This window comes from Pinus tabuliformis, chromosome 7 (genome assembly GCF_031772625.1).
Source record: "Pinus tabuliformis cultivar Carrire ecotype Pingquan chromosome 7, CPIR1, whole genome shotgun sequence".
Taxonomy (NCBI): domain Eukaryota; kingdom Viridiplantae; phylum Streptophyta; class Pinopsida; order Pinales; family Pinaceae; genus Pinus; species Pinus tabuliformis.
The window spans coordinates 318085864-318157952 of record NC_142293.1 but is presented as its reverse complement, the minus strand read 5'-3'; positions in this window follow the sequence as shown (position 1 = coordinate 318157952).

Sequence of the window (72089 nt, the reverse complement as noted above, 5' to 3'; positions counted from 1 at the left end):
CCTACCAGCCAAGTCTTCCACTGACTCGCCTACAATGTTTCTTATTAAACATAGCAAAAGGGTTACATTTAAAGTTTCATTAATTTACATATGGGGGAGGGGGCCATGCTAAGCCCTCGCCGCTAGCGACCCCACCACCACGAGACCACAGGTAGGGGGCGAAGGGGATAGGCCCTACCCCGACCCACGACCACAGCCTCAGAGCATATAACATAGTTGGAGTAGCACGTAAGGAGACCAGAGGTAGAAGGTAAGGGGCCAACCTTAAGGCACATGGTGCCATATAACCACTCGTGTGGCAGAGGAAATGACAACAGGGGACCAACCCCAAGTTGTATGACCCATGATATGACCAATGACGGAAGGAAAGGGGCACAAAGATCCATTAGCCCTCGAACCGAAATCTTCGGCACCCAACATGGTCACATGGCGCTACATGACCACAAAATTTGAAACTAGGGGCTTAAGGGCAAAGTTAACCGTCCTACAATTTCACCCACTAAGTGGGAATGTAGGCTAGGGTTGTGCGTAGTTCTTTTGTTTGGGGCTCTCACGCTTTCTTTGGGACGAATTGTAGGATCACTACTAAAAAAATTGGAGAAATGAAGAAACATTCATAACTTACTCAATTTTTGGCCAAAGGAGGTGCAGAAAGAACCAAAATGGGGGGTTTTGACAATGTTGGATCCATTTGATCTGAACTTAAACAAGAATGTAACAACTTATAGATATAATAATAAACACAGAGATGCGATAGAAAAACACTTCATTTCATTAATAGAAAAATATTGAACTATGCTTACAAACAGAGTGGAAATAAGATAGCATGGGCGATGGTAGTTTATCTATGAAAAGAGGAGTGTTGGATACATGCCTCTGAGTTGAGTTACAATGAGGCTCAAGGGCCTATTTATTATTGAACAATAAGATAAAACCCTAAACAACCAAAACCTAACCCAAGGAGATGTAACACCAAGAGTTTATGGGCCTCGTTGGGGTTAGTTGGGCAGCCAAGATCCTAGGGTCGTAACTTGGTCATATTATCTCTGTTTGATGCGTATGATATTTCATTGGAAATATATCTCTAAGGAATACAATTCTGACACAATTTCTTTTAGACACACTGAAGTATTTTTTCCAAAAAATGTTGTTTAGGGCCTCAAAACGACTACGGAAGTTCAGGACCCGAAAAACTGCCAAAAATAGTAAATTGTGCTACAATAGATGAAAATGACTGGAAGTTCTAGGTGGAATAGGCGGGTGGCCACCAATATCCACCTAGATCATTCCTCCCCCCTTAGGAAGAAATTGCCCCCATTCTGTGTAGAGCCTCCATGAGGTGAGGAAATTTCTGTCGACCCTGATCCCTGGTGAACCACTTTTTGGTGAAGAAGTTGGCTTACTTTGAAAAATTGATATATTTGTATACTCTGTTGCCAAGTGTTCTTGATCCATGTGTCCATTATCTAATTGATTGTGGCATGTTTGATGCAGTCTGAGTTGATCTTTGTTGGTGTGAGTTATTTTGCAATGTCAGATGTGTCCAACAATGGTGGAAAGTATGGTCGAAGGCGATGTACATTGAACACTAGGTCCAGACTAAGGAATGGTGGGATGCTGATCTCGAAGGCATTATCACCAACGACCTTGGTGATGGTGTATGGCTGATATCGGAGTGGGCGAAGCTTGTAGTGGGGTCTAGCAAGGTGCTCCTTCTGCAAATGAAGCCAAACTTTGTCGCCCACCTGGAACTTGTGCGACACTTGATGTTGATCATGGCACTGCTTGTACTTAGCATTGGCTCTGTCCAATATATCATGATCTTGTTGGTAGATGTGTTCAATCAGGGAAAATTTTAAGAACCCCCCCTAAATTTATAAATATAATAAATGGGCGAAATCTCCATGGTATATAGGAAAAATGGAAGGTGATTTTATCAATAATATAATATGTATATATAATTTTTTGGCGAATCTCTCACGAGGCATGGCGAATAATTTACTCAATTATAAAATCTTGTAAGATCTTGGCGAGCCTTTCACTAAATAATAAAACTTTGTAAAGTCCTAGTGAATCTTAGCATATGCTACATGCTGGTTTAATTCCCCCATTTAAATAGACTACATTCCAGGTGAATACCATGGGTCAATACCATGTGCCATTTTGGTGAATACCATGGGTCAATACCATGTGCCATTTTTATTTTTATTAATTCTAATATTAGGGTTAATAATGATTTTTTGCATGGTATTAATAACAATCTAGTCCATGGTATTTGTCCCATAGTATTTTGGCCATAAGTTTCACCTAAATATAACCCATTTTTTGAGTGTTCGTAAATATAAGGTGGCTTATGGAGTAAATATAAAAAAAATGTTTTATTTGTTTACCATACCTCTCGTTTATTTATATTTTTATTAATTTACCATACCTCTTTTACAAATATGATATTTGGCCCATAGGATTCACTTAAACAAAACCTCTTTCTTGAGCCTTCATAAATAGAACGAGGGTTATGAACTAAATATAAAAAGAGGTTTTATTTATTTACAATACGTCTAGTTTATTTATATTTTTATTTATTTACCATACCTTTTGAGTAAGTATAAAAAGACGTTTTATTTATTTACCATACCTTCACTTTACTTATATTTTTATTTGTTTACACTCTTACATGTATATAAGGTGACTTATGGAGTAAATATAAAAAAAAAATTATTTGTTTACCATAACACTCACTTATTTATATTTTTATTAATTTACCATACCTCTTTTATAAATATGGTATTTGGCCCATAGGATTCACTTAAATAAAACCTATTCATGAAAATGGGCGAATGGATTCACTTAAATAAAACCTATTCTTGAAAATGGGCCAATGGAAGGTTGTAAGTCCTAATTTCAAGGGCTAAATTTACCTTTTTTACCCTCTCCCTTAAAATAAGGTGGGCTATTTGAGGTGATTTTTAAAAATGTACTATGATACAAAATATTCACCAACTAAAAATTTAAAACCCCTTAATTTCTCCAAAGGGTGAACATTAGCCCCTAAAACTATCCTTGTGTTCAATGCACTCAACGATATTGTTAGTCATTTTAGCTTCAGAATGCACGTGCACTGGATCTGCCTGAGTGGCTACAAATGGTATGGCCACATCAATGGGGCACAATGGCTAAACCCTAGCCCTACCTAAAAATGGTTGTGGTCTATTGAGCTGTGGGGAGATATGTTGTAGCTGTGTTGGATATATGGGAGACTTTCATCCCATGTATGTGGATGCTTTGATTTGTACATGTGCAGAATGTGTACGATCATCCTATTGACAACCTCTGTTTGGCCATCAGTTTTGGGATGTGTTGACAATGTTGGACCCACCAATATGTTAGGAGATCTCCCCAGTAAGATGTCCCAACTAGAACTTAGACCGTTTAGTGTAGGAGTCCCAAGAGTGGGTTGTGCAGTGTCGTCTTGAACGCGGTTGCACGCAAAGGCAAGTAATATGTCCTTGTTGGTAACAAAGGTGTGACATATGAAACAAGTCAAGGAAGGTGCATGAATGGTTCTAACACATGGAGGGAGAGGTAAGTGTGCCTTTGGAAACATGTTAAAGCACGGATTTAAGAAGGAAACACACGAGAAAAGATACATCACAACATGGAAGGAAAGTAATCTATCAATTCAAAGAGATGGTTAAACCAAATACACATTTTAGTGAGATTCATACATACATATATAGAAAATAGCTACACATGCATGCATAAGAAAACATATACATATATCATTTAGAGTAAGCAAGATAGATGAAACACAATATGACATATGCATGAAACGTGCTGGCACTATTATATTAAGAGTTGTAAGTTCGAGTCATATTATACAACCATGATCAACCACTACTTCCGACATTGGAAAGTTATAGTCAGCTTCGCCTACTCCTCCAAAGAGATATACTAGTTGTGCACATTGGAGAACCCTAGGCTCATTACAATACTCTCCAAGCTTTCACTAAGATACTCCTATTGGAAGCTTGGCTGACCAAAAGCCTATACAATGAGTTATGAGGGACTATTTATAACAAAGGTTGGGGTGACCCTTGAAATTCCCCTTTGTGACTGTTTGCCTACCCTCATGACTCTTCAACTACTCGATGACTATTACATTCAAATATCGACACTTGAACTTCCAATTGACAAGATGTTACATACAATCTGCACATGTACCCATGTGAGAAAAAATGGCTTGAGAAAGCCATGCAAGACATCACTAACTCTTGGACCATTGTGGTGAGACCAACTCTTTGACATCATTGTGATGGTCGATGGTGGCGAACTGATGCAAAGCTTGGTCATCCGTGATGGTGTTTGTGTGCTCTGTTGTCCCTTAAGAAACCAATTTCCTCGCTGTGTAGAAATTGTGCTTAAGACATTAATGTTTATTGATTATGTCACTTAGTGGTCACTTAATTGTATGTTATACTCTGAAATGAAAGAATTGAAATACCTATTTTTAACTTTCAATACTTAGGTGACATGAAAGTCTCAGAATGCCATTTGATTGATGAATATAAACACTGAGTGAAGAATGCTTTGAGAAGTTAGAGACAATATGTTGCTTTTCACAGAAACTATTCTCTGTAAATTAGAGGAAATGTAGAAGTAGGAACTTGAAATATAGGAGCACTCTTTTAAGGGATTTTAACTTCATTCACATAAGTAAACAAAGACCTGCAACTTCATTGCCATATTTAAAGAAAAGAAGACACATGATGACACATAGCAGAGAAATTAAAAAATCATACCCAACAATGTGCGGAAAACTCCTGATTCTTCCACTAATCATCAATTTATATCAGAAATACAATAGTATCTTGTCCAAGTCCTTCAAAATTCAACCCATTTTCTATAATTTTGCCTCTTTTTATACATCATGGAACAATTGGTAACCACCAAAACTGTGAAACTATTTAACTATCTTCCTAACTATCTAAGGTAAAGGGTCATTACAAAATATTACATGGAGGGTAAAAGACACCTCACTCTTTTTAAGAAAACAAGAAAATAAGAAGTGATAGAAATCGGAGTATGATTGGTGACTGCTGCTCATTGTTCGGATCTATGGCCTGAGTATGTGGTCCTGCTAATGCGTTTTTGTTCTGCTTTATCATCCATTCCTTGCACTTTTTCCATAGTGGTACATTTGACTTTGGTGCTTCCTCTACCTTGTTGAGTGCTATTCTGCAAGCTGTAATCCTACCATAAGTAGGTTTGTCAGAAAATAGAGTCTTCACCATCCAGAGAAGTTTGAAATCTTTATTCAAGAAATTCACAATGGTGGCTCCTTTTAATATTGTTGTCCTTTCATGAGCATTATCAACTTTGCTTTTTTCCTCAACCAGCAAAGTCTCATATGTTTTCAATGGCAGCAAGTTTCCCCAAAGATCCCAGCAAGAAGGAAGTCTGGTCCTAACCCTTTTGTCAAACAAGATGTTAAAATTTGAAATTGCTTCCTTTATCTCCTTTATCTTTTCCTCAGCAGTAATCCTCTAGATGTTTCTGACAATCATTTTATTGAAATCAATTGCACATGTTATTATGTCTAGCATGTCATGCTCCTTCAACTCTGTAGTAGACTTAGAGTTAATGAAGTCTATCATCCTCTTTGCAAACTTTGATCTATCTAGATATTTTTTCTTATTTTTAATGACCACCTCTTCCATATCCCGAATTATTGTTTTTTCTTCAGATATAATCACCAGAAACTCCAAAATACCCTTGATAACCTCAATAATTTCATCCCATAGGATTTCTCTGGCTTGAATTTCAAGAGATCTTCCCTATATTTCTTGGCATTATCTTTCTCCCTTATCACTTCTTCTTCACTTAAATTCAGTGGTTTGAAAGTTGTTTCCAACTCTCTTTGAGCTTTCTTCACATCATGCTTAGCCATTTTAAGCTCTGTTCCCAATTGTAGAACCTGTGCTGCTGGATCATTTGTGTTGGCTGGCATTACTATAGTACAAATATGAGTGTCTACCTATCTTTGTAGCTTGTCCAAAGTTTCTTTAAGTAAAGACACTTCTTCACTCTTCTGCAACACATCTTATAGGAGCTTTTCTTTTTCATTTTCCACATCAGCGATCCCTACAGCTAAGGGATGCTCACCTGTAGGTAGATTCAACTTCTTTTTCAGAGCTCCAATCTATGATTTAGTAGATTGCAACAACTTTTGAACAACAAGTTGGTCATTAGGATTGACCCCTATTTTAATGATAAGCTTCTTTAGCTCGTCAACTTGAGCATTCAAAGCTCTAGAGTTAGCTTTCTCCAACTTCAGTTGCTGAATCACTTTATTTAGCATTTTCTCTACCTTGGAAGCTACTGCATTTGTCTTATATAGATCATTTACAATCAACTGCCAAGTTTGCATATGCAAATTGACCTTGTCAAGCATTGGAAGCTTGTGATGTCAATAGTTAAATTCATAGTCTTGAAATTGCTAGAAGATCCCACTGATATTTCTGTAGGATGAAAAAAAACAATTTTGAGTTGACTCTTCTCCAAATCCATGGTAGATAGCAATCTTGTTTGTTTAGGAGTTACCTAAGACTCAACCTGAGCTTCCATATTTAACTTCATCTTCTGATTTCTCTCAACTATTTGATAAAACATACTTTGAATTAAAGGAACCTGATCATGAACAGGTTCTCTAGAGGATGGGGAAGCAGGGGCATGTTCTATCTCTCCTAACTGAATAATCAAACCTGGTTGAGCCAAAGACATTGCATCCTGAAGCTTTATATTTTTTTCTACTTCAGAGTCTTCCTCATCCAGATCAATAACTTCCTCTATAACCCTCTTGACCCCCTTTTTTGTAATGCTAGGGGTTTCAATCTTTGTCCCCTGAGTGTTTTGCAAGCCTCCATTTGCCAATTTTTCTGACTCAGGTATACTTTCATGTATAAAGGCTAAATAGCCATTCTCTAATCATTTCTTTGAAATAATTTGGTGAGGGTCATAAGCTCACTTATCCTCCTGTAAAAGACACATATCATTCAACAATATTTCAACTTCCTGGGTAGCTTGTCTGGTGTTTACAATGAAGGGTCCTACTGCTTTAGGCAGCTTGAAGAAGAAACCTTTCTTCATAGGAAGAAAATGAACTTGATCAACATTCAAGCTCTGCCTTATAAATTCAAGGGAAGATAGCCGCATTAGCACAAAATTAGGTAACCTATAAGGCTTGACAGAGGCTCCATAAAGCCAAATCTCTGCATGCTCTTCAAAGATGAACCAATCCCCACATCTCACATCCTTACTCAATTGAAGACACTCTTGAGCTTTAGGAAAGAAAGTTGGGGGTAGGCTTCCATTCAGAGTTTTATAAGCCACTGGGAGAAATAAGGAAATAAACTCAAATAAACCACCATCTCTTGGATCACCCCTTATTAGGTCTGTCCAGAATACCATTGATTGCTTCTTTTTATTAATATCAACAACATTTAACCCCAAACCAAATAAATGTTCAACATTCTGGTACAAAAATTAATAAGTAATGACGAAAGGAAATTTGAAAGAACGAGTGAGAGGCAAAGTCATAAATTGAGTATTCATAACATCTACCTAGAATGTTGGGATGTCTAGTACTATCTCAGGCTTCATCATTAAGGAGAAAAATCCCAGCACAACTTTATCTATTTGCTTGGAGTCTTCTTTCCTTAGAATCTTTGCAATTACTTGCAACACAGGTCATATGTCAATTGCAAAAATTTCTAAAGAGAAAAGATTTCCATTTAAGAAGAATTGACTAGATTTAGGAGCTAAGAAAGAAGTGACATGAGAAATCTCGTGAGGAGACATACTATCATAATAAGAAATCAGGGATTCTTCAGTAAATGTGGTGTAAGATCCTGACACAAGGTAATTCAAAGCTTGGTGTATTAACTGTGAAGTTACTTGGAAAAAAAATTACCCAGACTAATTCATTACAAAAACTTTCTTGGGGTACATTGTTGAGGCTAGCCATTGAATAAATTCAGGAAATAAACGAGTTTTAGGAACAAAAGTGGCTAGAACACTTGACCTAACCATTGCCATTATTATAAGAGACTTCTTATGGTTCAGAATGACCTCTTGATATAACGAAAGATGTTTAATTGCACGAAGGGTATCAGAAATATCTTGTTCAACATCCATTAAGGGGGTATGAATAACTGATGAGGAACTTACTTTTTGGGCCATGGTGACTGTAGGTGACAGATACTAATGATAGTTACTGGTACGGTTGTTGACTTGGATTCGCTGAACTGGCTGCAACACTGATTAATATTAAAACAAGACTAAAACAACGGAGTTTCGCTGATCTCTTATATATAAAATAATCAAACGGGGGGGAACAAAACTGTAATTAATGAACTTAATTAATGGAATGATAGGTGACGTGATGAGGAACAATGGATGAAGTGGTTGATAATGAATGAGGGTGGCAGATGACATGGAGTAGATGAGATGGAGTGAAGCGATGAGGGTGGCTTGTTGCGGGGGTAGGGAGTGTAAGGGATATTCATTAGGCTTGAACCCCTGTAGTAATCTAAGGCTGTATATCTTGGTCAACCAGCTTGATGTCATGGTCAACTGTGGGGGTTGAGCCTGAGTTAAAACTCATGCTCGTTGCTCTCCGATAGAGCACTTTATCTGCCTCTCGATCCCATGCTCACTTAGATTTTATGATATTGCTCGTACTTTAATATGGGTCAGGGCCCACCTTACATCGACTTTGAAAGTCGTAATCAATAAATAACTTCTTTGAACTTTTCATTCTCTTTTGATGTTTAGAATATAATATCTTATTTTTATTTTTGTTCATTTTTTTATTTTATAAAATTATAGAATGAATTTTAAATAACAATAGATGCTACAACACACTCAATGGTGACATCCCGCTGAAAGTGAACTCATGAGATGGAGTGAAGCGATGAGGGTGCCCTGTTGCGGGGGTAGGGAGTGTAAGGGATATTCATTAGGCTTGAACCACTGTAGTAATCTAAGGCTGTATATCTTGGTCAACCAGCTTGATGTCATGGTCAACTGTGGGGGTTGAGCCTGAGTTAAAACTCATGCTCGTTGCTCCCCCATAGAGCACTTTATCTGCCTCTCGATCTCATGCTCACTTAGATTTTATGATATTGCTCGTACTTTAATATGGGTCAGGGCCCACCTTACATCGGCTTTGAAAGTCGTAATCAATAAATAACTTTTTTGAACTTTTCATTCTCTTTTGATGTTTAGAATATAATATCTTATTTTTATTTTTGTTCATTTTTTTATTTTATAAAATTATAGAATGAATTTTAAATAACAATAGATGCTACAACACACTCAATGGTGACATCCCGCTGAAAGCGAACTCTTGCCTCCTTTGCATCTGAGTAGACTGATATGGCCCCTCTATCCAACTCCTTTGATAGCATGCACATGAATGTCTTGAGTGTGGCTAGACCAGCAACATACTGATGCATAGTGTCTGTGCTGATCTCCAAGTGTGTGTTGGTGACCATCCGCATCAACTTGTCAAAGTACATGTTCAGCTCCAGTCAGACTTGCTTCTTGTCTTCGCCTAGGTGAGTGTGCCAAATGGGTGGGATCGCATGTGTGCGCACAATGACATGCATGCTGCTGAATTTCCTTGCATGCAATCAACAACACTGCTCACCTTGTCTACTCTGTGCTAGCTGCTAGGATGGATGTATAACTTGTGTGGGCGCAATTTCATCTATCTGTGCATGTTGCACCCCCTGTTGTACCTGTTCCTATTGCAACTTATTCTCTCATTTGTGCAGCTCCTGTTTTTCCTTGAGTTTCTGCTTCAACACATGCAACTCCTTCTATTTCTCTCTCTACCTTCGCATGATCTTCGTGTCGCGCCGTCACCTCATAGCTTCAATATCCAAAGCTTCTTTTGTCACGAGTGGATTTTATTTGAACTCACAGCTTTTCTCTGCCTCTGTGTTGTCAATAACCTTCATCTTTCATTCATCGCGTGTGGATGTGCTACCTCCTGCTACTGCAGATGGTGCTTCTTGCTATGACGTTGTTGCCATTTCATCTGATATACTTGTCCATGAGCAACTTGATGTCTTCATAGATATGCAAGTTCATAGACACTTGATCAACTACATCCTTAAGTGTGCTTTGAATGGTGTCTTCAACTTTACTATCCTGGAATCCCTTGTACTTGTGCTGCTGAGAGGCAGAAGAACACCTGTGATACCTAGAGACATAGCAACACTCATGACAAGAAATATGTCGGTTGAAAACCAAAACCAATTAGAGGGTTTACATGCAACATACCCTTGATCATGATCTCATGGGTCCATTTCCAATAAACTTAATGAGAAAAAAAAATTGTGTTGTCACTTATAGATGATTACATGAGATTCACTTGGGTTTATTTCCTAAAACTCAAGTTTGAATTTTTTCAACATCCAAATATTTTCAAAGCACATGTGGAAAATCAGTGTGGAAAATAAATCAAGATCCTCTGCATAGATAATAGGAAGGAATATGCAAACAAATATATCCAAAATCTTTGTAATGAAGCAAGTATAAAATTTTAGCATATGGTTCCTTACACTTTGTAGAAAAATAGGGTGGTAGAGAGGAAGAACAAATCTTTGAAAGAGTTGGCCAATTGCATGTTGCATGCAAGATCTCTTCCATAAACTGTGGGTTAAATATATCAATTGTGCCTCATATATCCAGAATATATCTCCTCATAAATATGTTACTTGAAAAACAAATTTTGAGGCTTGGACTAACATGTACCCTGAAGTCAATCATTTCCGCATTTACAAAACTCGATCATTGGCCCACATTCCTATAGAGAAGAGAAAGGCTTTGGATCCTTAGAGAAAGGCACACATGTTTTTTGGATATTCAGATGAAGTCAAAGGGTATATATTGCTTAATATCACACTGAAGAGATATTTATCGAAAGGAGTGTAAAGTTTGTAGAAGATGCTTTGCATGCACCACCAGATGAACTTGTTACAAAGTTTCCCTCACCACTAGTTGACGAGTATGCAGATGATACTTTAGATTATAATTTTGATCTAGATGAGTCTTTTCCTGTGATTCCTGCTAGACCACTAGTTTTTTAACATCAAGATAATATTTCCTCATGCAGTTAAGAAGATTCTTGACCAACTCCAACACAAAAATGGCAGAACATGAGTGATCTCTTGGATGATGTTGCCACTATACCGCAGTTTGAGGATGCTCCAAAAGGACTCTTAGTTATGGAGCCATGCATGTCTATGCACACCTATATGATGCCTACATCTAATCCACATACTTATGTAGAAGTAGTTGGGCATCCTGAATGGGAAGAGGTTATGGATGAGGAATACAACTCTCTCATTGAGAACTAGACTTGGGACTTGGTTCGATTGCTACCTTCCAATCGTAAACTTATTAGGTGCAAGTGGGTTTACTAGACTAAGAAAACATCCTATGGCCAAGTTAGTCAATATAAGGCACAATTGGTGGCCAAAGGTTTTTAGCAAGTACATGGTGTTGACTATGATGAGACTTTTGCTCCAGTGGAAAAAATGGATTCCATTAGGCTTTATCTCTCCATTTCAACATAAAGACGATGGGAGGTGCATCATATGGATGTGAAGAATGCCTTTCTTCATGATGATCTTGAGGATGAAATCTACATAGAGAAGCCACAGGGATACATGAAAAATTCATCTTTGGTATGCAAACTAAAGAAGTCTCTCTATGGCCTCAAGTAGGCACCTAGAGCATGGTATGCAAAGCTGGATTCCTATTTGTTATCTTAAAATTTTGTACGCTGTAAATTCGATTCCAATGTTTATTTGTTGAATAAAATTGACTCCTTGTTGATCATATTACTTTACGTAGATGATATTTTGATAACTGGTGGTTCAGTTTCTTCCATTAATGAGATTAAACTGCATTGCATAAGTGGTTTTCTATGATAGACATGGGCTTGCTAAATTTTTCCCTTGGACTTGAGATTAATCATAATAGTTCTAGGATTACGATTTCTCAACCAAAGTATGTTAGATATCTTTTGGCACAATCTCACATGACTGACTGCAAGCCAACAACCACACCTTTCTTATAAGGGATAAAGCTTGAGAATAGAAAGGACACACCATTGGTTGATTGCACATTATATTGTCAATTTGTGAGCGAGTATTCTTTATTTCACTCACTCCCATCCTGATCTCTCATATGTTGTAGGATCAATTTCCAAATACATGCATGAGCCACATGAGTTACTCTAGAAAGCTACAAAGTGCATCTTTCGATATATCGAGGGGAGAATCACCTATGGGATTCATTGTGCTGCAAATTGTTCCTTGGATCTGAGTGGGTTCACAAATTTAGATTGGGATGGTGACAACCTTGATCATAGGTCCACCTCTAATTATGTACTTAATTCCCCATTTGTTGGTCAAGTAAGAAGAAAGTTGGCATTTAATTATCATCGACATAGCCTGAGTGCAGAGGATTAGTGAATGACCCTATTTAGGCCATTTGGCTACAACAATTATTTTATGAGTTTTGTATCAATGCCCATAATCTGACTATCATATGGTGTGACAATCAAAGTGCACTAGTGTTTTGCAGAGATCTAGTGAAATAACAACAAAGAAAACATATAGAGATCCACATGCACTTCATTAGAGAACTAATTCATGATGGGATCATCGATCTCTAGTACTGTTCCAGCTCTGAGTAGATTGTTGACATCTTCACTAAGACATTCACTGAGCAAAATTTTCAATTTTTGTGAGATCATCTCGGGGTGAAGGACATAACTGCCTAACAAATGTCTTTTCTCTACTTTTTGCATTTTATTTTGAGGGAGGGTTTTCTTCCCACTGGGTTTTCCCTCTTTCCTCTTTTCATGTATTGTACACGGGTACCTGATCTAGGGGATCAAAATAGTTCTAAAAATTCAAAGTGTCTGATAAAGCTTGAAACCTAAATGACTGGATAGATATCAGCGATTTGAACCCAACGTAATTCATTTAACTGAAAACTAATATTGTATGATCCCGATATCATGTTCTGATCAAATTGGAAAACAACTAAAATTTTTGGAATTTGGGTTGCAGGTACACCCAGTCAGTAGTCCGTACATTAACTAGGCATTTGATTTTATTTTTATGGGCTAGTCATTGCATGACACTTATCACATTTTGATTCATTGGTGTATGGTGTATTTCATTCGTTTAAGGGTTGACGAATGAGGGAAAGCCATGTGGGCCAATCAGTGGCAGCCATGCACCCTCTTCTTACTTGGAAAAATTATGGTTGAGGCTGAACTACCTCTGCATGGGATTTGAACTTGTGACCTACCACCTGCCAGCCAAGTCCTCAACCGACTCGCCTACAATGTTGCTTATTAAACATAGAAAAAGGGTTATATTTAAAGTTTCATTAATTTACATATGGGGGAGGGGGCCGGGCTAAGCCCTAGCCCCTAGCGACCCCACCACCACGAGACCACAGGTAGGGGGCGAAGGGGATAAGCCTTACCCGGACCCACGACCACAGCCTCAAAGCATATAACATAGTTGGAGTAGCACGTAAGGAGACCAGAGGTAGAAGGTAAGGGGCCAGCCCTAAGGTACATGGTGCCATATAACCACGCGTGTGCCAGAGTAAATGGGGGGCCAGCGCTGAGTTGTATGACCCATGATATGACCAATGACGGAAGGAAAGGGGCACAGAGATCCATTAGCCCTCGACTCGAAATCTTCGGCACCCAACATGGTCGCATGGCGCCACATGACCACAAAATTTGAAACTAGGGGCTTAAGGGCAAAGTTAACCGTCCTACAATTTCGCCCGCTAAGTGGGAATGTAGGTTAGGGTTGTGCGTTGTTTCTGCATTTGGGACTCTCAAGCTAGCTTTGGGGCGAACTGTAGGATCACTACTAAAAAAATTGGAGAAATGAAGAAACATTCATAACTTACTCAATTTTTTGCCAAAAGAGGTGCAGAAAGAACCAAAATGGGGGGTTTTGACAATGTTGGATCCATTTGATCCGAACTTAAACAAGAATGAAACAACTTATAGATATAATAATAAACACAGAGATGCGGCAGAAAAACACTTCATTTCATTAATATAAAAATATTGAACTATGCTTACAAACAGAGTGGAAGTAAGATAGCGTAGGCGATGGTAGCTTATCTATGAGAAAAGGAGTGGTGGATACATGCCTCTAAGTTGAGTTAAAATGAGGCTGAAGGGCCTTTTTATTATTGAACAATAAGACAAAATCTTAAACAACCAGAACCTAACCCAAGGAGATGTAACACCAAGAGTTTATGGGCCTCGTTGGGGTTAGTTAGGCAGCGAAGATCCCGGGGTCATAACTTGGTCATATTATCTCTGTTTGATGCGTATGATACGTCATTGGAAATATATCTCTAAAGAATACAAATTCTAATGCAATTTCTTTCAGATTGATTGAAGTATTTTTTCCAATAATGTCGTTTAGGGCCTCAAAACAACTCCGGAAGTTCAGGACCCGAAAAACTGCCAAAAATAGTAAATTGTGCTACAATACATGAAAATGACTGGTGGTTCTTGGTGGAATAGGCAGGTGGCCACCAATATCCACCTGGATCATTCCTCCCCCCTTAGGAAGAAACTGCCCCCATTCTGTGTAGAGCCTCCATGAGGTGAGGAAATTTCTATTGAACCTGATCCCTGGTGAACCACTTTTTGGTGAAGAAGTTGGCTTGCTTTGAAAAATCGATATAGTTGTATCCTCTCTTTCCAAGTGTTCTTGGTCCATGTGTCCATGATCTAATTGGTTGTGGCCTGTTTGATGCAGTCTGAGTTGATCTCTGTTGGTGTGAGTTATTTTGCAATGTCAGATATGTCCAACAATGGTGGAAAGTATGGTCGAAGGAAATGTACATTGAACACTAGGTCCAGACCAAGGAATGGTGGGATGTTGATCATAAAGGCATTATCACCGATGACCTTGGTGATGGTGTATGGCTGATATCGGAGTGGGTGAAGCTTGTAGTGGGGTCTAGCAAGGTGCTCCTTCTGCAAATGAAGCCAAACTTTGTCGCCCACTTGGAACTTATGCGACACTCGATGTTGATCATGGCGCTGCTTGTACTTAGCATTAGCTCTATCCAATATATCATGACCTTGTTGGCAGATGTGTTCAATGCACTCAACTATGTTATTAGCCATTTTAGCTTCAGAATGCACGTGAGTTGGATCTACCTGAGTGGCTACAAATGGTATGGCCACATCAATGGGGCACAATGGTTGAAATCCTAGCCCTACCTAAAAGGGGTTGTGGTCTATTGCGTTGTGGAGAGATATGTTGTCACTGTGTTGGACATATGGGAGACTTTCATCCCATGTGCGTGGATGCTTTGAGTTGTACATGTGAAGAATGTGTATGATCATCCTATTGACAACCTTTGTTTGGCCATCAGTTTTGGGATGTGTTGACAATGTTCGATCCACCAACATGTCAGGAGATCTCCCAGATAAGAAGTCCCAACTAGACCTTAGACGTTTTAGTGTAGGAGTCCCAACACTGGGTTGTGTAGTATCGCCTTGAACGTGGTTGCATGCAGAGGCAAGTAAGATGTCCTTGTTGGTAACAAGGGTGTGACATAGAAACAAGTCAAGGAAGGTGCATGAATGGTTCTAACACATGGAGGATGAGGTAAGTGTGCCCCTTGGAAACATGTGAAAGCACGGATTTTAGAAGGGAACACATGAGAAAAGATGCATCACAACATGGAAGGCAAGTAATCTAGCAATCCAAACTGATGGTTAAACCAAATACACATTTCCGTAAGATTCATACATACATATACAGAAAATAGCTACACATGCATGTGTAAGAAAATATATACATATATCATTGAGAGTAAACAAGATAGATGAAACACAATATGACATATGCATGAAATGAGCTGGCACTATTATATTAAGAACTATAAGTTCTAGTCATACAATACAACCATGATCAACCACTACTTCAGACATCAGAAAGTTATAGTCACTGCCGCCTACTCCTCCAAAGAGATATACTAGCTCTGCACAATGGAGAACCCTAGGCTCATTACAATACTCTTCAAGCTTTCACTAAGATACTCCTATTGGAAGCTTGGCTGACCAAAAGCCTATATAATGAGTTATGAGGGACTATTTATAACAAAGGTTGGGGTGACTCTTGACATTCCCCTTTGTCACCTTTTGCCTACCCTCATGATTCTTCAACTACTCGATGACTATTACCTTCAAATATCGACACTTGAACTTCTAATTGACAAGATGTTACATACAATCTGCACATGTACCCATGTGAGACAAAATGGCTTGATAAAGCCATGCAAGACATCACTAACTCTCGGACCATTGTGGTGAGACCAACTTTTTGACATCATTATGATGGTCGATGGTGGCGAACGGATGCAAAGCTTGGTTGTACGTGATGGTGTTTGTGTGCTCTGTTGTCCCTTAAGAAACCAATTTCCTCGCTGTGTAGAAATTGTGCTTAAGACATTAATGTTTATTGATTATGTCACCTAGTGGTCAATTTATTGTATTTTATACTCTGAAATGAAAGACTTGAAATACCTAATTTTTAACTTTCAACACTTAGGTGACATGAAAGTCTCAGAATGCCATTTGATTGATGAATATAAATGCTGAGTGAAGAATGCTTTGAGAAGTTAGAGACAATATGTTGCTTTTCACAAAAACTATTGTTTGTAACTTAGAGGAACTATAGAAGTAGTAACATTAAATATAGGAGCATTATTTTAAGGGATTTTAACTTCATTCACATAAGTAAACAAAGACCTGCAACTTCATTACCATATTTAAAGAAAAGAAGGCACATGATGACACATATCAGAGAAATTAAAAAATCATACCCAGCAATGTGTGGAAAAATCCCGATTCTTTCACTAATCATCAATTTATATAAAAAATACACTAGTATCTTGTTCAAGTATCTTGGAACAATTGGTAACCACCAAAATTGTCAAACTGTTTAACTATCTTCCTAACTGTTTAAGTTAAAGGGTCATTACAAAATATTACATGGAGGGTAAAAGACACCTCATTCTTTTTAAGAAAACAAGAAAATAAGAAGTGATAGAAATCAGAGTATGATTGGTGACTGTTGCTTGCTATTTGGATCTATGGCCCGAGTATGTGGTCCTGCTAATGCGTTTTTGTTCTGCTTTATCATCCATTCCTTGCACTTTATCCATAATGGTACATTTGACTTTGGTGCTTCTTCTAACTTGTTGAGTGCTATTCTGCATGCTGTAATCCTACCATACGTAGCTTTGTCACAAAATAGATTCTCACCATCGAGAGAAGTTTGAAATCTTTGTTCAGGAAATTCACAATGGTGGCTCCTTTTAATACTGTTTTCCTTTCATGAGAGTTATCAACTTTGCTTTTTGCCTCAACCAGCAAAGTCTCATATGTTTTCAATGGCAGCAAGTTTCCCTGAAGGTCCCAGCAAGAAGGAAGTCTGGCCCTAACCCTTTTGTCAAACAAGATGTTAAAATTTGAAATTGCTTCCTTTATATCGTTTATCTTTTCCTCAACAATAATCATGTAGATGTTTTTGACAATCATTTTATTGAAATCAATTGCACATGTTATTATGTTTGGCATGTCATGCTCCTTCAACTCTGTAGTAGACTTAGAGTTAATGAAGTCTATCATCCTCTTTGAAAACTTTGATCTATCTAGATATTTTTGCTTATTTTTAATGACTACCTCCTCCATATCCCGAATTATTGTTTTTTCTTCAGATATAATCACCAGAAACTCCCAAATACCCTTGATAACCTCAATAATTTCATCCCATAGGATTTCTCTGGCTTGAATTTCAAGAGATCTTCCCTGTATTTCTTGGCATTATCTTTCTCCATTATCACTTCTTCTTCACTTAAATTCAGTAGTTTTCAAGTTGTTTCCAACTCTCTTTGAGCTTTCTTCACATCATGCTCAACCATTTTAAGCTCTGTTCCCAATTGTTGAACTTGTGCTGCTGGATCATTTATGTTGGCTGGAATTACTATAGTACAAATATGAGTGTCTACCTTTCTTTGTAGCTTGTCCAAATTTTCTTTAAGTAAATACACTTCTTCACTCTTCCTCAACACATCTTGTAGGAGCTTTTCCTTTTCATTTTCCACATCAACTATCCATATAGCTAAGGGATGCTCACCTGTAGGTAGATTTAGCTTCTTTTTCAAAGCTCCAATCTATGATTTAGCAGATTGCAACAAATTTTGATCAACAGGTTGGTCATTAGGATTGACCCCTATTTTAATGATAATCTTCTTTAGCTCGTCAACTTGAGCATTCAAAACTCTAGAGTTGGCTTTCTCTAACTTCAGCTGCTGAATCACTTTATTTAGCATTTTTTTTGCCTTGGAAGCTACTGCATTTGTCTTATATAGATCATTTACAATCAACTGCTGAGTTTGCATATGCAAATTGACCTTGTCAAGCATTGGAAGCTTGTGATGTCAATAGTTAAATTCATAGTCTTGAAATTGCTAGAAGATCCCACTGATATTTCTGTAGGATGAGAAAAAGCAATTTTGAGTTGACTCTTTTCCAAATCCATGGTAGATAGCAATCTTTTTTGTTTAGGAGTTACCTAAGACTCAACTCGAGCTTCCATATTTAACTTCATCCTTTGATATCTCTCAACTATTTGAGAAAACATACTTTGAATTAAAGGAACTTGATCATGAACAGGTTCTCTAGAGGATGGGGAAGCAGGGGCACGTTCTATCTCTCCTAACTAAATAATCAAACCTAGTTGAACCAAAGACATTACATCCTGAAGCTTTATCTTTTTTGCTACTTTAGATTCTTCCTCATCCAGATCAAAAACTTCCTCTATAACCCTATTGACCCCCTTTTCTGTAATGCTAGGGGTTTCAATCTTTGTCCCCTGAGTGTTTTGCAAGCCTCCATTTGCCAATTTTTCTGTCTCAGGTCTACTTTCATGTATAAACGTTGAATATCCATTCTCCAATCTTCTCTTTGAAATAATTTGGAGAGGGTTATAAGCCCACTCAACCTCCTGTAAAAGACACATATCATTCAACAATATTTCAACTTCCTGGGTAGCCTGTCTGGTGTTTACAATGAAGGGTCCTACTGCTTTAGGCAGCTTGAAGAAGAAGCCTTTATTCATAGGAAAAAAATGAACTTGATCAACATTCAAGCTCTGCCTTATAAATTCAAGGGTAGATAGCCTCATTGGCACAAAATTAGGTAACCTATAAGGCTTGATAGAGGCTCCATAAATCCAAATCTCTGCATGCTCTTCAAAGATGAACCAATCCCCACATCTCACATCCTTACTCAATTGAAGACACTCTTGAGCTTTAGGAAAGAAAGTTGGGGGTAGGCTTCCTTTTAGAATTTTATAAGCCACTGGGAGAAATAAGGAAATAAACTCAAATAAACCACCGTCTCCTGGATCACCCCTTATTAGGTCTATCCAGAATACCACTGATTGCTTCTTTTTATTGATATCAACAACATTTAACCCCAAACCAAATAAATGTTCAGCATTCTAGTACAAAAATTAATAAGTAATGACTAAAGGAAATTTGAAAGAACGAGTGAGAGGCAAAGTCATAAATTGAGTATTGATAGCATCTACCTAGAATGTTGGGATGCCTAGTATTATCTCAGGCTTCATCATTAAGGAGAAAAATCCCAGCACAACTTTATCTATCTGCTTGGAGTCTTCTTTCCCTATAATATTTGCAATTACTTGCAACACAGGTCTTATGTCAACTGCAAAAATTTCTAAAGAGAAAAGATTTCCATCTAAGAAGAATTGACTAGATTTAGGAGCTAAGAAAGATGTGACATGAGAAAGCTCCTAAGGAGACATACTATCATAATAAGAAATCAGGGATTCTTCAGTAAATGTGGTGTAAGTTCCTGACATAGGGTAATTCAAAGCTTGGTGTATTAACTGTGAAGTTATTTGGAAAACATTTTCCCGAGACTAATTCATTACAAAAAATTTCTTGGGGTACGTTGTTGAGGCTAGCCATTGAATAAATTCAGGAAATAAATGAGTTCTGGGAACAAAAGCGGCTAGAACACTTGACCTAACCATTTCCATGAATATAGGAGACTTCCTATGGTTCAAAATGACCTCTTGATATAATGAAAGATGTCTAATTGTATGAAGGGTATCAGAAATATCTCGTTGAACATCCATTAAGGGGGTATAAATAACTGATGAGGAACTTACGTTTTGGGCCATGGTGACAGTGGGTGACAAATGGCAGTTACTGGCATGGTTGCTGACTTGGATTCCCTGAAATGGCTGCAAGACTGATTAATATTAAAAAAGACTAAAACAACGAGATTTTTCTAATCTCTTATATATAGAATAATCAAATGGGGGGAACAAAATTGTAATTAATGAACTTAATTAATGGAATGACAGGTGAGGTGATGGGGAAGAATGGATGAAGCGGTTGATAATGAATGAGGGTGACAGATGACATGGAGGAGATGAGATGGAGTGAAGCGATGAGGGTGGCCTATTGCAGGGGTAGGGAGTGTAAGGGATATTCATTAGGCTTGAACCCCTGTAGTAATCTAAGACCGTATATCTCGGTCAACCAGCTTGATGTCATGGTCAACTGCGGGGGTTGAGCCTGAGTTAAAACTCATGATTGTTGCTCCCCCACAGAGCACTTTATCTCCCTCTCGATCCCATGCTCACTTAGATTTTATGATACTGCTCATACTTTAATATGGGTCGAGGCCCACCTTACATCTGCTTTGAATGTCGTCATCAATAAATAACTTCTTTGAACTTTTCATTCTCTTTTGATGTTTAGAATATAATATCTTATTTTTGTTTTTGTTCATTTTTTTATTTTATAAAATTACAGAATGAATTTTAAATAACAATAGATGCTACAACGCACTCAGTGGTGACATCCCGCTGAAAGCAAACTCTTTCCTTCTTTGCATCTGGGTACACTGATATGGCCCCTCTATCCAACTCCTTTGATAGCATGCACATCAATGTCTTGAGTGTGGCTAGACCAGCAACATACTGATGCATAGTGTCTGTGCTGATCTCCAAGTGTGTGTTGGTAACCATCCACATCAACTTGTCAAAGTACATGTTCTGCTCCAGTCGGACTTGCTTCTTGTCTTTGCCTAGGTGAGTGTGCCAAATGGGTGGGATCGCATGTGTGCACAATGACATGCATGCTGCTGAATTCCCTTGCATGCGATCAACAACACTGCTCACCTTGTCTGCTCTGTGAAACCTACTGGGATGGATGTATAACTTATGTTGGTGCAATTTCATCTATCTGTGCATGTTGCAACACCTGTTGTCCCTGTTCCTATTGCAACTTATTCTCTCGTTTCTGCAGCTCCTGTTCTTCCTTGAGTTTCTTCTTCAACAAAATCAACTCCTTCTATTTCTCTCTCTACCTTCGCGTGATCTTTTTGTTGCACCATCACCTCATAGCTTCAATCTCCAAAGCTTCTTTTGTCACGAGTGGATTTTCTTTGAACTCACAACTTTGCTCCGCCTCTGTGTTGTCAATAACCTTCCTCTTGCATTCGTCGCGAGTGGATTTTCTACCTTCTGCTATTGCAGATGGTGCTTCTTGCTATGACGTTGTTGCCATTTCATCCGATATACTTGTCCATGAACAACTTGATGTCTTCATAGATATGCAAGTTCATAGACACTTGATCGACTACATCCCTAAGTGTGCTCTGAATGGTGTCTTCGACTCTGCTCTCCTGGAATCCATTGTACCTATGTTGCTGAGAGGCAGAAGAACACCTGTGATACCTGGAGACATAGAACACTCATGACAAGAAATATGTCAGTCGAAAACCAAAACAAACTAGAGGGTTTACATGCAACATACCTGTGTGACTGTCTGTGAAGATTGCAAAATTTTCATTGAGAGGCTGGGAGGCTGACTGCCAAAACTGCATGAGGCTTAGTTCAGGCTGTTAGGAGGCTGACTAACTACTAGAACTATGCAATGCACAGTCTAGCCTACTCGAGGACTGAAACTCCGCAATGCGCAATTTCAGTCAGCAGTGACATGCAACCAGCAAACTGCATTGCGCAGTTTTTGCGGCCAATAGGACAATGCCTCCAAGAAATGTGCAATGAAAGACTAGAGGTTAGTGCTGTGCCAGACTTGCACAATTTTTGGAGGGAAGGCAAAGCATTCGCTTTTAGAAATGCACAGTGCTAGCCGAGTGAGGCACGGTACGTGTGACTGAAAACAAAGAATTCTAAATGCATGATGAGATGAGTGCAAATAGGAGTGAATAATCATACATGCAAACATCAAGTGCAGGATTCAGAAAATGGGAAAGCATGCATGTATGTGAAACAAGTCGCTGCAACAACGACCATTCGTGCAAAAATAGTGTCATGCATGCGACAACAATGAGATGCGAACGGAAACTGAAACGATGCTTCTACAAGCTAACATACATCAAAATGACAACAAGCACTCAATAAAACCAAGAATTCATTACTCACACAAAGCGAAACACAAAAAGCAATAGAAATGTCGCGCAAGACATGAAAAGCGGGCTTACCCTGAAATAGTTTAGCTAAATGAGCCAACAACTCCTAGATGCAATGTGGGATGTAAGAGATATAAGGTCGACGTGAGGAATGCGCTTTGCAGCGTCTGGTTGATGATTTTTGATAAATCGAGGTTATCACTCGCATGCCACAAATTTAGGAAAAGCGACACTTGGCGGGAGGTTTCTAAAATGAACATTTCATGTAGCCTCCAACTGCCAAACATATACCCCTAAATCAAGGGATGCCTTTGCATGTTGCCTTGGCAAAATATGTCCATGCATGCAAATCGGTTTTTCTTGGTCCCAGAGGGAACCGCTCAACGTGAAGGCACATGCATCGGTCTGCGAGCCTAGGATGAAACTCTGTGCAGTTTCTAGGCTAAATAGAGATGGCAATTCGAGAGGGATTGCACAATTTCTAGGAGGAATAGGTCACTGTCTCCCGAGATTGTGCAATTTCTGGGCTGATCAACTATCTTGGGTCAGACCTCACAATTTTCTCAAGGAAGCTTGTCTGACTGCATTGCGCAATTTCTGAGCCCAGCAGGGAGCCTGGCTGGATTTCCACAATTTCAACTAGCTATTAGTTGGTTGTCTGAGAGGGATTGTGCAATTTCTGGGAGAAACAGGTGACTTCTGCGCATAATTTCATAATTTCTGGGCTAAGTAGCTGTCCTGGGATGAATTGCGCAATTTTTGAGAGGAAGACCGACAAGAAGAATTGTGCAATTATGGAGCCTAGCCGAGTGTCCAGCTGGGTTTGTGTAATTTCTAGAGGGAAGGTTGGTTCCCCTCTAGAATTGTGCAATTCCCAAAGGGAGCTGCTCAACTAGCAACTGCCACTAAGTCTGAAATCAGTCTGTGAAGGAGGTGGAACAAACTTGCATGCATAGGTTGACAAGACTCTATGAAACAACTGAAGCTGATGTGATTGACAGTGCAAGAGATGTTGTTGAGGATGGTTGGTAGGGAGGCTCCAAAATGAAGCTAAGGAAAAATTTTAGAGGGTGGTTGTAGCCAATACAACACTTGGAAATACACAGGTAGAACTCCAACTCTCTGAATGGACCTTGTTCATGAAAAGCAAGTCTAACCCCTACAGAAGTATTGTTCAATTCTCTATTTGTCTTGGTTTCCACACTTTCTTGATTGTAAGATGTAAGATCTTCCAAGCCCTTGGTTGGTCGATACACATTCCAAGCCAAACCAAAATAGTTGTTTTTATTGGGGATGAGGTGTATATTGGTGTGCAAGCCTTATGGTCGTTAGAGTTTCAGTTTCATCTCTGGTGTTGCTCCACTGCCAGTAGGCCTAGACAGTACCCTGGCAGAGTCACGCAAGAACACAAGCATCGCTCCATTGCCAACGAACCTGGTCAGTACCCCGAAGAAGTTACTTATATCACCTCTCTACACAGGAAGCCTTTCACTTCTTTTGCCTGATTCATTTTTAAATTTTTAATTTTTTTTCCAGATTTTCATTATTTTCATTTTTTCATAACTATGCATAGCAGTTATTCATTTCAGAGGCTGAAGAGGGATGCTGACTTAATGAGAGAAGAAGAGGTTGTTCCTTCAGAGAAGTAGTTTATATATATACCTTTGACGTGCTTGTTAAGGTTTCCCCCCTCACCTTACTCTACTTGACTGAGTTGACAAGGATTAACCCAAAAACAATGAACTAGAGTAGGTGATACTAATTAGCATGCAAGTGTTGTGTTTTCACCAAGCTTCACTTCGAAGAGTACGTAGGAATGAAGACAACAAGTTCTTACATAAGAGAGCGGGCAACAAATAACCAAATGTTGATAGTTTTCCAAGTCCTCTTGCACTTTACCCAGATTGTTTCAAGAATCGCGCATGGTCCATGAAAAACTAACCTACGAATGAAAAAAAAAGCAGACAAACCAAAAGCAAAGAAAAGAAGAAGAAAATGCGTAAGAAAAGAGAATGAGCAAAAAAACAAGCAACCAACCAAACATACAAATAATGAAGCAAACATGCATGCAAGAAAATGACTCAAAAGCAAACACTACTCCTACTCTTAAGCTAACAGTGCATGGGTCGTCTCACGTGAAGTGATGCTTCCAAGGTAGCCACCGGCGCATTGGTTGACCATGTTGGTGAAGACATGGTTCGCAAACAACACAACTGTGCGAACCAACAACTGTGAAAGATAAAACAATGAAGATAGACACTCTTCGAGCTTACAAGCATCCACAGAACAAAAATTAGTGAAAGTGCATGACATGCACTATGTGGACTTGCCATGGTGTTGTGCAACACTGTGTGCAAATGATGAGTGTATGCATTCCCTTAACCATGCAAGAAAACGTGAGAAAGGTAGACAACTTATGTTGTGCGAGTGTGCTTGCTGTGTATTTCAAGTGAAGGAATTGAAATCTGAATGTTAGATTGATATTCAATGCATACAGATGAGTGATGAGGAGCCTTGCATGTTTGAAAAATTTCATGATCAGAAGTGAAACCAACCTCAGGATGACAAGGGCCTGACATAACTATTAACACCAATGTCGTTGATAGCTTGATCCTCGTTCACAATAAGTGTAGAGTCCGGAATGGAAAAACACAAGACAATGTCATCAGGAGGATCATCCTAGTTCGAAGATGGAGGTTGAGGTAAAAAATACATGTGATGATGTATGGGACTCACAACCAAGTCTGTATGAATACCAGAAGGAGTGATGTCAGGAGGACTTGACGGTTCAACAGATGTGTCTCCATGTTGTCCCACATCACTTTGTGGTGGTGGAGTTGTTTGATGAGAGGATGGTGGACAATCACTTGTGACAGCGACCGTGTTTGTTTCTGATTTCACAGCTCCATCACGAAAGTATGTTGAGCAGGGTTTAAGCTTGAACTTATTCTTGGGATTGAAAATTTTGATAAGACAATATTTGTATCTGTCAATGAGATACTGGAATTGCATCTGGCTTTTTAGAGCTTTAAACTGCAAAACACGGAAGCGCTGCCAAAAATCATCAGGTGATTCTTGCAGAGCCTTTCGTTGCTCTAACAGTTTTTTGTCCAAAGGTTTTGGATCAAAATGATGGAAAGTATATTCGATGAGATCACATAACTGCTCGAGTGAGTGCACGCTGTCAGGCAGTGGGCTGTAGCACCACCGTAGTGGGGATTCACAAAGTGTGTATGAAAGCAACAGACTGACCTCTTTTGCATAGAAATCATCTGCATTCTCAAGGAATGCATAGAAGTCTTCTAAGTACTCAAGCCAGGCCACTTCGCCCTCACCATCATACGTGAATTCAGACAAGAGATCAAAAAACTCCCTTGTCATGTTGGGAGGTTCGACATGTGAAAAACATCGTGGAGGGGTGAGTATAACAAAATCCATGATAGATGTGCAAAGGTTCAATAGGATGAGAGGACACAACTTGTCATCTGGAGCTCCTTCTAGTGCCAGAAATGTCGACGGTGATGGACCCGCCAACATGTCAGGAGATGTCCCCGTAAGAAGTCCCAACTAGATCTCAGATCGTTTGGTGTAGGATTCCCAACAGTGGGTCATACAATATTGCCTTGACCACGGTTATGTGTAGAGGCAAGTAAGATGTCCTTGTTGGTAGCAAGGGTGTGACATATGCAGCAAATCAAGGAAGGTGCATGAACGGTTCTAACACATGGAGGATGAGGTGAGTGCACCCCTTGGAAACCTATGAAAGCATGGAGTTAAGAAGGGAGCACATGAGAAAAGATGCATCACAACATGGAAGGCATGTAAGCTAGCAATCCAAAGCAATGGTTAAACCAACAACACATTTTAGTAAGATTCATACATACATATACAAAAAATAGATACACATGCATACATAAGAAAACATATACATATATCATTTAGAGTAAATAAGATAGCTGAAATACAATACGACATATGCATAAAACGTGTTGGCTTTGTTATATTAAGAATTTTAAGTTCCTGTCACTACCGCTTGCTCCTCCAAAGAGATATATTAGCTCTGCATAGTGGAGAACCCAAGGCTCATTACAATACTCTCCAAGCTTTCTCTAAGATACTCCTATTAGAAGCTTGGTTGACCAAAAGCCTATACAATGAGTTATGAGGGACTATTTATAGCAAAGGGTGGTGGTGAGACCAACTCTTTGACATCCTTATGATGGTCGATGGTGGCAAACTGATGCCAAGCTTGGCCTTCCATGATGGTGTCCATGCGCTCAATGGTGACATCCTACTGAAAGTGAACTCTTGCCTCCGTTGCATCCGGGTACACTGATATGGCCCCTCTGTCCAACTCATTTGATAGCATGTGCATCATCGTCTTGAGTGTGGCTGGACCAGAAACATATTGATGCACAATGTCTGTGTTGATCTTCAAGTGTGTGATGGTGACCATGCGCATCAACTTGTCGAAGTACATGTTCAGCTCCAGTCGAACTTGCTTCTTGTCTTTGCCTCTGTGAGCGTGCCAAATGTCTGGGATCACATGCGTGCGCACAATGAAATGCATGCTGCTGAATTTCCTTGCATGTGATCAACAACACTTCTCACCTTGTCTGTTGCATGCCAACTGGTGGGATGGATCAATAAATTGTGTGGGTGCAATTTCATCCATCTGTGAATGTTGCACCCCCTGCTATACCTGTTCCTACTGCAACTCATTCTCTCGTCTATGCAGCTCTTGTTCTTCCTTAAGTTGCAGCTTCAACACATGCAGCTCCTTCTCTGTCTCTCTCTCTGCCTTTGCATAATCTTTGTGTCGCATTGTCACCTCATGTATCTATGTTACTATCTGGCAAGTTGTCAGGGATCATTCTTGTGGAGGAATTATTGCTTATGCAGGTGAATGACATGAAGAGGTTCCTGGTTTACGAGGAATCAAGTGGAAGAATAGTTGTGACAAATATATGAGGTCAGTATCATGTGTTTATGAGTCGATATTATGTGATTATATTATTTCTATGTTATGGACAGGCTATACTGAGGGATACATTAGCGAAATGAAAGAAGTGTGGTTTACAACATGTTGGGACAAGCATGGATAAGACACTGGAAGCAAGGTTGCTTGGTAGAGGTAGTGTGGTTTTAGATGTGTGGTATTATTGTTGTGTATATGTCATAAATGTTGTACATGTTACATCTGGGATGATTGTGCGCATGCAGTATTGTGCATATTTTGTGTGTGTACATGTTGTTTATGTAATTAATGTATAGGGTGTTAGTACAAATAATGTTGTATGAATGTTTCATATTCAGTGCTGGGTATAGATGGTGCTATGTACATGTTGGATATATGGTGTTGTGTACATATTGCACTGTGTGCATGATGGATATGCATTGTTGTGTGCGTATGGTTCTCTGTGCATGTTGGATATGTGGTGCTATGTACAGATGATGTTATGTACATGTTGGATATGCAGTGATATGTATATATGGCGTTGCATGCCTGTTTTACGTGTGGTATTATGTACATATGTTGTGGTGTGTATGATTGTATAAGTGGTGATGTGTAGATGTTGTACAAGTGGCAATGTGTGCAGGTAGTCTTGTATACATGTGGTGGATGTGGTGTTGTGTACACATTGTACAGGTGGTGCAGTGTACATGTGGTGTTGTGGTGCCATGTACATGTGATGCTATGCACATGTGGTGCAGGGGGTGTTTTATATAGGTGGTATTGTGTATGTGTTGTATATATGGTACTGAGGTATGTGTGGTATTACGTGCATGTCATACATGAGGTGTTGTTGGCATGCAGTACTATGTATGTGCATTGTGTAGTCATGGTATTGTGACATGTGTATTCCCTATGCTCCACTTTGTGTCGTACATGTATTTTGTTGTGTTGTACACCAAGTGTAAGTACATGTATTGTGTGGTGATGTACATCAGGTATAGATGTATGAGTTGTGTTGTATATCGGGTGTATGTGTATGCATTTGTGGTGTTGTATGTTGTGTTTGGATGCATGTCCTGTGATGTACATTGTGTACATATACGTGTTGTGTCATGTTGCACACTAGACATAGGAGTATGTATGGTATTGTGTTATGCATTGGGTATAGGTGTATGTGTTGTATATCAAGTGTAGGTGCATGTATCACATGGTGTCGTATGTCGTGTGTGGTTGTATGTGTGTGATGCACACTATGGGTATGTGCACATGGTTGTGGAGAAGCCACTAGATGTTGTCATGTGTGACAAATGATCTAGAGTGCATATGGAATAAGGGAAAAGGAAGAAGCTAAGGATTGATTAAAAGATAAGTATCTCATTTCAGTTTTACTATGCATGTGATTTATGATTTTGGTCTATGATGATTACATGTGATCTATGATTCTGGTTTTTTATGGTTACATGTGATTTATGATTTTGATCTATGATGGTTTTGTTTCGAGCTGACCTAATGTGATATGTTATACATGATGAGTTGGTCAAAGATATAGTTTTACTTTTTGTCATAGAGAGTGAACAAAATTGCAAATGTACCTTATTGACAATCCACCAATGAGGTATGATTTGAATTTATTTTAAATCTAATGGAAATTATGTGCTTGGAATAGGAATGCATGAACATGCCTGGTTGTGTGGTTTAAATCGATTGCGAGAATTTGCAATAACAAAAATAAATTGGAACATGCAACAATATATGCTAGTAAAGCACTTGAGGAGCGGGGCCATTGTGGGACACTGGTACCCAATAGTGTCCATTGTTTTCCATGAGCATGCTATGACTAGTATGATGGTTTGAGGAAGGGATATGCTTTGGTTTTTGTATCTTCCGATGCGAGGAAGCCTTGCCAAGGGATGGACTGCCCGATATGGGGTGCCAATGGAACTTGGAAGGTGAGTGACTGCATAGAAAGGATTGACCAGATTGCCTGAGGGACTATGTAGCAGAGAAGAGAGGGTGAGGGACGGATTTGTTTTGCTCATTAGCATTACCATATGGAATCATATGCACATTGGGAGTGCATTCTGGAATAATGAGTTAGTAACTTATCACTGAGAGGACAAGTGGCATAGGATTGTGGCATTGGACATTGGATGTAGATTTTACTTTGCAATGGATTATGGACTTCTTGGGAAGGAGGTGAATCATGGTATTACCTTGAGAGTGGAGGTGTGAGCCTCTGGATTCCCTTGTTGCAGATGCATACATCATATCCTTTTATTTGTTGGTTGAGTAGATGCATATATATGTGTGTGTGTGTACATTATTGTAAATACTATATCAAGATGGATTTATAAAGCTCCATAGACAATATGGTTATTTTTTTGTTGAAGAAAATGTGTAAGTGTATATGTGGTCATTGTAAATATCATAATGAGCTGTGTTATAAAGCTCCACTCTGTGGTATGCTGTCATGATGTTTTTCTTTTGAGCATGTCTTTCATTGTAAATATTGCAATGAGTTGTATTATAAAACTCCATGGGAAGTATGTTTTGTTTACAATAGTCTTGTTGGTATAGGTGTCATTGAACACCGAGGATGGTGTTCCCCCAATAGGGAGGGTTCTGTAACAACCCTGGAGAAAAGGAAGGTGAAAGGTCACAGGTTTCATGTGAGGAGGAAAATGAAGGAAAATAATGGAAAATGAAGAAAATAAGGCCTCATTAATAAAAAGTATTTTAAGGATAAGTGGGAAAGACTTGGTCAGTTCAGTTTTGGAGCTCTCTCATTATTCTCTCTCTCTCTCTCTCTCATACTCTTGGAGACTTAGATTTTTCTTGGAGCACTCTTGGAGGGTGTGGCATACTTGGATTTTTGGAGAAAGAAGGCAAAGGAAGAGCATCAAAGCACAAGAGGGCATCATTATCAACAACTACAACATGTTTTACTTGCAGGTATCAAGTTGCATGTATGTTTTCCTCGCTAGTTTTGGCATGCATGGCACATGCATGTGGTTTCTTGGTTGTGATCTATCATTGGCATGGAGGATCGCCTGGATTAATAGTGGATTTCTTAGCCTTGCCATTTCCTAGATAACCATGGTGATTGTGGGTTTATTTTCATTTCTTTGTTTTAGTTGGTTCTCATTTTTACTTTAGCTTGGGTTGAGTTATTATTTCCTGGAAGCCTTGGTTGAAATAACACTCTGGAAGCCCTGTAACGGTTTGGGTTGAGTTACTAGTCCGAGAAGTCCTGGTCGGACAAATTCTCTGGAAGCCCTGTAACAACTTGGGTTGAGTTACCAGTCCTGGAAGCCTTGGTTGGACAAATGCTCTAGAAGACCTTGGTGGGTTGAGTTACTAGTCCTGAAAGCCTTGGTTGGAGAAACTCTCTGGAATCCCGATGGCAATTGTGGGTTGAGTTACTAGTTTTGGAAGCCTTGGTTGGAAAAATTCTCTCGAAGCCCGATGGTAGTTGTGAGTTGAGTTACTAGTTCTGGAAGCCTTGGTTGAACAAATTCTCTAGATCCTGGCGGCATTCGTGGGTTGAGTTACTATTCCTGGGAGCTGGGTTGGAATAAACACTTTAGAGCCTTGAAAGGCTGGGATAGAGACTGATTTGATGTTGGTTTTGTGATGTCTAACCGTGAGGTGGAATCATTATTTGATTGGTTGAGGTGGATAGCCTCTGGAAGCCCTGGATGAGTTTTGATTGATGTGTTCTATGAGATCCCACATTCATGCCTTGAATATGGCACGGGGGTGAATGGTTGAAGAGAGATTTGGCTTATCCATTCTATGGTTATGTGGAACATGGAAGTCCCATTCCGGGTTTGGATTTGTCATCATTAATGAAACGTTATTTCTCCTTGTATCTCTATGAGAATTATGGTGGATTATATGTGGTTTATATGGTTGTGATTTCATTGGTATTTTTGTCCCTATTATGTTGGTTATTTACATGTTTTTATGACAATAGCCTTGAGTGGCTCTCATCATGTTCTTACTTGTTATTGAATGATCAATGTATCAATGACGTAATGGATAAAATGGAAGCTAATGTGTTAAGGATACAAGGGTTCATAGCGATTCTCAGATAAATATGAGATCCCTACACTTAATTATGTTGTTTACACTTGTAGGTTGCATATTTACTAAGTATTTGATAATATGTTTGTCATGGTTATGCTCGGTTAGGTTAAGCCCTTGATCAAGTTTTGTGTAAGAGGCTTTGCCTTGGTGTCATTTGATGTATTAAACACTCTCATCAAGTTCTAGGCACTAGTTTGGAGAATGTCTCTGAAAAAGTGGCTTAAATATCATAGTCTCTGGCACAAAACTGGTTGATAGAGACTACAGTCTCTCCATTACAGGCACTGTGGGAGAGACCATAGGTTTACAGTCACACACATGCCTTTTCATGGGAGAAACTCTAGGTTTAGTTCAACTAAATTCTAGGCTAACTCAGGGATTGGGCAACTGGATTGGTGGATTAGCTCTTGCAGGTCTTGAAGCACCTGCGGGAGGTCTGTGTGTTGTGTTTCCATTGATTCCATTTCCTTAAGGTTACCTAGGAAGTTGAATCATATCACAGTAGCCTCTCGTCACATGTTTACCTACGTTGGTTGGTTGCTTGGGTAGAGGTGGGAGGAGGGTGTTACATTGTGGGTTCACTCATGTATTTGGTGAACAAATGACCAGATATGTGCTATGCAGTGAACTAGCTTAGTCAAGTGACGGTTAAGCCAACCAAGTTGTATTGGAAGGAAACCAAGCATGTGTTTAGATACCTCAGAGGCATTACTTAGTATGGTTATGGTACATACAGATAGAGGGAGTGAATATTCATGGCTTCATTGATGCAGATTGGGCAGGGAGTCCATCTGATAGGAAGAGCACACCAGGAGGGATATTTATTATTGGGTCAAATTTTTTTCTTGGTACAACATGAAATAGAGATAAGTTGCCATCAGTTCAACAGAGGTAGAGTACATGGCTACTAGTCAAGTAGCTTGTGAGGCCATCTAGATGAGGAAGATTCTGGTTGTTTTGTTTGGTTAGCAAATGGATCCAACTGTGATTTAATGTGGGAATCAGGGTTGTATCAAACTCTCTGAAAATCCAGTTTTCCATGATCGGTCCAGGAATATTGATTCTGATATCATCATCTTCAAGATTGTGTGCAAAGGATAATTATGTTGTTGGAGTACAGTCCCGCAGAGGAGTAAGATGCAAATATTTTGACAAAGGAATTGTTAAGATGAAAATTAGAGTTTCACAGAGATAGGATTGGGGTAGATGATAATCCCTTTCTTGTTGAGAGGGAGTGTTAAAAATATCAACAAGAAATACCAATTTAATTTGTCCTTGAATTAAATTGTGAATTGAATTATAATTCTATTCTCATAGCAACTTGTAATAGTTCATTAAGTTAAATTGACTTAATTGGCTTAGGAAATTCAAGTTGGAAGTCTATCTAGAGTCATGTAGAGTGATCCCTTAATTTTAGGGGCCCAGGTTGAGTTCTTTGGAGTTGTAATTAGAAAACTTAGTCTAACTGAGTTATGGTCAGTTAAGCTAGTTCTAACTGTTGGAGGAACTAGTAGAGGTCTAGTAGTGGAGTAGTGCACCAGTGCATCACCAATATCACAACAGTTAACTGAATTTTCACTCATAAATAACTCATGCATGCGAGTTTAGAGGAAGACCCAATTGAGATTAGAGTTCAGGGGCAGTGTACTATCAATTGTATAATTTTCTGAGTTGTACAGATCATGCATGCAATCAGTTGAGGACCTATGTTTGGATTGCACAGTTCTAGAGAGTGGATTTCCCATTAAATATGGGTTGATTCCTCTAGGAATTTTGCAAGGAAGTAGGAGCCTGACAGGAAAAAAAATTGGCTAAGTGTTGGCTTGTGAAGTAGAATAATAAATTGTATTAGTGCATGAATTATTCGAGTTGAACAAGCATTTTATTTTCTTCTCAGATCTTCTGGTTAATGCAATATAGATAGTCAGGGTCTTTAGCATTTGCTTTCCCCAGAGAAATGTTGTGTTATGTGTGATTGATATTCTTCCTCTTTCTTCTTATTGTTTTCATCGACCATTTTTGGTTTCCACTGAGAATATTAGAGTAGATTCTTGTCTTATGTTTTAGCAAACCACATAAGATGTTGAATCTACAGAAAAATCTACACTTTTCCCATTACTTTGTTGATTTGTTTTGCTTAATTTTCTTGTTTCAAGTTGTTTATTCTAGTTTTGTTTCATGCATTGTTTCCATCTAATCCAATGCTTTGTTTAGTCCATATATAATCACTAGTATCATTCATTGTTTGTGTATCTTCTTGTAGGATTCAATCAATTGCAAGATAAGAAAATTTCGACCCTTTTGCTACCAAATTCAACACACTACTAGACCATAAATTAAATAAATATCCAATAATGGAGTGAGTTGGAAGTAAATGTAATGAGGAATTAGTTACAATTGATTAATAACTCACACATGATAAAATATAACTAGTAAAACTCCAAAATAGGACCAAAAGTCAACTTACAAGGGGAGAGAGAAAAATGGTAGTTAACTACTAAAACTTATGGAGGGATTGCACATTCACAATAGGGATCCCTATGCATGAGGGAATGTGCATTAATGTAGTGGGATTTTCCATGTCACCCTATAACCAATGCCCAATGAGCACCACATGACATCCTAGGTGGAAACCTTGCTGAAAGTAGCCCTTTTAAAAATAAAAGGCCTTTAAAATATAAAACATGCCAATTGATACTGAACTTATGGTAGTGAATTAAATATATCGCATGTGCTCCTAATAATGTATAGAAGAAGGTATAGTGATGGCTAGAGTGTAGGTCCCAATGAACTAATGAGTGCAATATACCCCAATAGGAACTACACATTCACATAGACATGGAGTATGCCTATTGATTTTATGTGGAAATTCATGCCTTTTTTATATTCTCTTTGTTATTAATTTCAATATCTTGTTTTGTGTTTTTCTATCTTTCTTTAGCATCTTGAAGCATGCTTGTGTTTTTTTGTCAATTTTTATTAAGATTGTAGTAGTGGACAAATTTTAGAAGTAATAACTTTCTTTACCACCCTTCTATCTATCTAGAAATCTTCATTAACATGTATTTCTATTGGTATGATTTTTCAGGATGTGCATTCAAGCACTTTGATCTTAAGGTAGACATTGTAATTTTTTTGTTCACTTAATGTTTAATCATTATTTTGAGTGTTGCTCTATGTTGAGCATGGAAGGAATTACACATCATCTTCATATTGAGTTGTAAAACATGCATCTCAACACAAAACAATCATGATGCCCTTTTCAAATAATGAGATTAATACTAGCAACAAATAAGTGTCCCTAAAGCCAATAACCTTGCGTTGATATAAAACTAAAAATTTCAAAAATCTACAGAAGAGAAAATACACTAAAATAACCTTAAGATGAAATAAAGCATTGACATACTTAATGCAACATAGGGGATTTCTCATAAAAATCAATAAAGTAAGAAGTGCACTTTTCTCTCTCTTAAGAATCAACCAATGTTTACATATTTCATAACATCTATTAATATTTTTGTACAAACTAGGATTATATTATGACCATAATAAGTTAATTGTAATTAGATCACACTAGGATAGAAACATTTTTCTAAAAACCATAAAAGATACCCCAAAAAAATGAACTCCCACAAGATTGTTAAGATAAATAGTGTACATGTAAAGAATACACATATGTGTAATGTATTTACAAAGAATAAAATACATATTCAAGATGTCATGTCTAATCACTTGTGCATTGAGTTTAAGTTTTCTTTAAAGTTATCATATTACATGTTTTTTACATTTTCTTTTAAGAATATAAATTTGTATTTATTGAGGTTTATTTTAAATAAATTAGGTAAAGCATTGATATCAAATGTTTATTTTTTTAAATTCATCTTTCCAATTGTTGTGAATGTACTTAAATTTCTTTTTTATTTTGAATGTCAACTATCAATGTACATGAATTTGAACAAATTTTCATTAAATTTTACCAAATCTCTATTTAAAATAGAAATAAGACAAAGATAAAATTGTAAAAGATTAATTATAACATGCCAAAAGTTAAAAACATTTTTATCCCATCTCTACACTTAAGCAAAAGCAAAATAAAATACATATTAATACTTCATATAAATTATAAAATTGGTAAATAAAACAATATAAAAAATTAAGGAGAGATTTTTCTGCGTAAATCACATGATATTTCATTTGTCAACGCATTTCGAACCAATGAGTGTGGTTCATCGTTACGACAATTTGAAGAATCAGATCAAGCTATGCATGTTAAATAGACGGAGCATAAACTCAAACGATTATAATTCTTGACCAGGCAATAGCTATATTGACCAACGGCTAAATTTGACTAGGGATTAGTTAGCATGACCAGGGGCATGAAAATAAGTTAATTTATAATAATATGAAAGGGGTTTATATTATCCCTTGTTCCTATGGGACCCCCTATATTGGTGATACTGGTCGCCCCATTAATTAAAGGATTAGTGAGTATGCAGCTGACCTTAAGCATAGGGAACCAAGTCTTCCGCTTTAGCAGAGCATGCGGAAAAAACCAAGCATCATATTTGTATTGAGGAGGCTAGTGTTATTGCTAGAGTTTTACAGTTCCATCATCGAAAATTTAGGGAAGCCCTTGAGATTGAAAAGAGGCCAAGCAATCTCAATAGAGAGGATGGCTGGAAGATCAGTAGTTGCTAGATCCCAGCACTCTCTTCCTAGTCGTTTTCTTCCTTTCCCGTCCTCCCTGCCCCACCCCCCGCCCCCTCTCTCATTTTTTTGGCGTCTACTAATAATTTTTTGTAATATAAAATATAATTACTTATATTAATAAGTTAATTTAACAATTAGATATACAATTAATTATATCTGAATGTTATTATTTTTATTCTTTCCAACCCTTGGCATATTCTAATATTATTATTCTTAATCTATTAATATTTTTATAACTAACTTTGATCTTATTAGAATTAATTATTTATATATATATATATATATAATATATAATAATATATATATATATATATATATATATATATATATATATATATATATATATATATAGATATATATATATATATATATCTAATAATATATATTATATATATATATATATATATATATATATATATATATATACAAGGTGATGTCATGCGTCCTTTTGACTTTTTATAACTAAACTTCCAAAATTATTATAAATTAACTTATTTTTATGCCCTTGGTTATGCTAACTGATCCGAGTTAAATTTAGTCATTGGTCAATGTTGTTGTCGATTTAACATGCATAGCTTGATCTGATTCTTCAACTTGTCCTGACGATGAACCACAATGCGTGGACAAATGAAATATCATGTGATTTACGCCCAGAAATATCTCATTAACTTGATATGGATCATAGAAGCCTCAATTCAACAATATGAAAAATATCATTAATTTTAAAACTTCTACAAAAACACTAATTTATTCCTTTAACTATTAAACTTAAACTATAATAAATTTAAACAAAAACAAATAATGCTTATTAACTTGAACTATAATAAATCCAAATGAAAACAAATAATACTTATTAACTTAAACTATAATAAAGCCAAACAAAAATGCCTTGTAATAGCCCTTTATCACTATAAAATTAAACTAATGCTTCATAATATGATAGGATACAATGATTCTCACATCATTAAACAATAGCCAGCTCGGGTAATTAATAAATAACCAACTTGAAAAATTTTTAAATGCCTATTACAAATGGCCCTTTATCACTATAAAATTAAACCAATGCTTCATAATATGGTAGGATACAATGATTCTCACGTCATTAGACAAGGGCCAAGAACTCCTTGGAGTTGGATTGGCTCAAGCTCAAGACGGGTAGCACCATAGGGCACCTTAATAAGCCATCGACATCGACACCGAGTACTAGTGTTGATCCAGAGGTCTGCAGGACCTCTAAGATAATGCCATGGTCGAAATAACCAACTCATAGAAATTACCGCTGGGTCGAGACTTGCTTTTACGATGGTCGTAAAGATCCTCATCCAATTCATTGTTTAAGGCAGGGTCTAGATCCCTTAGTTGATCCATGGTAGAGATTGAAGGCAAGCTCGATGTGGTGTAGGAGGGAAAGCCTTAAACTTATAATGAAAATTCGGCAAAACCTTGCACTGCTCCAAACCCTAGTCGTGGAGACTCTTCATTGGCGCGACCTGATTTTTCCTTTAATGCAATTGGATGAGGAAGTGACGACGTGGCTTGGAGGTACAAGCCCAGAAGATTACCCTGAAGGATTGTGTGGTGTAGTTATGGGATCAATGTAACAACCCTGGTGAAAATTCCATGTAATAAAAGTTAATAAAAGGCAAAAAAGATAGCTATGAGCAATGGGACACTTATTCCAAGTTGAATGTTAGGAAAGACATCTTAGGGGGTGTTCATTTGGTTGTTTATGGCCAAGGAATTTGGCAAAGGAAATGGCTAAGGCTTTGTAAAGGAAAAATGACATTTTTTGGCACATTTATTTATGAAAATAATGGAAATTAGGAGAAAAGTGAGGTGAAAGGTCACAGGTTGCATGTGAAGAGGAAAATGAAGGAAAATAATGGAAGATGAAGCAAATAGAGGCATCATTCATAAAAAGGCTTATGAGGATTAGTTGGTAACCTTTTGTCAGTTCAGTTTTGGAGCTCTCTCTCATTATTCTCTCTCTCATACTCTTGGACTCTTAGAGTTTTCTTGAGCACTCTTGGAGGGTGTGGCATACTTAAATTCTTGGAGCAAGAAGGCAAAGGAAAAGCAGGAAAGCACAAGTAGGCATCAAGATTAGTAGCTACATCATATTTTCTTACAAGTACCGAGTTGCATGTATGTTTCCTTTGCTAATTTTGGCATGCATGGCACATGCATGTGGTTTCTTGGTTGTAATCTGTCATTGTCATGGAGTATTGCCTCGATTGAGAGTGGATTGCCTAGCCTTGTCGTTTCCTACATAACCATGGTGATTGTGGGTTTATTTTTATTGTTGTCTTTTTGGTTGGTTCTCATGTTTTCTTAGCTTGGGTTGACTTCACGGGGTTTCACTGGGGGGGCAATACCATACCAGGTGGGTTCATATTGGGGGATATATATTGAGGAAAAATGACATAATATATTGAGCATATAATAGGGGGTAAAGGGTTTTTATATTGTGGGGTATAAAAAATGGAGCTCAAAGTAAATGAAAAAATATAAAGGGGTATAAAAAATGTAAATGAAAAAATAGATACCTAAAATATCTATTGAAAATAGGGGTTTTTTTAACTGGGAAGGTGTATTGGGTTTTTATTAGTAGGGGGTTAAATAATGTAGTTTTTAGAGGTATTCTCCAATATGTAGAAAAATTAAGGGTATTGTTTAGTATGCCACGAATGTATGCTATATGCCAAAGGTTCATTGAGTGAAGCCCCTGTGGTTGAGTTATTAATTCTTGGAAACCTTGGTTGGACAAATGCAATGGAAGCCCTGTAACAACTTGGGTTGAGTTACTAGTCCTAGAAGCCTTGGTTGGACAAACACCATGGAAACCCTTGGTGGGTTGAGTTACTAGTCCTCGAAGACTTGGTTGGACAAACAATTTGGAAGCCCAAAAACAATTGTGGGTTGAGTTACTAGTCCTGGAAGCCTTGGTTGGAACAAATGCTCTGGAAGCCCTGGAAGGCTTGGATGGAGACCAATTTGATGATGGTTTTGTGATGTCTGACTGTGGGGTGGAATCACTGTTTGATTGGTTGAGGTGGATGGCTTTTGAAAGCCTTATATGAGTTTTTATTGATGTGTTATATGAGATCCCACATTCGTGTTTGGAATATGGCACAGGGGTGAATGGCTGAAGAGAGATTTGGATCAATCATTCTACAGTCAGGTGGAACGTAGAAGTGCCATCCCGGGTTTGGATTTTGCATCATTAATGAATGGTTATTTATCCTTATATTTCTATGGGCATTTTGATGGATTATATGTGGTATATATGACTGTACTTTCATGAGTATTTTCTGCTGCTATTATGCTGGTTATGTATGCGTTTTATGACAACAGCCATGCATGGCTCTCATCATGGTTTTACTTATAATTGAATGATCAATGTATCTATGACCTAATGGATGCAATGAAAGTTGATGCATTGAGGCATCAATGGTTCTTAGTGATTCTCAACTAAGTATGAGACCCCTATGCTCAGAACTGTGAATTACACCTATAGATTACACATTTGCAATATGTTTGACGAAATTCCTATCATGGCTAGTAGGGGTCTAGTCAAGGTCTTGAAAAAGTATTTGATTTAGTACTGTCATTTCCATGTTATCTTACTGATTTGAAGAGATGGATCAATTCTAGGTAGTAACCTGGGCTTTGAGCCTGAAAAGGGGGCTTAAATCTCGGGGTCGCTGGCACAACACTAACAATTCTAGTCCACAGTTGCTGGTAGGCAGGCCTGTGAGAGCGACTTTAGGTTGCTGGCCGCTCCCTTGCCCATAGCATGAGAGTGACTATGGCCTAAGAGACCTCAAAAAATAGTGGGACCCAGGGACAGGGTGTCTAAGTGGTGAACTTGTCTTATGAGGGTTTTGTTGATGATGTTGGATGTCCATGTGGTGTGTTTCTATCGGTTCCACTTCCTTAATGTGACTTAGTAGGTCAAATCATAGCATAGTGGCCTCTCGTCACATGTTTATCCCGACTAGTGGTTTGGATGGGTAGATGTGGGAGGAGGGTGTTACAATCGACCACGATGATGTCAGCTAGGGTGCGATGGCTAACACACTAGCCAAAAATTCCTATGATTGTTCAAGAGGTGGACCCTCTTGACAGGTCAGAAACAGGTTGATGCGGTGAGTGGAGGCCCTGCACACACACACACACACACAAACATCTATAAACATGTAGAGTAACAACTCTAGCTATGAGGCCCTTATTACAAGTTGGGAAGTCAAATAGAGTTTGGAGGAAACAAATAAATAAATATGTTTTACCCCATTCCTCTAAGAGTATGAGGGGTTGGGTGATGTTACACATCCGTTGTTACAACATCTGCTTATTAATCCACTATTACCTATGTTTGTCATTCTCAATTCTTTTTCTTGATCCAATAAGTGTTTGTGTCATGTTGGGTCACAGAAACATCTCTTTGGTTGCCCACTTTCAAGCTTTGAGAAACAAAATGAAATGACTTTGTACCCCCTCAATTGTTAGAACATTTGTTGTTACAACATCCATTGTTAAAAAATCCGCTGTAATGGTCACTATTTCAGTAGGTTCAATAGTAGCAGTTGTTATAACATCAATGCTTATAACAATTTTAGCATTTTCAACAGTAATGGGTGTTACAACATCAATTGCTACAACATTTTCAGCATATTTAACATTGACAAGTTGCTATGACATATATTCTTACAACATTTGTTGTTGCAACATATGCTTCTCAATCTTTTCTTACCTATGTTTTTGCTTCTCAACTTGTTTTCTTAATCCCTCAAGTGTTCGTATAGTGTTGGGTGGCATAAACACCTCTTTGGCTTCCCACTTTCAAGCTTTGACAAGCAAGATAAAATGAATTTCTGTTACAACATCTGTTGTTACAACATCTACTGTTACAACATTTGTTGTTACTGCATATGCTTTTCAATCTGATGTTACTTACATTTGTGCTTCTCGATTTTTTTTCTTGATCCCCCAAGTGCTAGTGTAGTTTTGGGTCACAGAAACACCTCTTTGGCTACCCACTTTGAAGCTTTGAAGAACAAGATGAAATGAATTTCTACCCCTTTTATTGTTACAACATCCATTGTTACAACATTTGTTGTTACAACATCTACTGTAATGGTCACTGTTTCAGTAGTTTCAATAGTACTAGTTGTTATAACATCAACTTTAATAGTACTTTCAACATTTTCAATAGTAATTGGTGTTACAACATTTTCAACAAATTTAAAATTGATATTTCGTCATGGTATTTGTTGTTACAACGTCTATTGTTACAACATCCGCTATTACAACATTTGCTTCTCAATCCACAGTTCCCTATGTTTGTGCTTCTCAATTTGTTTTCTTGATCCCCCAAGTGCTGGGGTAGTGTTTGGTGGAAGAAACACCTATTTGGTTGCCCACTTTCAAGCTCTAGCAAGCAAGATGAAACGACGTGTTGTTACAACATCCGTTGTTACAACTTTCATTGCTACAACTTTCGTTGTTACAACATCTTAGTTGTAACTTATTTGAAATTGTATTATCATATGTGCACTTTGATATGATGTAATATGGTTATTGTTTCATTTCATATGTTGTAATATTAGATATATAATAGATAAATTAATTATTGCATGAAATAAACAATAACTTTTCATTCTAATGCTTTTTTTTTGTAGAACAAGGATCTTCCAAAAGATCTGAATGATCCTCATCACATAGATACAGATCATGTTGGGTCTAATGCTGAGATGGCATATGATGCTCATGATGACACATATACAGATAACAACGATGTATATGTTGATACAACAGATGATAATGATCATGATCATGATTACAATGGTGATGGTGACCATAAGGCAATTTTTGGTAGCAGCTAGTGACATTCATCATCATAGAGACTGTATCATGGATCATTTTTTATATATTGTTATGATGCCAATTTTCATGGCTACTATCATATGGATCATTTTCATGGCCTCGTGTACCATAAAGGAATGAGATTATTTATATCACATAGATCATACCAATCGCAAAGACCATACCAATGTAAGATTGCTTTATATCCAAAACTTAGCTGCGATTGTCATATCTTGGTACTTGCGAAAGTAATGTAGCAAGTGGGCTCAAAATGGAAATACGAGAGAACTGTAGATATATTCAAACCATTTCACAGATGCGTGGAACCTCAATTCATGATGTGTAGAATCTGAAGAGCCTCAGATATGCGAGAGAGAAAACCCTTGTGGAATTTTAGAACTAATCTATCCACCCGATGTCTTTTGGAGATCACTTCAATAGAATATTTATAGTTATTTTCCATTAACGAAGGGTCATGACTCTTGGAGAGCCGACATATAGTATTGAGGCCAACATGCAAACTTGAATTCCTTTTGAAATTAATAATTTCCCTCTAAATCGATTGAAGCCGACCTTGAGATTTTTTATTTGAATTTCACATGATTCCCTCCAATAATTTGAGCCGAATTGAAGATCACTTTAATAATAAATTGAATTTAGGTGAGTGCTAGGGAATTTCTCCCTAGTTGCAAAAATTAACACCAATACCATTAACTAACGAGGAGGCCATCTCTTTGGCTCTTAAAGAATGTATGGAGAACCACTATGCATGAATTCTGCATAACCATCCTCTTATAGCCAAACTTAACTCTAAAATGACATAAGGGGGAGTCCCTTTGAGTTTAATGTTGTTTGCATTCATTGCACACCCTGCAAACAATGGTGAATTCATTTCTTCTTGGTCTGGACCATAAACACACAAGGTCGAACTGAGACATTCTTCCTCGGCCACAAACATATCAAATACTTCATTTCTAATCCTTAATTATTTGCTAATGACATCCCACCTGGCCACATGTTTAACATTAATCCTCACATTTAACCATCTGTTGTATGAATGAGTTGTCATTCTACTGGAGTGATCAACAACAAGATTTTGTACCATGAAATGACTACCAAATTTATGCAACCTGTCAATCAAATTATCCTCCTTAATTACCCTTGAGCATCTCAAGATCCTCGAGTTATGAGAAATCATGGTATGTGACATATAGTTGTTATGCTACCCTCCTCCATAAACTCGCCTTGAACCAAATTGATGCCTTTGTTGGCTTGATCATCCACCAAAATGTTGTTCTCTCTCTTGATATGATAGAACTCCAAAATTTAAAATTTATCCATGATTAATTGGATTCTTTGTAGAGCTGGTCTTGTACTTGAGTCCTTGCAATAATTCAGTTTGATACATTTTTGAATTGTAATGAGAGAGTCTCCAAAGACATATATAATGATGATCTTGTTAGTATTGACTCATTAATTTTTATATGTTGAAAGTAGTTGAGGATTTGGATGCATATTTATTACGTATAATGGTTTTGATTTATTTCTCATGATGGATGTTGTCAAATTCACTTAAATTATAGATATTTGACTCACTTGTTTAATTATAAATGATGATCATGTTACGATAATTATATTTTTATTTTATATATACAGGATGTTGTAGATTCTATTTTGATGGGGATCTAATAAGTATAATGATGTTGTTAATTTGTATGGATGTGTGTTTCCCTAAAAATTATTTATAAATGTTATCCTATAAAATATTTCAAATGCATTCATATGATGTATAATCATATAACTTATTTAAGAGACATGATATATTTAACTAATTAATTTAAAATAAAACATGTTAAATTAATTGTATGCAATAATAATCATTTTTTGGAAGCAAAAAAAGAAGCAACATTGGAAGTCAAATTGGAAGAAAAATTGGAAGCCACACTAGAAGGAAAACGGGAAGAAAAACTAGAAGCCAAATGATAAGCCAAACAAGATGTGTATCTTGATGCCATTTCCAATTTTTGGAAGCAAGAAAAAAACAACAATGGAAGCCAAATTGGAAGAAAAATTGGAAGCTACACTAGAAGCAAAACTAGACACAAAATTGGAAGCTGCACTAGAAGCAAAATTGGAAGCCACACTAGAAGAAAAATTATAAGCCACACTAGAAGCAAAACTAAAAGAAAAATTGGAAGCCACACTAAAATCAAAACATGAAGAAAATTTGGAAGCCACACTAGAAGCCAAATTAGAAGCAAAACGAGAAGCAAATTTGGATGCTAAACTGGAAGCCAAACTAGGGTCCAAATTGGAAGAAAATCCTTGCACTATTTCTTGCACTAAAATGGCACTCTTCCAGGCGTTATTTACGATGTTATTCCAGGTACTACTTACAACGCTATTTCCGACACAACTTCTGACGCAACTCCAAGAAAGATTTTGGGCACTATTTATGGTGCTATGCTAGGTGCTATTTACATTGTTATTCCTAGTGCTTACAATGTTATTTCCAATGCAACTTTTGAAGCAACTTCAGGCAAGATTTTGGGCGCTATTTTGGGAGCTATTTATGACATTATTTTTCCAGCGTTGTTCCAGGTGCAATTTACGATGCTATTTCTGGAGCAATTTACAACGTAAAATTTGGTGCAAGGATAAACATAACTGGTCACACCCTTTTTTGTGCTTGGAAAGGTGTCCAATTCATGAACTTAAAAACACTAAATTCCAATGTTATTTTAAGCATTATTTGCTTGTTTTTTTGTAGTGCCTCAAGCTAATTTTTTATCCAAGCAGATAGTGTCTCCACATATTTAGTGTGTGAATGATGAAAACCAACTCTATATCACGGGTCACATAATTTTTCTCATGCTCAGTTAGCTTCTATGATTCGTAGCAAACCACTTGGCCTTCCTACATCAAGACTCCACAAACTCCCTCCTTGTAGGCATGTGTGTCAACCATAAAGTGGTTGCCTGGGTCTGCTATTCTTAACACTAGTGTATCAGTAAGTGAATGCTTCAGTGGCTCGAAGCTTGTAGTGCATTCAACTGTCCATTCCAATTTCTTCACCTTCTTTTGCAATACGGTGATTGGGTAGCCAATCTTATAGAATTCCTTAATGAACCTCTTATAATAACCTGTCGACCCCATAAATGATCTAATCTCAACCACATTTCTTGTTATTGGCAACTCCATGATGACCTTAATCTTTTATGGGTCATCAACCTTTTCTTTCTTTAAGATAATGTGTCCCATGTAGTGAATATGAGAATGAAAGAAATCACACTTGCCAATATTTACATATAGCTTGTACCCTTTCAATAGTTGTAACACAACAAATAGGTGTTTCTCTTGCTCCTCCATGGATTATGAGTAATCCAATATGTTTTCAACAAATAAAACTACAAACTTTTCCAGGTAAGGCCGCAATACATTTTTCATCAGACATATAAAAGTGGCAGTGCAATACTAGGCTCAAAGGGCACAATTACAAATTCATAGTGCCCATAACTTTTTTAGAATGTTGTCTTATGGATGTCCTTGTCTCTAATGTGCACCTGGCGATATTTAGATCTTAAATCAATCTTTGAAAATATTACTGCTCCCCGAAATTGATCAAACAAGTCATCAATTTGTGAAAAAGGGTATATATTCTTGATCGTGACTTTATTAAGCTAGTTGTAATATATCCATGACTTGAGTGTGCCATCCTTCTTTTTTAAAAACAATACCAGTTCTCCCCAAAGTGATACACTCGACCTTATGTACCCTTTGTCCAACATTTCCTTGATCTATAATGTCAACTCTACTAATTTTGCAGTGCTCATTCAATAAGGGGCTTTGGATGCTCGAGTTGTCCCTGGAAAAAGATCAATAGAGAAATCCACTCCTTTGTGTGGGTGTAAGCCAATAACATTTTCTAGAAACATGTCTTGAAATTATTTTAATAAGGGATGCTCCAACAACTTGTTATTACTATCACTCTCAGTATTGTTGTAAATTGGAGCAACAAACATTTTTCAACCCTTCTGATAACTTCTTTTGTCATGCATAGCTGTAATCAACCTCACTAATATGGGATTTATTTTTTCTTGTAGTTTCCTTCTTTCCATGGTCTCATCAAGGCATTCAATTATTTTTTCATAAAAATCCACTTTAGTGCAATAAAGGGCTAACTAGTTCATTTCCAGCAGTGCATCATATGCCCCTAACGACAATATGCTAAAATTGGTTGTGGTGTTCATGCCTTTTAGCATTAAAGGGCATAGTATAATAACATGTTCCACTCTTTTTGTAGTCCTTGTGGCTAGCTGAACCAACGATGGTTCCTTGTGCACTTCTTTGGCCAAATTGCATTATTCAACTACTATTAGACTAACATAAATGGCATTTGACCCCGGGTCAATTAAAATAGAAATGATTTAATTATAAATTAGACCTTCAATCTTTATGATGGGTTCCTGCTGATCGGATTGTTGGTTATCCATGAAAGCATAAATCTTGGGCATGCTCTTGACCACATATTAAACTGTCTCAGCTTCCTAAAAACTATACAAACTTGATCCAACACTCTTGCACTATGGGAAATCCATATTCAAGCGATTATTACCATAAATGCCACATTTAAGGGGTCCTCCTCCATAGCCTTTGGTCTCTTCTCTTGTAGTCTAGGTAGCTCGACCTTTATTAGTAGAGTTTAACTTTTTTCGGGTCTCACATCTATTTGTGGTGGTGAAATTTATTTTCTTTTTTCTAGGCCACCATCCCATGATTCCCTACATTTTTCATTTTAATTTCAGATTTCTTCTAGCTTTCTAATCAGCCTTAAATTTTGGATTATGCTTAGATTTCTCATAATGGTGCTTTAAATTCCTAATTGCATCCTCTAGAGTCCATGTCTCATCAAACTCAATTCATTCCCTAATCTTCAATGGCATCCCACTGATGTATCTTTGAACCTTTTATTTTTCCTATTTAATATAGGGCACATGTCTCAACAACTCCAAGAATTTGATGGTATACTCCTCATCAGACATTTTCCCCAATTTGAGTTCATAGAAAACCTTAACTTTACTATTAAAATACCTCTCAGACATGTATTTTCTCTTGCTTGTTCCAATAAAACTCTTCCTCCTTTATATTCCTCACATTCTTCAAATCCTCCCACTAGATGCCAACCTTGCCTTTCATGCTAAAAGTGGCCACTTTTTCCTTCACATTCTCAGAGTATCTATGCACTCTAAATATATTCTTCTTTCCAAGCAACCATGCCTCAATATGCTCTACCTTCTTTAACTCACCATCAAATGTAGGAGGCTTGACTTTCTTGAACTAATATAGCATATGCTTGTTTTCTGTCCTTCTCCTATGATGATGATGTCTTGTGAGTATCACTATATTACTGCACATGGGTTCTCGACCTTCTATTTGGATTATCCAATAGAGTACCTACCCTCATAGTGTCCTCATTTGAGAACTTATGCCTTTTCTTGGATCCACTCCCATCATCTACATTATTCCTTCCTTCTTGTTTTCCTTGTTCTGATGAGCTCTCCCTGATCTTGTGGCTAGCCCCTAATTCATGCTACTTTTGTCTCCATAATTTTGAGAGACTTTGTAGTGTGACTGCATTCACCTCAAATTGCATCTTTTATGCCCTGACTAGCCTTTCATTATCAACTTTGCAACTCCTTATTTCAACCCTTAAGCTTTTCAATGTATCCATACAGTCAAGAGAGCTTTCCTCTACTCCCTTCTCAATTGATTCCTCTTCATATCCATGCTATGACGTGTTAGTGCGAAATTGCACCATTTTGTTGTTCATTACTTGATCTTTTACTTCTCTTTAATATCTTTTTAATGTGTTTTCATACACACACATAATTGTTAGATTAAACACAATATAGATGCATAATATAAATAATCAGCTTAACTTGTTATTATGAGTTTGTGGGTGCAAGGCTAGTTAAAACATTACACCTCATATTTTCACATCCATAATAAAAATACTATCAAAATCAATACTAACATACTATATGCATATATCACAAGCAATGCAATAAGAAACACATATCATCAATCCACATGACAACCAGGTTTTAGCACCTACCACATGTTCTAGATCCATATCTTGTTTCAAAAGGTCCGTTGTTGAACCATTGCTCTGATACCACTTCGTACCATACCCCCATCCACTCATAGCCCATCCTATGGGTAAAAAGATTCGTTACTATCATTGACCTGACCTCCAATGTCCTGTTATGGAAATGGGGTCATAAAACTTCATAATTTTTCAAACTCTTCAAAAATTAAAAATAAACATCTTTATTCCATTTGGCTCATCGAGAGATTTACAATCTAATTCTAGCTCTCAGATCAAAAGTTGTGGCCATTTAAAGTTCCAGCCAATAACCACTTGCCACATCATTAGCTCTACCACGAGGCACCGGTGTGGTCCCCATGTGGCATCCCATATCACAAACATATCATTCCCTCTTCCCAGTCTATATTGTAACATGGTCTAAACGATGCCATTGTGGCATGCTCTTGTAGTATGCCACCTAACCTTGACCTTTTCCCGAATGCGAGACCCACTATAAATATGTCAGGGCCAGACAAACATATTGTCATCGATTGCTAGGAAATTTTTCTATCTCGGAACATAAATACCCTAACCCTTTTTCGCTTTCCCTTTTTGAAACCACTAGATGATGTCAGCATTGGGGTGACATCATTTCCTGTGATGTTGATCATGTCATCCTATCCACTTAACTTCCTCTCGGAGTGCCATTTGTCACATTATTTTGGCCAATTAGCCCTACCAACAAGTCAGAGGCACGTGCCACATTATATTCCTCCTACACGCCACATCACCTCTAATCCCATGTCATTTGCTACTGTGGATTGGGTCCCCCTAGCCTCAACCTTAGCGCAAACTCCAATTTTCCTTATAATTTTACTCAGTGTTTCCCAGGATTTGAGCCTCCATCCAAAAAATCCTATGGCTCAAGGCAATAATAGCCCAAATTAGAACACAGACCCCGCCTCCCCTTGTTGGCATGGAACGGGGGCTCCTCTATCATGGTTCCCATTCATTCTTCTAAGGCCTCTTCCAATGATCACGTAGCGCTTGATCATTCTGTCGGACATGATTTGTGGTGCCATAACTGCCCATCCAATGGATGCGATGTACTAATACTCTGACGGTCTTTATTAAAATGTGGACCCCTCCCTCCTTTGCTGACGTGACAAAGGGTAGGTCTACTATTGAGTCTCCTCCATCCATTAATGCATGACCCTCCACCTCCAATTAATACGCGCACACACACACACACACATATAATTCCACATCCCAATTGATCCTTAATTGATTTTGCTGCTCTTCTAGAGTTTTGAATATATACATATATATTTAAGGGTTATCCCTCCTGAGTTTTGACGTCCGCAAACTCAGATGTAGATATATACACACACACACACATAATGTTATCTATCTCATGCTTTCTTTTGATACAAAATCTATTCCTCTTGAACTTTACAAATATATACTCATGCATGTTATTCAAAATATTTTAGATACGAGAATTAAATCATATGATAGAGATTCACCATCTTTCATAGTCAGGTATTAGATTGAATTCAATCATAGGTATTATGAACATAAGTTGGCCTCTCCTTCATGTATCCTATAGGAATTAAACCATTCCTCACTAACCTATAGGAAATCATCATTTCTCATTATTCCACCCTTATATAACTTCCTTTAGTGGTTCCACCCTAAACCAAGATTCCAAAACTCACTTAGAATGAACATGAAAATAAGCACTCTTGTCACTCGTTTTCCTCCTTCTTTGGTATGTTCCGCCATCCTGTTTGCTAGCCCACCTATAGCACTTCACCTTCCCTTAATACCATTGCAATGAAATTGTTTTCTTATCCCCCCCATGCATTTGCCCAGGGTGAATTTGTTTCCAACACAACCTGTTCAACCAATTTAATTTATTGTACTCTTTTTCTTGTGGATTCTCCCAAGTGTAGCATGTGTTTATCCTTTATAAAGGAAGAAAATTAGTTTTTAATTCTTTTAGAAAGAGATCGTTTTTATTTCTATCAAATATTAAATTATTTTGGCTATAAGTATTATTTTCTATGGGATCCCTATGCATGACAAAGTTGAGAGTTATAAGTAAAGGCCTATAATCAGAGTCAAGCTCGTGGTCGTTTAAGATGTCAAGATTTATTATTTCATTGTATAAAGGGAGATCGAAATAACATAGTCTACCATGCTGCTACCAAGCCCATGGATGCAGGTCATCTGGCCAGAATTGGGCCACTTCTTTAGACCGTTGCAAATTATGAGATCCTGAGCACTATAAAGCTTGACTAGCTCTGACCCAAACAGATTCTCCCTGAGGTCTTCAGAGCTTCTTTTGTACCTACTAGCCAGAGTAGGGTCTTCGTCCAACCAAAGAGGATTAGGGTTTGAATGATTTCTTAGAATAATAGCTTGTTCGCTTGAAGTTCGAGCATTAAAGTCACCTATTAAAAGGATATTACCTTAATTCCTTAGGCTAGAAATATCATTCTCCAAACCAATGTAAGGATTATTTTTATCTAGATTCTTATTCTTATAGAAGTTAGAATTGATGGGAGAAAATAACATATTGCTATGTAGGTCTTTTTATTATTAATGTCGGCAATCTCTATCCAACTATATTGGTTGTAAGGGTTGTTTTTATAAATCCTAGCATGGGGGGAGACGTTCTTTTTAATGTAACAAGCTATTCCCCCAATGCCTCTATGGGAGGATTGCTTGTTCCAAGTATACCATAGCATATAGCCATTTATGTTAGGGACCTTAGATTCTTCGTGCTCCTAAGTTTGAACAAGAAAAATAATATCAACATCATTTGAGATCCAGCTTAGCTTGGGGCCTTTATTCCATGGAAAGCCCCGCAGTTCCAAGAAAGAATCTGAGCATGTTGAATTTCTATTTAGTACTATCTTGAATAAAGGCTTTTCTATTTCTGATTATTGCCCATTTTCCTTCCTTTCTAGCTTCTTTTACCTTTTGGAAGATCAGATGGACACCTTGCGAGGAGAACAATATCGTCAGCATAGAGAAGAAGAATGACGACTAGCCCAGCTATTAAGGAAGTTGTTGATGAATCTCTTAAAATGGACCAGATAAAAATATACAAAGCCCTAACTAAAAGAAAAAAGAGGCATTACATTTGTAAAAGACAAGAGAATCTCTTACACCTCTCTAAGGTAGCTCCTAAGAAATTTTGGAGGCAGATCCTAACTAGGAAATCTAAAGATAATAATAAAATTGCTTTACACTATTGGAATTCCTATCTTAAAAAGCTCTATGAATCTCCAAATATCATGAATAACTTTGAAACCTTGCCACAACGAAAGAAGTCTTCTCTCTAGAAGACATTGATTTTGGGGTTAAATGCTTGGCTAATGGGAAAGCTAAGGACATTGAAGGTTACCAGGCAGAAATCTTAAAAATTGGAGGCCTTGTCCTCATCCCCCACATCCACAAGCTTTTCAATCAAGCAATCAAGCAAGGTTTCCCTAAGTTATGGACTGAGAGCCTCATTGTCCCTATTTTTAGAAATGGGGATACAAATAACCCCTCTAATTATCGGACAATTATGATCAGCCCTCTCTTAGCTAAGTTATATGGTAGTATTTTGGAAAAGAAGTTGAGCATATGGCTTGAAAGTGAAGATAAGCGGGCTAAAGGCCAAGCGGGTTTAAGAAGGCATCACTTAACAACAGACCACCTCGTTACGATTAGAATCATTGTGGAGGAATGTCGTAATGATAAATCCAATCTCTTTTGTTGCTTTGTCGACTTTAGAAAGGCTTTCGATATGGTTCCTAGAAACAACCTTTGGAGTAAATTAGAAGAGCTAAAGGTTTCTTTCGAGTTGAGAGTTGCCACTATTAGATTATATGAGAATGTAATTGCTAAGCTAAAAAGCAATGGGGGGTGGTCGAAAGATATTAAGTGTAATATCGGAGTTAAACAAGGTTTCCCCCTCTCCCCTACCCTATTTGGCATTTACATTGACAAGCTCGAAGGTTATTTAGAGGAAGCAGGGAGCAGGATGTGCTGGCACGATCTTAGCTGGGCTAGTCGTCATCCTTCTTATCTATGCTGACGATATTGTTCTCCTCGCAAAGTGTCCATCTGATATAAGTTAAATTCCATAAAATTTTAAAGTAATTTTAAAGAATTTCTTATTTTATCTTTTATATTATTTAATTTATTTATATTTTTCCTTTGAAAATAATTTTATTAAAATTAATTATAAAATATTTTTAAACTTATAAATTATAAGAAACATATAAATTAAAAAAAATATATTAAATAACAAAAATAAGACTAAAAGTTTGAATTTATATATATATATATATTTTCACGTAGATATATTTTAAAAAAAAACTTACTTTACAAAATATAAATAAATGGTTGAAAAAAAATAAACTTGAAAGAGAAGAGACACATACAACTCAGACGACCATTCAACAGTATCGCTCACGCGCTTGTATTTGAAAATTGGTATAACCAAAGTAAAATTCAGCTGAAGTTGTTTCTTTTATATATATATATATATATATATATATATATATATATATATATATATATATATATATATCTTCTAAATAAATAATAATAAAATATTTAAAAATATGATTTAAATAATGAAAACTTAAATATAACAAAAAAATCACTCTAAACCATTAGTATTGCTATGTAATAATATTAAATAATAATAAAACAAATAATAAACAAAAAAAATAGTTAATAATGTATGATACATCCCAAAACTAAAAATATTTACCACGAAAATAAAAAGAAAACCATAATATACATCACTTTATTATTAATATTATATAATTATTATGGTGCATGTTAAGTATATTAATCTCCACATATGCATATGACTTGCTATAAAAAGTACCTTGTTTTAGAAAATTGCAACTTTATTTAAATGGTGGAGAGTATTTTTATCTAAATTAAATTAAATTGATAAACATGAGTCAATCTCGACGGCACACCTCGGCATACCGCTACTCAACCCCGGTTTACCTATCATGCGTTGTACGTTGTTTGGGTCATTCAACTGACATTTAGCAGAATGTCTAAAAATAAATTTGGTATGGAGAGATTTATTTAAATAGAGAATTTGAAAATTATTTTAAAATTTTATTTAAAAAATTGTTACTTGTATCTATCATATTCCAAAATATTTTAAAATTGAGATTTTCTGAAGTCAATAATTTTATTCCCAATTTAAGGATCTCAGACTATATAAATAACAGATCTTCTACTAGCACAAGCAGAGCTACTCCCATTCAACCTAAAACAAATTTCAAGAATCTTGTGGTTGTGATTTAAGTTTTGTGGTTCAATTTGGCGTAAGACTATATAAGTCTAGAAAGCTAGACTAGGCGCAATTTCTTCATTACATAAATGGCTGCATCAGATCATCAAGCTCTAGCGGCTCTTGCTGAAAGCTACGATGGGATTTCCAGTAAGTCTAGAAAGCTAGACTAGGCACAATTTCTTCATTACACAAATGGCTGCATCAGATCATCAATCTCTAGCGGCTCTTGCTGAAAGCTACGATGAGATTTTCAGTCAATTAATAGACTTACCCCTCGGAAGCACAGATGACACACTAGTGGCTTTTGCTGAGAGCCACGGCATGGGCTTTGATGAATTAAGCTCAGTCGGGGCAGGAAGCATGGGCTCCGATGAATTAAGCTCAGCCGCGGGAAGCAGGGAAAACAATGATTTATAAAGTAATTAAATCAATTGGAGAGGAGGTAGATTATTGTGGATCCATTTTATTGAGAATGGAAGTACCCAACTATAGATTTATTTTCAATTTTCAATTTATTAAGTTTTCGAAGTCTCAAATCTGTTTGGTATCATGGATAATCCAATTTTTTATTTTGTAATATAGTTATAAATTATGTTTAAATGTGGTTTTGAAAATTAATATATAATTTTTTTTACTGTATTTAGTATTATGTGTTTGATATTAAATTATTTTAATTTTGAATTTGTTAAGTTTTGGGAGGTCTCAAATTTGTTTGGTATCATGGATAATGCAATTTTTTATTTTGTAATATAATTATAAATTATGTTTAAACGTGTTTTCGAAAATTAATATATAATTTTTTTACTGTATTTAGTATGATGTGTTTGATATTAAATTATTTCAATTTTGAATTTATTAAGTTTTCGGAGGGCTCAAATCTGTTTGGTATCATGGATTATGCAATTTTTTATTTTGTAATATAATTATAAATTATGTTTAAACGTGTTTTTGAAAATTAATGTATATTTTTTATCGTATTTAGTATAAGGTGTTTGATATTAAATTATTTTAAAGTTAAAATAAATTGGTGTAGATATGTTTAAATTTTGGATTTATTAAGTAATAAGAACAATTTCAGAATAGACATATTATTGTAAATCAATTTATTAAAAATAAAGGTATACAACCATAAATTTATCTTTAATTTTGGATTTATTAAGTTTTTAGAAAAAATATTATGGAGTACTTAATTTTCTATTTTGCAATATAATTATGAATTAGGTTTCACTTATTTTCTATTTTACAATATAATTATGAATTAGCTTTCACTTAGAAGTATTTCATCTAGTAATAATTTTAAAAATTAATACTTATTTTTTTTCTTAACTTGAGTAAGTATAAATTTTATTAATTCTATGCATAAATTCTATTAATTCTATGCGTAGTCAGGAATTTTTATTTTTTTTTTTTTTTCTTCTTCACACCTCTATGTCTAATTCCTTATGTTGATTGTTTCGAGGGGCTACATAATGCCTCAAAATTCATTACATGTTTGGAAGTATAAATTAACAACCATACATAATTTAATTGGGTTATCTGATGACTCAATAAGTGGCCTATTAAGATCTAGACATTGTTTTCCCTAGCTTCAATTTTCATTGCTATCACTCACACACACTATTTTCACATATTTTTAAAAATAAAAGAATTATATATTTTATTCACACTAAAAGGTATAAAATAAATATGTTTTTTAATCTTTCAATTATTTTATCTCTTTATATGAAATTGATATAAAAATATGTTAATTAATATAGATAAAAAAAATATTTTGTTCATGACTTAATATAGATATTAAAATATTTTATTTATGACTCATACTGATTTTTTTTTTTGTTTGTAAATACATATCAAATATAGATATCACAAAGTAAAAGTGATATCTTTTATATATACATTAAATATTTTATTTTTATTTTAAAAAATATATAGGCAGCTTCTTTAACATGGAATAAATTAGAGATTTCCCGAGAGTGAGTTCTAGAATAGTCTCTTTGCCTAAAATCTATTTTGAAGTACACAAATTTGATAAAAAAAATGTTATATCTCTAGATATTTGTTGATAATTTTGCATTAAAATTTAAAATGGATTTATCTTAATTTATTAAATTATAATATTATTTCAATATTTAATAATTGATATTTTATTTTTATTTTTTTAAATGATAATTATATAATAAATAAATTATAGTATTGTGTTGTTTATTTTTTTTCTCCTTTTAATTATAGTAAATAAAATATCAAAATAAGGTACAAATATTTCATGAGGATCACAAACTTTGTGAAAAGACCTTTTATGTCACACCTTTTATGTCATCGAATATTGAGAGATCTTCCCAACAAGATGATGCTCTAAAATATTAATGAATGTTCGTGTACATGCACCTAGTTAACTTTATTTAACTTCAGTTAACTCTAGTGCTTGTCTGTGATGTGCACTTAGTTAGCGTTAGTTAAATCTATTTCTTACATGTGGTGTGCACTTAACTTTACTTTGTTAACTCTAGAGCCTGCATGGGTGCATGTGCACATTAACATAACATGGAGCACACTTAGCTTTAGTTAGCTTTAATTAGCCTTAGTTATTGCATGTACAACTAAGCTTAACTTAGTTGCTTTATATATTGATTCTCAAACCAATATTGAGTAATTGAATTCATTCTCTATTCCTATTTTATTTTTCAATTCTTGCAAGTTTGTGTAATTATTCTTTAGCCAAATCCTTACCTAGGCTCTAATAATTTTACATGGTACCAAAGCTATAGGGTCTGTAGAAGGTGCATGAACTATCTTTTGTAAGTTTGAAGATTAAAGAATGAGAATTCTTAGGAGATTTTATTTGCAAATCAAAATATTAGAAAATTGTTGCATGAACTATCTTTTGTAAGTTTGAAGATTAAAGAATGAGAATTCTTGGGAGATTTTATTTGCAAATCAAAATATTAGAAAATTGTTGCAATTGTTGCTACAGCTGAAAGGTGAAAGAATGGAGTTCCCATCTTCCTCTATTCTCACTCCGTATAACTACTTCCAATGGAAGCCAAAGATTATGCTTCATCTCAAAGGAAAATGATTGTATCATATAGTTATGGATATGGAATTTGAACCAAATTCTGCCATTGAAAAATACAAATACTTCAACAGGATGGACGAGGCTTTTGGTATTCTATTGTTGACCATATCTCCAACATTGGTTTCTATGTAGACACATGCACCACTCCAAATCAAATATGGAAAGCCTTGGAGGATTTATTTGGAAAGCAAGATAAGATGCAAGCTCATATTCTCGAAAATGAGCTAAATTCCTCAGATCCAAACAACTTTTGGAACATTAATGATTTATTTACGAAATTAAAATAATTACTTCTTCAATTACACGATTGTAGGATCGACAAATACAAACAAGAAGGTCAATTAATCCTTTCTATTTTCTCGAAATTAGGTCCTAAATATGTTCTTTTTGTTTCTACATTTCATACAATTAGACTTGCAATTGGAGATAAATGGAAAATACACAAACTTGATGCATTTATTGAGTCTCTTATTCATGAGCATGATAAGCTCATCAAGATGGGTTCATTAAATTCTTCAAATTCACATGTACTTTCCATGCACGAAAAAGGAAAGTGCAACTCGAAACCAAATCAATGATCCAAAGGCAAAGGAAAGGAAAGAGATCCACATCCGAGAAAGGGAGGAAATCCAAAACCTCCAAATGACTCTTCCAACTCCAAGGGTAAGAAGGGAAATAAAGGAAACTCCAAGTATCCTTATTGTAACAGATGCTATCGTCCTAAATCCTATTACATGCAGAAGACTATTGATTTGATGGCAAAGACTTCTCAACAGAATAATGTTGGTCATCACATTCTAGAAATTTCCAAGAAGAATATGGAGGAAAAACCATTAGAAACAAGGGGTAATGGACATGCTTTGATTTCCCTTCCTTTTACACTGCAAGAATGGATCATCAATTCAGGAGCTTTTCATCATATGGCTTCTTCAAAGGAATAATTTTCTTCTCTACATGGATACTAGAGACCTCATATTCTCATTGGGGACAATTTTGTAGTTGAAGCAACTGGACACGAAAGAGTGGAATTCGAAGATGGAAGTTTTGAGAATGTCCTGCATGTTTCGAGGCTTTCTGTGAATCTCCTTTCAGTGTATGAGATGAATCTCACTAGAATCGGAAGGAAGGTGGAATTTATCATGGATTACGTGAAAATTTATGACATGCAAACCAACTTGAAGGTTTCATTTGGCAAGGTAATTGATCAATCTCATCTGTATACATTTTATAATTTTGTTCCTCATTCAGATCGTATTTTTCTACTTACGCATGCAAATGAAGACAGTAAGATTTGGCAAGATAGATTTAGTCACTTAAATTTCATATATAAGCAACAACTTAGCAAGGAAGGGATGTTTAAAGGATTTTCGACCATTGATTTTTAAATGGTGTTTGTAATGGATGTTCTCTTGGAAATCATCCATAAGACAATTTCGAGAAGGGAAATGCATGGAGAGCCTCTTCACCTATGGTGATTGTACATAGTGATCTCATGAGTCCATTTCCAATAACCTCAATGAGAAAAAAAAAATTGTGTTGTCACTTATAGATGATTACATGAGATTCACTTGGGTTTATTTCCTAAAACTCAAGTTTGAATTTTTTCAACATCTAAATATTTTCAAAGCACATGTGGAAAATCAGTGTGGAAAATGCATCAAGATCCTCTGCATAGATAATAGGAAGGAATATGCAAACAAATATATCCAAAATCTTTGTAATGAAGCAAGTATACAATTTTAGCATATGGTTCCTTACACTTTGAAGAAAAATAGGGCAGTAGAGAGGAAGAAAAAATCATTGAAAGAGTTGGCCAATTGCATGTTGCATGCAAGATCTCTTCCATCAAAATTGTGGGTTAAATATATCAATTGTGCCTCATATATCGAAAAAATATATCTCCTCATAAATATGTTACTTGAAAAACACATTTTGAGACTTGGACTAACATGTAACCTGAAGTCAATCATTTCCACATTTATGAAACTTGATCATTGGCCCACATTCCTATAGAGAAGAGAAAGTCTTTGGATCCTTAGAGAAAGGCATGCATGTTTTTTGGATATTTAGATGAAGTCAAAGGGTATATATTGCTTAATATTAACACTGAAGAGATATTTATCAAAAGGAGTGTAAAGTTTGTAGAAGATTCTTTGCATGCACCACCAGATGAACTTGTTACAAAGTTTCCCTCACCACTAGTTGATGAGTATGCAGATAATACTTTTGATTAGAATTTTGATCTAGATGAGTCTTTTCATGTGATACCTGTTAGACCACTAGTTTTTGAACATCAAGATAATATTTCATCATGCAGTTCAGAAGATTCTTGACCAACTCCAACACAAAAATGGCACAACATGAGTGATCTCTTAGATGATCTTGCCACTATACTGTAGTTTGAGGATGCTCCAAAAGAACTCTTATTTATGAAGCCATGCATGTCTATGCACACCTATATGATGCATGCATCTAATCCACATACTCATGTAGAAGTAGTTGGGCATCTTAAATGGGAAGAGGTTATGGATGAGGAATACAACTCTCTCATTGAGAACTAGACTTGGGACCTGGTTCGACTGCTACCTTCCAATCGTAAACTTATCAGTTGCAAGCAGGTTTACTAGACCAAGAAAGCATCATATGGCCAAGTTAGTCAATATAAGGCACAATTGGTGGCCAAAGGTTTTTAGCAGGTACATGGTGTTGACTATGATGAGACTTTTGCTCCAGTGGCAAAAATGGATTCCATTAGGCTATATCTCTCCATTTCAACATAAAGACAATGGGAGGTGCATCATATGGATGTGAAGAATGCCTCTCTTCACGGTGATCTTGAGGATGAAATCTACATAGAGAAGCCACAGGGATACATGTGAAATTCATCTTTGGTATGCAAACTAAAGAAGTCTCTCTATGGCCTCAAGTAGGCACCTAGAGCATGGTATGCATAGCTGGATTTATATTTGTTATCTTAAAATTTTGTACGCTATAAATTTAGATTGGGATCTGAGTGGGTTCACCAATTTAGATTGGGATGGTGACAACCTTGATCACAAGTCCACCTCTAATTATATACTTAGTTTGGGATCTGGCCCCATATGTTGGTCAAGTAAGAAGAAAGTTGGCACTTAATTATCATCAACAAAGCCTGAGTCCAGAGGATTGGTCAATGACCCTATCCAGGCCATTTGGCTACAACAATTATTTTATGAGTTTCGTATCAATGTCCATAATCTAACTATCATATGGTGTGACAATCAGAGTGCACTAAATTTTTGCAGAGATCCAGTGAAATGACAACAAACCAAACATATAGAGATCCACATGCACTTCATTAGAGAACTAATTCATGATGGGATCATCGATCTCTAGTACCATCCCAGTTCTGAGTATATTGTTGACATCTTCACTAAGACATTCACTGAGTAGAATTTTCAATTTTTGTGAGATCATCTCGGGGTGAAGGACACGACTACCTAACAAATGTATTTTCTCTACTTTTTGCATTGTATTTTGAGGGAGGGTTTTCTTCCCACTGGGTTTTCCCTCTTTCCTCTTTTCATGTATTGTACATGGGTACCTGATCCGGGGGATCAAAATAGTTCTAAAAATTCATAGTGTCTGATAGAGCTTGAAACCTAAATGACTGGATAGATATCAACAATCTGAGCCCGACGTAATTCGTTTAACTAAAAATTGATATTTTATGATCCCGATATCATGTTCTGATCGAATTGGCAAACAACTAAAATTTTTGGAATTTGGGTTGCAGGTACACCCAGTCAACAGTTCGTACATTAACTGGGCATTTGATTTTGTTTTTATGGGCTAGTCATTACATGACACTTGTCACATTTTGATTCGTTGGTGTATGGTGTGATTTCATTCATTGAAGGGTTGACCAATGAGGGAAAGCCATGTGGGCCAATCGATGGCAGCCATGCGCCCTCTTCTTACTTGGAAAAATTATGGTTGAGGTTGAACTACCTCTGCATGGGATTTGAACTTGTGACCTACCACCTACCAGCCAAGTCCTCCACCGGCTCGCCTACAATGTTGCTTATTAAACATAACAAAAGGGTTATATTTAAAGTTTCATTAATTTGCATATGGGGGAGGGGGTCGGGCTAAGCCCTAGCACCTAGCGACCCCACCACCATGGGACCACAAGTAGGGGGCGAAGGGGATAGGCCTTAGCCCGACCCACGACCACAACCCCGGAGCATATAACATAGTTGGAGTAGCATGTAAGGAGACCAAAGATAGAAGGTAAGGGGCCATCCCACAGGGGGCCAGCCCTAAGGCACATGGTGCCATATAACTACACATGTGACAGAGGAAATGGGGGGCCAGCCCCGAGTTGCATGACCCATGATATGACCAACGATGGAAGGAAAGGGGCACATAGATCCATTAGCCCTCGACCCAAAATCTTCGCCACCCAACATGGTCGCATGGCACCACATGACCACAAAATTTTAAACTAGGGGCTTAAGGGCAGATTTAATCGTCCTACAATTTCGCCCGCTGAGTGGGAATGTAGGCCAGGGTTGTGCATCGTTTCTGCGTTTGGGGGACTCAAGCCAGCTTTGGGGTGAATTGTATGATCACTACTAAAAAAATTGGAGAAATGAAGAAACATTCATAACTTACTCAATTTTTGGCCAAAGGAGGTGAAAAAAGAACCAAAATGGGGGGTTCTGACAATGTTGGATCCATGTGATCCGAACTTAAATAAGAATGCAACAAATTATAGATATAATAATAAACACAAAGATGCGACAAAAAAACACTTCATTTCATTAATAGAAAAATATTGAACTATGCTTACAAATAGAGTGGAAATAAGATAGCTTGGGGGATGGTGGTTTATCTATGAGAAGAAGAGTGGCAGATACATGCGTCTGAGTTGAGTTACAATGAGGCTCAAGGGCCTTTTTTATTATTGAACAATAAGATAAAACCCTAAACAACCAAAACCTAACCTGAGGAGATGTAACACCAAGAGTTTATGGGCCTCGTTGGGGTTAGTTGGGCAGCCAAGTTCCCGGGGTCGTAACTTGGTCATATTATCTCCGTTTGATGCGTATGATACCTCATTGGAAATATATCTCTAAGGAATATAACTTCTGACGCAATTTATTTCAGACTCAATGAAGTATTTTTTCCAAAAAAATGTCGTTTAGGGCCTCAAAACGACTCTGGAAGTTCAGGACCTGAAAAACTGCCAAAAATAGTAAATTGTGGTACAATAGATGAAAATGACTGGGGGTTCTAGGTGGAATAGGCGGGTGGCCACCAATTTCCACCTGGATCATTCCTCCCCCCTTAGGAAGAAATTTCCCCCATTCTGTGTAGAGCCTCCATGAGGTGAGGAAATTTCTGTCGAACTTGATCCTTGGTGAACCACTTTCTGGTGAAGAAGTTGGCCTGCTTTGAAAAATCGATATAGTTGTATCCTCTATTGCTGAGTGTTCTTTATCCGTGTGTCCATGATCTGATCGATTGCGACCTGTTCGATGCAGTCCGAGTTGATCTCTGTTGGTGTGAGTTATTTTGCAATGTCAGATGTGTCCAACAATGGTGGAAAGTATGGTCGAAGGTGATGTACATTGAACACTAGGTCCAAACCAAGGAACGGTGGGATGCTGATCTTAAAGGCATTATCACTGACGGCCTTGGTTTTGGTGTATGGCCGATATCAGAGTGGGCGAAGCTTGCAGTGGGGTCTAGCAAGCCGCTCCTTCTGCAAATGAAGCCAGACTTTGTCGCCCACCTGGAACTTGTGCGACACTCGATGTTGATCATGGCGCTGCTTGTACATAGCATTGGCTCTGTCCAATATATCATGGACCTGTTGGCAGATGTGTTCAATGCACTCAATGATGTTGTTAGCCACTTTAGCTTCAGAATGCACGTGAGTCAAATCTACCTGAGTGGCTACAAATGGTATGGCCACATCAATGGGGTACAATGGCTAAAATCCTAGCCCTACCTAAAAGGGGTTGTGGTCTATTGAGCCGTGGCGAGATATGTTGTAGCTGTGTTGGACATATGGGAGACTTTTATCCCATGTGCGTGGATGCTTCGAGTTGTACATGTGCAGAATTTGTACAATCATCCTATTGACAACCTATGTTTGGCCATGCGTTTTGGGATGTGTTGACAATGTTGGACCCACCAACATGTCAGGAGATCTCCCTGGTAAGAAGTCCCAACTAGACCTTAGATCGTTTAGTGTAGGAGTCCCAAGAGTGCATTGTGCAGTATCGCCTTGAACACGGTTCCATGCAGAGGCAAGTAAGATGACCTTGTTGGTAAAAAGGGTGTGACATATAAGAAAAAAGTCAAGGAAGGTGCATGAATGGTTCTAACACATGGAGCGTGAGATGAGTGTGCCCCTTGGAAACATGTGAAATCACGGATTTAAGAAGGGAACACACGAGCAAAGATGCATCACAACATGGAAGGCAAGTAATCTAGCAATCCAAAGTGATGGTTAAACCAAACACACATTTAAGTAAGATTCATACATACATATACAGAAAATAGCTACACATGCATGCGTAAGAAAACATATACATATATCATTTAGAGTAAACAAGATAGGTGAGACACAATACGACATATGAATGAAACTTTCTGGCACTATTATATTAAGAAGTGTAAGTTCTAGTCATACAATACAACCATGATCAACCACTACTTCTGACATCAGAAAGTTACAGTCACTGCCGCCTACTCCTCCAAAGAGATATGCTAGCTCTGCACAGTGGAGAACCCTAGGCTCATTACAATACTCTCCAATCTTTCACTAAGATACTCCTATCGGAAGCTTGGCTGACCAAAAGACTATACAATGAGTTATAAGGGACTATTTATAGCAAAGGGTGGGGTGACCCTTGACATTCCCCTTTGTGACTGTTCGCCTACCCTCATGACTCTTCAACTACTCTATGGCTATTACATTCAACTATCGACACTTGAACTTCCAATTGACAAGATGTTACATACAATCTGCACATGTACCCATGTGAGACAAAATGGCTTGAGAAAGCCATGTAAGACATCACTAACACTCGGACCGTTGTGGTGAGACCAACTCTTTGACATCATTGTGATGGTCGATGGTGGTGAACTGATGCCAAGCTTGGTCGTCCATGATGGTGTTTGTGTGCTCTGTTGTCCCTTAAGAAACCAATTTCCTGGCTTTGTAGAAATTGTGCTTAAGACATTAATGTTTATTGATTATGTCACTTAGTGGTCACTTAATTGTATGTTATACTCTCAAATGAAAGACCTGAAATACCTGATTTTTAACTTTCAATACTTAGGTGACATGAAAGTCTCAGAATGCCATTTGATTGATGAATAAATGTTGAGTGAAGAATGCTTTGAGAAGTTAGAGACAGTATGTTGCTTTTTAGAGAAACAATTATCTGTAACTTAGAGGAAATGTAGAAGTAGGAACTTTAAATATAGGAGCACACTTTTAAGGGATTTTAACTTCATTCACATAAGTAAACAAAGACCTGCAACTTCATTACCATATTTAAATAAAAGAAGACACATGATGACACATAACAAAGAAATTAAAAAATCATACCCAACAATGTGTGGAAAACTCCCGCTTCCTTCATTAATCGTCAATTTATATCAAAAATACAATAGTATCTTGTCCAGGTCCTTCAAAATTTGACCCATTTCCTATAATTTTTCCTCTTTTTATACATCATGGAATAGTTGGTAACCACCAAAACTGTCAAACTGTTTAGCTATCTTCGTAACTGTCTAAGGTAAAGGGTCATTACAAAATATTACATGGAGGGTAAAAAACACCTCATTCTTTTTAAGAAAAAGAGAAAATAAGAAGTGATAGAAATCAGAGTATGATTAGTGATTGTTGCTCATTGTTCAGATCTATAGCCTGAGTATGTGGTCCTGCTGATGCATCTTTGTTATGCTCTATCATCCATTCCTTGCACTTTCTCCATAGTGGTAAATTTGACTTTGGTGCTTCCTCTAACTTGTCGAGTGCTATTCTGCAAGCTATAATCCTACCATAAATAGGTTTGTCATAAAATAGAGACTTCACCATCCACAGAAGTTTGAAATCTTTGTTCAGGAAATTCACAATGGTGGCTGCTTTTAATATTGTTTTCCTTTCATGAGTGTTATCAACTTTGCTTTTTGCCTCAACCAGCAAAGTCTCATATGTTTTCAATGGCAACAAGTTTCCCTGAAGATCCCAGCAAGATGGAAGTGCAGCCCTAACCCTTTTGTCAAACAAGATGTTAAACTTTGAAATTGCTTCCTTTATCTCCTTTATCTTTTCCTCAACATTAATCCTCTAGATGTTTCTGACAATCATTTTATTGAAATCAATTGCACATGTTATTATGTCTGGCATGTCATGCTCCTTCAACTCTGCAGTAGGCTTAGAGTTAATGAAGTCTATCATCCTCTTTGAAGACTTTGATCTATCTAGATCTTTTTGTTTATTTTTAATGACCACCTCCTCCATATCTCGAATTAGTGTTTTTCCTTCAAATATAATCACCAAAAACTCCCAAATACCCTTGATAACCTCAATAATTGCATCCCATAGGATTTCTCTGGCTTGAATTAAGGACATTTTTCCCTTAATTTTCTCCTTTAGCCTTTTGATTTCTTCTTTAGCCCTCAAGAGATCTTCCCTGTATTTCTTGGCATTATCTTTCTCCCTTATTGCTTCTTCTTCAATTAAATTCAGTAGTTTGAAAGTTGTTTCCAACTCTCTTTGAGCTTTCTTCACATCATGCTTAGCCATTTTAAGCTCTGTTCCCAATTGTAGAACCTGTGTTTCTGGATCATTTGTGTTGGCTGGCATTACTACAGTACAAATATGAGTGTCTACCTATCTTTGTAGCTTTTCCAAAGTTTCTTTGAGTAAAGACACTTCTTCAGTCTTCTGCAACACATCTTGTAGGAGCTTTTCTTTTTCATTTTCCACATCAGCTATCCCTACAGCTAAGGGATGCTCACCTGTAGGTAGATTCAACTTCTTTTTCAAAGCTCCAATCTATGATTTAGCAGATTGCAACAACTTTTGAACAACAGGTTGGTCATCAGGATTCACCCCTATTTTAATGATAATCTTCTTTAGCTCATCAACCTGAGCATTCAAAGCTCTAGAGTTAGCTTTCTCCAACTTTAGCTGCTGAATCACTTTATTTAGCATTTTCTTTGCCTTGGAAGCTATTGCATTTGTCTTATATAGATCATTTACAATCAACTACCGAGTTTGCATATGCAAATTGACCTTGTCAAGCATTGGAAGCTTGTGAGTGTCAACGATTGAATTCATAGTCTTGAAATTGCTAGAAGATCCCATTCATATTTCTGTAGGATGAGAAAAAGCAATTTTGAGTTGACTCTTCTCCAAATCCATGGTAGATAGAAATCTTGTTTGTTTGGGAGTTACCTAAGACTCAACCTGAGCTTCCATATTTAACTTCATCTTCTAATTTTTCTCAACTATTTGAGAAAACATACTTTGAATTAAAGGAACCTAATCATGAACTAGTTCTCTGGAGGATGTGGAAGCAGGGGCATGTTCTATCTCTCCCAACTGAATAATCAAACCTGGTTGAGCCAAAGACATTGCATCCTGAAGCTTTATCTTTTTTGCTGCTTCAGATTCTTCCTCATCCAGATCAATAACTTCCTCTCTAACCCTCTTGGCCCCCTTTTCTGTAATGCTAGGGGTTTTAATCTCTGTCCCCTGAGTGTTTTTCAAGCCTCCATTTGCCAATTTTTCTGTCTCAGGTCTACTTTTATGTATAAAGGCTGAATAACCATTCTCCAATATTCTCCTTGAAATAATTTGGTGAGGGTTGTTAGCCTCCTGTTGCAACAGGTTTCGTATTTCATGATTGACAGTGGGAGTGCCAAAAATGTTCATCTTTTTCAAATTGCAAAAGCTCCATTTTTGAATGATTTCTCAGTCAAGGGAAAGCCAAACATCTTAAGCTTGGTTTCCCTAGGTTTAAATTCGCTTGCTTTAGAATATAGAGAATGTATCTGGCCAAACAGTTTAAGCTTGGCAAATGTGCAGACAAGTAGAGAATCTTGGGAGCTCAATAGTTTAACCTGAGCCCCTGGCAGAAATAAGGGTAGTTTTTAGATAGGGAGGCAGTTGAAAAGAAGAGGAAATCAAGGTTGTCTAAGTGCACCCTCCCTGGAGAAAGAAAAAATGCTAGGTGTTGTAAAAAGGGTAGGTAGCCTGGGGTTGCAGAAGCAAGATTATCTCTATTTTTGGCTTTGACAAGCACAGCTCATTTCATCAGTGGCAGAGGTGGAAAAGTGGGCTCTAATTGGCAGAATTTTGGAAGCATGTCTAACTTCCCTTCTCCTCCCTCTCAAAACTTTCTTACTAACATCCCCCTAAAGGACCTTGGGATCTGCCCAACAAGTCCTCATTCCATTTCATTTTTGTAAAACATCAAGGTAAAGATGGTTTTCTTAATGGAAAAGAAGCCACATTTCTTGTCTAAAATCTCTTTCTCACTTTCATTTGCCCCTATATCTAAGTTTATTTGTTGAAACTTAGCCTTCTGCTCTTCTTTCACCTCACAATCCATATTAATTCCTAATTCTACTATGTAGCTCCCTAATTTCTCCCGTATCCCTATTCATTACTAAAACTATATAAAAAATCCCCAAAAATATTAAATAGCCTCCCTAGGCACTATAACCATATGTTCCTAATCTGGGGAAATACTAAGTCCATCCGGGACTTATATTTAACCCTTCCCTCATTTCCCCCCTTGGAATCGGTCAACCCCCCGTTGAGCTGATAACCATTCCTTTTCCCCCGCAGTCATTGTTTGAAAAGTTTAAATGTCGACATATTATGTTTAAACATTAAACTTTCGTTTAAACCGCGCATATAAACCCAAACCCATCGTTCCAAAGTTTAAATCCCCGCCGGCACATAATACTTAAACCTTGTTTATTAATGTTTCCCCCCCCGGGCCGTATTAACAAACCAATATAATACCGCGCGGGGCCCGTTTTAACCCTCCGCCACTTTGGTTGCCCCGCCAGCCGTTAGATCTGGCCCGCCCCGGATCTACGGTGGGCGGGCCTTTCAGTGCGCCAACAGCCCGAGCTTTAGCGTCTGGGAGTTCGGTGGTTTTGCTGTCGTACTCCCGCCACGCGTCAAGCTTTGGGGTGTGGCGGAGCCCCTCCCCTCAAAACTGCTCAGGCGCTAAAGCGGTGCGCCCAATACCACTTACCACCTTGCCTACCTGACGTCAGCGCCACGTCCTCCCCTATGACGTCACCCTCCGCGTTCTATTGCTGTGCCACTTCGCTGCCACGTCGTCCCTTCTGTATCTTTGCCCTACCACCGTGTCCCTGCCACCATGCTACCATGTTACCAATCCGTACATGATGACATCATCTGCTGACGTCATCCCGCCACGTCATCCGTCTGTACTCGGGACCTGCCGATGACGTCATGCTGACGTCATCCCAAAAAAAAAGCGCCAATTGTCAATTTTTGCTTAAAAAGGGCACGGACGACCGTTACTTTTCATTCTTATTGCTTCATTTGAATGCTCCGGCTCCCTGTTTCATCCATTTTCTCACTCTCAAAGCTGGAAATCAACCAAGCAAGCTGCCTCGGCCTGCATTTCGAGTTCGCAGCCTTCCTACGCACCAGTTCGTCCACCTTCGGCACCGTTCGAACCAGGTATTCATCATATCTTCCTCTCTTCGCCCCTCTGCTTGCATTTTATCTGTTGTGAACCTGCAAAAATTCCCCAATTTATAGTTCTGCTGCACTTGAAACCCCATTAAACCTATTGGAAACCCTTTTACTTCAGAAAGGTCTCACAAACCTTCTGCCCATTTGCGAGTTTACTAGCAGAATTCAGTTTAACGCCTTGCCCCCAGTAAAGATTTCTCAGCTACTCAGCATTGCCCTATTTTACCCTGTTCTGTTGTTTTAATCCTAGCACTGAAACTGCAATTTCCCTCTATTCCCCTGCATTGTCCCTCACAGTCTCTAGCTCCAGAGAATTCACCAAGAAAAGGAAAATTGACCCAAAATTCTGCAAAATTAACCTCTTACAGCATAAACTCTCCAGCTGTCTAGCTATTGTTACATTTGAGTTCAGTTCGCTTGCCCCGACCGGTTCTTACAAGCAAGTTGATAGCCAATTGTTTCATTAGCCCTCCTTTCAACTCAAGCACTCAAAGTTGCATCATGGCCACTCCGTCTACTCTGAATATTACTCCTGTCAATCCACCAAGTAAAGAGCTCGAGTCCAGGCCCTTGGCTGATACAGATTACCTCATCCAAGACTTTGTTGCCAAAAGGAATCATCTACGCACCTACTTCCAGCTGAAAAACAGCTTCTTGGATAAAACTGACAAGTATTGCATATTGGAGTCCAATCTGCCTTACTATTTCCTCCCTTCTATGAATATCTTTCCTGAGATTATTCATCTCTGTGCTACAAATTATGAACCGAGTCAAAGGGCCATTAAGTCCTCATCTGGAAGCATACTTTTCTATACTACTCCTGACTCCATCAAGCAAATGCTGAACGTCAGAACGAACCACACACTATTTCCCTTTTCCATAAACAGTTTGCTGCAAGAGACCTCTTGGTTACTTGGTACCAAGATGGAAATGATCACAGAGACATTCATGAGGGCAGATTGCCAACCAAAGGAATCACCTCCATATCCTTATGACCATTTCAATGAGGTGGGCAAACTACTGGTAGATATGATATCATATGTGTTGGGCTTCACATCAACTGAACTTGTAGACGAAACAGTACTGGTTATATTATCCTCTTTCAGCCAAGGACAACCTCCTACCGTCAAGTACAATTATGCCAGGTTCATATCAGATAAGATCCATGACCAGCTCACCAGATTAGATAGGCAGGGGATTTTCAAATATTCCTCCTATGTCTATCATTTGTTCATGTTTTATCAGTCTGAAGTCTTTCAATGCCCCATCAAGAAGTGGGATGCTAGGGGAGAGAAGAGGTCTGTTATCTTCTGGTCATCAGTTTTCCACCAAGTTCAAGACTCCCCGTATTCATACTCTGAATTCATTGACCAGTTTGTATATCCTGTGTCCTGCCTCTTACTGAAGATTCCTTCTCCCTAAATAACCTATGAAATGCAAAAGATCTTGCAGCTATCTAAGAATTTAAAATTAGGTGATTGGTACCTATATGAAAACCATACTATCATCAGAATTTATGGCTGCGAAATGTGCCCTTACAGGCTCCCGAGATATGTGCCGATGAGGCTGTTTGCATTAGAATAGTACAAGAAACTTATAAATTCAGATTTGACTCACTTCCACAGCTTTAAGAAAAGGGCACAACTGAAATTCAGAGACCGCCTAGGCCCCTTCATCATGAACAAGAAGGATGGTTGGCAAGAAGCTGACCTAATACTCAAAGATCAATTTAAACTGAAGAGGAGTTTCTGGTGGGTCCCTTATGACCCACTTGGTTTTATTAATGCCAGAAGGGTCAAGTATAGATTGACACCATATGACCACTGCAAAAACCCCCAAGTTGAACCATATGCTAATCAAGATGCTTGGGTACATGGAACTTTAGTGGAAGAATTAACTCAAGAGGAAATTTTGGAACAAACTGCTAAGGATCTTGAAAAGACTCTTGACTTGGATTCTGATGACCAGGTATATTTCACGCTGCCATACCAAGTGGAAGAGGGCCCGTCTACAGCTGCATCTTCACAGATTGCCCAAGGAGCTTCTACATCAACAACAGGTACAGCCAAAGGGAAGGAACCGATGGAAACAGAGCCAGCGGTCAGGGAACAGCCGGTCACCTCAGCGGAGCAAGCTCAAGGGCAAGCCCTTCCACAACAAACAGTGGCAGCCCAAATACCAATTTTGCAGACTCCTACCCATGAAGAGAGAGGCAGGAAAAGAGACCGGGAAGACTCCACACCTGCCAGTGGGTCTACACAGCAGCCTGAGTCAAAAAGGCAAAGAGGGGACTCCCCAATTGAGGAGGAGGTCAGTGAAGAAATTATAGAAAGCCCAAGAAGGGAACCAAGTCTGCATACACCAACAAGCTTTGTTCAGCAAGAGAAACAAAGAAAACAAGAGCAAGATGTACAATGCGGATTGGAGGTATCGTCCTCCACACAGAGAGGCAAGAAACCAGCCAGCACCAAGGCCAGCTTCAAAGAAATCAAAGCTCAAAACGAGCAACTGAGAATGCAATTGTACGAACAATTCTTGAAAGCAACACCTGCCAAACAAGAAAGACTGATGGCAACGTTTGATATAAAGAAAAAAAAGATGTTTATGACCCACTTCAAGCCCAAGGTTCAACAGCCACAGTCAGCGGCAGATTTTGTTAAGACAAGGCTAGAGGTCCTGTCCAAAGATATTCACCCCATGGACTAACTAGAGCTACACAAGCAGATAGCCGAAATGCTTTATGCCACCCTTGCAGAGAAGGCCATATTGGCTCATGAGTTGAATGAAACATTGAAGAATACCAACACTCAGTTGGATTTTGAAAGACTTTCGTCGACGGCCAAAGATAATAGAATTAAAATACTGGAGGAGATTATTGTGGACTTAGGACACAATCCTAAGGATCCTAAGGGTGTGAGGACCCTTATGAAAAAGAAAGACGATGACATTGCTGCATTAAGGAAGAGATTGAGGTTGCTTCCTACTGAGCATCCTCAAACAGGGGAACTGCAGAAAGAAAAAGAAGCTGAGGATCAACTGGATTTGATCATGAAATTAAACCAACAGGTAATTGATTTGGAAGGGGAATTGGAGAAGGCACTGCAAGGAAAACAGGGAGAGTCGACCTCCCAGCCGCCTCAAACGCTTCCAACTGGTGTTGTTGTTCCTCCAGCACAAGCAACAGCCACCCCTCCAATTATTCCAACAACCACAGCAACTATAGGTGCTACAACAGCTACAACAGCAATTCCTGACTCTAGCATGAGTATGGACGAATTAAAAAGGGCTATCAAAGAAGTAGAGCTTCAGGCAATAGAGATTAAACAAGCCAGAGAAAAATTGGCTGAGTTAGAAACAAAATATGACAAATCTAAAAAGACAATAGGTGAGCAATCAAGAGAAATCAAAGCCCTAAAGGACATGATCAAAGCCTTGGAGAAGGAGCTGTCATTAGATAAGACTTTAGCTGAAATAAAGAAGATCCTGTGGGCCAAAATAAATCAGTCAATCACTGGCCAATGGAGGTCAATTTAGGCAATATATGAACAAGTGGAACTGCTTGGTCGTGCTAAGACTGAAAGCCAGAGAGCCAAAGCAGCATTAGGAAA